The following is a 72,089-nucleotide window of genomic DNA, read 5'->3' on the forward strand; positions in this document are numbered from 1 at the left end:
TTATTTTTAGAGGGGTGTGGGTACGTTTGAAACTATAACATATTTACTCATTTTTCATTGTTTTGAAGTATGTTAGAATATATAGGAAATACCAAACTTCACCCCCTGTTAATAGGATGGATTTGTCAGACATTGTTGAGATCGAATTGTTTTCAGGGAGTAATCATTATTTAAATACGCGTAAATATTTAGTACATTTTATTAACATAATTAAAGAGGCTGTAAATTACGTTGATATCTCACCTAAAAAATAAACGACATGGTATTATATGGTCTTTTTATCCTTAACATATACTCCCGTCATACCTTGATATGACATGCTCTATTTATCCTACAATGCTATTACAGTCCTTTCACATATACTCCCGTCATACCTTGAAATGACATGCTCTATTTATCCTACAATGCCATTACAGTCCTTGCACATATACTCCCGTCATACCTTGATATGACATGCTCTATTTATCCTACAATGCCATTACAGTCCTTGCACATATACTCGAGTCATGCCTTGATATGACATGCTCTATTTATCCTACAACGCTATTACCGTCCTTGCACATATACTCGAGTCATGCCTTGATATGACATGCTCTATTTATCCTACAACGCTATTACCGTCGATCGAGTCATGCCTTGATATGAGATGCTCTATTTATCCTAAAATGACCGTACCTTCCTTGTACATATACTCGCGTCATGCCTTAATATGACATGCTCTATTTATCCTGCTATGGTCGTACCTTTCTTGCACATCTACTCGCGCCATACCCTGGATGTGATATGAGCTGTGAGAACGGGATAATTAGTTGGAGTTAACGTTGCTTTGAACAGTATTTGAATTAAATCATAGCGTGTCATGGAACGAAGCCCGAAGTGATGACGTGTGGTGGATTGATTTCAATCAACAGAAAGGCTCTCACACCCATCAAATTTGTTCCAAATATATGCGTTTGTCATTTTTGTCATACAAATTGTGTTCTTTTTGTTTATCTTTTTAGCCGTTTCGCATGCTTTTGACGGGTTGACATGCAACCATTTTGCTACATATTTAATTATCAACTCGTCATTACTTGCCGGGGGGACGGGTGGCCTAGTCGTCTAAGGCGCCGCGATTCGCTGTGCAGAGGTGCGTCCCTTGGGCACGCCAGAAACCTATGATTGTTGGTTCGAATCCCGGTTCGCCGCGATTATGTTTCTAGGTTTGTCAGCATCATACCCGTGCTCGTAGATTTCACCGAAGTGGTAAATGTCTGAGACTTGCATCACTTCGGGCTTTCCTCCCACATTAAGCTGACACGCCGTGATATAACTGTACTCCTTCCACGTGGCGATTTGAGAATGAATTCCATGAAACCTTGGCATTGCAACTGTTCCAAATGTTGTCATCATAACCAGGGTCAGTCATTGTAATTGAACTGATGATGTCAAAATAGCCAGAGACAATAAGATTGTCATTGACCGCAATGACGTCCAAATAGCCAGAGAAATAAGATTGCAATTGAACCGATGACGTCAAAATAGCCAGAGACAATAAGAATGTATCTTACCCCAATGACGTCACATCAACAGACAATAATACTTTCGGGGGATGCGTAGTGCAGATATGTTGTACATGTTCATTAATGTTTACAATGAACTATCAATATCCTTTTTATTAATCATTGCATGTAATTGTTCTACTCTAAGATATAACCTCAAATATCTCTGTTGCCCTCTTTGTCTTCGCTTTTCGAGCAATCAATACGTCTATTTCTGGGCGCCCAATATGGAACCGATCTCTGCAAACTTCGAACAATGGTCGTGTACAAACACTGAAGTAGAAGAACAACAAACAATCACTTTAGCCTCAGTTTGTGCACTCAATATTTCCCGTTTGTACACAGGTACTACACGGATATAACAAATAAGATAACAGATCTACCACGATAATGTTGAAGACATGACACTCTGTAAACGTATATCAGGTATATGATATGTGCCTAATAGTCCCAGGCATTGTCCCTACGACGGAATCAACTAATGGTTATTGGGGAACAATACACATAGCTCATAGACTAGCTTACCCAATATTTCGGACTGTGGACATAGAAGTGTTTCACGACTTTGAGAGCTGTATGTGAAAGCAGGATAATAAAAAATTGACATTTGGTTTTGGACTGTCAAAGTGAGTGAGTGAGCAAATAGAGGGGTTTTGTCCATTTTAGCAATCTTACAGGAACATCATGGGGGACACCAGAAATGGGCTTCACACATTGTACCCATGAGTGAAACCAAACTCGGGTTTCGGCGTTATGGTTTAGTTGTTAAACAAACTCATTAAAGGGTTAACAGGGTACATTGTTTACGTGCAAACCGGCTTATGGGATATCTGCTTTCAGATATATTTTACTTTCGAGCTACTTGGGATTCTGGGTTACCTGCCCCGAGTGAATTAAGTCAGCAGAGAGTGAGTTTGAATTTACGCCGCTTTTAGCAATATTCCAGCAATATCACGGCGGGGGACACCAGAAATGGGCTTCACACATTGTACCCATGTGTGAAAACAAACTCGGGTTTCGGCGTTATGGTTTAGGTGTTTGACAAACTCAGTACAGGGTTAACAGGGTACATTGTGTACGTGCAAACCGGCTTTTCGGATATTTCTTTTCAGATGTATTTTACTTTCGAGCTACTTGGGATTCTGGATTACCTGCCTCGAGTGAATTAAGTCAGCAGAGAGTGAGTGAGTTTGATTCTACGCCGCTTTTAGCAATAGTCCAGCAATATCACGGCGGGAGACACCAGAAACGGACTTCACATATTGTACCCATGTCGGGAATCGAACCCGGGTCTTCAGCGTGACGAGCGAACGACGTAATCACTAGGGCACCCGACCGACCCTGTTTAAGGAAAGACCTGTTGAAGATATTTACAAATTTGAAAAGTGATGCGTGATGCAATTCCCTATTTTGACTTGTACCACATGGGCTCGTGGTTTACAGGTGAACAAAAAATAACCTGTCTCTAAATGGATTTGTAACGGGGACCGCCGGTCGGGCAGGACACGCTCACCTTTCCACAAACAACTGGTAACATCACTCCTTGATAGTGATTCATCAAATATGTTTATGATATAGTCGAAATCATACCATCGACTGGGCTTTTAGAAGATATTTCTCTTGAATATAGGTGTTAAAGAACGCCGTCTTGTTTTGACACCTTTAATTATAATGATTTAGATCTGTTTATCAAGTTAATGCATCTTCCAAATGAAGTTGTACAGATTAAACATACTCGTTGGCATAAGATGGTTTCCATATTTGTACATTGCAGTGCAGTTTAAAATGCTGATATTCAAAGAGTCATTGCCTGCAGAAGCACGACTGCACACCAGGGTTTGAAACTGGCTTGTACGTTGGCGGAAACCGAAGGTGCATTTAACACCGCTGTCAAGGCGGGTCACTTTACTTTGGTAAGTCCAAGGTGATGCCGCTCCTGACGTAGCCCACTTTGGTGTAACCCATGAGCAGTGGCGTGGTGCTGACAAACCATGAATCACAATCAAAGCAAATATGGGACTCGACCCCACGACAAGGGGATCCTGGCACGGTTAACAGCGTCAGTGGTCATACTGTGCCGCCGAATGATGCTTTGGTCATCTGTGGCGCCCCTCACCTTCACGAGGCTCACACATGGTAGTATCAAGAATCAGACTATGCCTTTCTGTGAACGTTAACACTATGGGTCAAATAGAAAGATCGGCAGAGAAATTGACCTGACGTCACATTTAACATTCAACATATTCACACAACAATCGTATCTATACGGGGTCTGAAAGAAAGTGTTAGCAAACTTGCTGAAGCTACCGCTTGAACGGTGACACCAATGTCATGGATGTGTTTAAATAAATGCTAAAGACACTCAAAGTCGGAATTGTTAAATCGACGTTGCCTTTAGCAGAGATGTCTAACAAATATGGAAGCTTCTTGATCTGTTAATTTATGAGCAGAGACCACGTACACAATATTTATTCTGAACATCTAAAGTAAAGTAGCTGAATAGTTAACCTGTGTAAAAAAATAGTCATTCTAACAGGAAACATAATAGAAATATCCACTTACATATTGAAGCAAGTCTCCTTTGAGAAATAAACTGTTTTGATTTATATTTACAAAACGTGGAAAATAAACCCGAAATCAAAGGCTGAAAAAAGTGGAATATCGGCAACGAAGATTTTGCATCACTTTCAATATTTACCTTCTGTATAAAACTTACATGGAAGCTGAGGTCCTTATCATTTTAAGAATGTATGTTTATTAATAGAACCACCCTGCAGAGTGAGTGAGTATGGTTTTACGCCGCTTTTAGCAATATTCCAGGAATATTACGGCGGGGGACACCAGAAATGGGCTTCACACATTGTACCCATGTCGGGAATCGAACCCGGATCTTCGGCGTGACGAGCGAACGCTTTAACCACTAGGCTACCCGACCGCCCCTCCCCCCTGCCGAACAACATCACATTTGTTGTGTGTAACTGACCCTGCTTCAGCTGAAGGGAATTGAACGGATGTAGCGCTCAATATTAACAATACTTCCATAGAATACAGTGACGTCACGGATCGAGGCTTGTCATGAGGAGAATTATCGAGTTTGTAGGTCACGTGATGAGATAAATATGTTATTTGACAAAAAAAGACAAATGTTGTGTTTATTATGTTACCGATTTTCTTGCATATTAATGGTTTTACTCTGAAAACCTTGAGTCACTGAAGTAGGCTAAATAATAGTGGACAAATATCGCGAGAAATACATGAGTGTTTGAGTAGTTAATTTTAGTAACAGAACTCCGTGCGTCTTGCATGTGAACTATAACTCACTGCAAAGTATTGGCGTCCTCAAACAAGGTCCGCGTGATGGGCGGCTAACCTGCAGCGCGGGAGTGCGCGTCAGTGCATGTGCAACTTGAATATTGGCGAGTAAATCTTGGAGTCCTGTATAAGAAGGCACCTTCGAACGGGTGAGGTGCAAAAGTATTCAGACAGATCTTGGGTGAGGTGCAACAGTATTGAGACTTGCAGATGGTGGGTGAGTTGCAACAGTATTGAAGTATTCAGACATATGGTAGGTGAGGTGCAACACAATTCAGACAGACAGTGGGTGAGCTGCAACAGTATTGAGACCTGTAGATTGTTGGTGAGTTGCAACAGTATTGAAGTATTCAGACAGATGGTGGGTGAGGTGCACCAGTATTCAGAGAGATGGTGGGTGAGTTACAACAGTATTGAGACCTGTAGATGGCGGGTAAGTTGCAATAGTATTCAGACAGATGGTGGGTGAGGTGCAACAGTATTCAGACAAACAATGCGTGAGGTGCAACAGTATTGAGACCTGTAGATGGTGGGTGAGTTGCAACAGTATTGAAGTATTCAGACAGATGGTGGGTGAGTTGCAACAGTATTGAGACTATACATGGTGGGTGAGTTGCAACAGTATTGAAGTATTCAGACAGATGGTGGGTGAGTTGCAACAGTATTGAGACCTGTAGATGGTGGGTGAGTTGCAATAGTATTGCGACCTGTAGATGATGTGTTAGGTGCAACAGTATTGAAGTATTCAGACAGATGGTGGGTGAGATGCAACAGTATGGAGACAGACAACGGGTGCAACAGTATTCAGACAGATGGTGGGTGAGGTGCAACAGTATTGAAAGCTACAGATGGTGGGTGAGGTGCAACAGTATTTAGACTGATGGTTGGTGAGATGCAACAGTATTCAACCCTTTAGATGGTGGGTGAGGTGCAACAGTATTCAGAAAGATGGTGGGCGGGGTGCAACAGTACTAAGACTGATGGTGGGTGAGGTGCCACAGTATTTAGACTGATAGTTGGTGAGATGCAACAGTATTCAACCCTTTAGATGGTGGGTGAGGTGCAACAGTATTGAGACAGATGGTGGGCGGGGTGCAACAGTATTGAGACCTGCAGATGGTTGTTGAGGTGCAACAGTATTCAGACTGATGGTGGGTGAGGTGCAACAGTATTGAGACAGATGGTGGGCGGGGTGCAACAGTATTGAGACCTGCAGATGGTTGTTGAGGTGCAACAGTATTCAGACAGATGGTGGGTGAAGTGCAGCAGTGTTGAGACCTGTAGACGGTAGGTGAGGTGCAACAGTATTCAGACAGATGGTGGGCGGGGTGCAACAGTATTGATACCTGCAGATGGTGGGTGAGGGGAACTGTTTTGAAATATTCAGACAGATGGTAGGTGAGGTGCAACAGTATTCAGACAGATGGTCGGCGGGGTGCAACAGTATTGCAAACCAGAGTCACAAGATAAAGAATATGATATGACTACGACCGTGGTCAGTCAACTATGGAACAGAAACTGCAAATATCCTGCTTCTAAATTGAGCGGATGACCCAAATATATGTCAATGCCACCTGTGTTGACACATTCGACCGAATAGAAACAGTCCAAGGGTGGTATGTCAAAATCACCTATTTGAATCGTTGACAATCTAAGAAAACGTTCTTGAAACCGTGCTATCTCTGTGACCTAAATCAGCAGGTGAGGTTTGCTGTTAAGCTTATAAAGGTTTGAGCTGATAAAGGTGTGCAGCGTCATACTGTCTGTACTCTATCAACAGTACCTGGTGTGATGTTGCGACGTAGATATAGGTATCCTGCGCCTTTCTATGTCTGTCTTTGCCTCCTTTCAGCAGGTGGTTATGTATGGTGGAGGAGTGGTCAAGATGTAAGTATTGCTTAACATTGATATCATATTTCATAACTGTTACTGTCCTTTACCCAGGTAATGTATTTCCTTACCCTCTTGGGAACGGAGTAACCTGGTCAAAATGTATACGTTTGCTCTATTTCAGGGACACCATCACAATACCCAGCACAAAACCCAGTACAATACCCATCACCATACCCTTTAGCATACCCATCACCATACCCTTTAGCATACCCAGCACAATACCCTGTAGCATACCCTGCACCATACCCTGTAGCATACAATGCACCATACCCTGTAGCATACCCTGCACCATACCCTGTAGCATACCCTGCACCATACCCTGTAGCATACCCTGCACCATACCCTTCAGCATACCCTGCACCATACCCTGTAGCATACTCTGCACTATACCCAGTAACATACTCAGCACCATACCTTATACAATACCCAGCACAATACCCAGTAGAATACCTAGCAGCATACCCTGCACTATATCCAGTAGCATACTCAGCACCATACCTTATACAATACCAAGCACAATACCCAGTAGAATACCTAGCAGCATACCCTGTACCATACCCAGCACTATACCCAGTAGCATACTCAGCACGATACCTTATACACGTGTATGTATTAAGAAATACGTTACTGTTTTCATTACCTTCGATAGCCGCGAACAATTTGACACCGTGCGTAAGCGACATTGGCGCTGACCGCATCGCCGTTGTTAACCCTTACATCGAATGTACGAATATGTCATACTTATTTTCAGCTGTTTAACCTATAGCCGTACGTCGCTTTAATATCCGAATAAACAACAAAATAGTAGCATATACGTTTTTAACGCTTTTTGTTCCAATACCAATTCCAATACCAGAGTGTACCATATCATCGTTTATAGTACAATCATCGGTGAAACTGTTTAAAATGCGACTCATCGAGTTGTGTCTACCTCTAACATAAAACGCCAAAATAAGGGTTTCCAAATTATACTTCCAAACGTACACGCTTTCAGAGCAGCCAACAAATAAGACAAATCTTTAAGTAAACGTCACAACCGAAATCCAATACTGGCAAACATTTACCCGAGGTGTCATATGAGTTAGCCCTAGAGACACGGATGAGGACCTCACACTACACACCCAAGAGGCTAACTCCAGTCACAACACACAACCCAAAATTGTCAGTACCCGCAGAATAGACACAACTGGGAATGGAAAATCTCACCCCACACCAACCGTAATCATCAACTTGACAAATACGACAACGCGACAAATAAACACACAACCAACCAACATGGACACCTCAACCCAAACCAAAGCGTAGAATACTCACTCACAAGCGAAGAAGACTCACTCGACACATCGAATGTTTTTTTAAAAAAACAACCAAAACATAACCATAAAACACCACATCAGACAGGATTCAAAACCCTAAACAACCTTACAGTATTACTAGCATATATACTCAAACAAAACACCACCAGCACCAGCATTGAATCCTTTTGAACAGTGGCTTCCAAACTAAATCTTACTAGTTCTGCGCAATAACGGGCCTGATGGCCTGGTATAAACATGTTGCACCATCTACAGGGTAACACACAACCTCCAGCAAAATGTCCCATATCACCGCACTTATAGGAGTCATAGTTGGCTAAATGGGGTCACGTTTCTGTCTGGCTATGCGCATGGGACATGTGTATGATGTGTGGTCGGTACTACCGCATCCTCCGAACTAGTTTCAGCTGTAGATGTATCGTAGTCACTAGTGTCGGCGAAGTCATGTCGATATTGAATAACGAGGGCAAGGTAATTTCGCGTATTAACATTCTTTATACCCGTACAGTCGGGCTACGAGTTCTGATTTTATACATAGAGCTGAACTTTAAGGCGTAACAGCGGTACCACGAGACAATGCGTGTAGATCTCAGGTGTTAACCTCTAGCATCGTTATACCGTCCCCTTTAAGACAACGGGTGCAACGTTATGGACAAACACTCGCGCATTATTTTGACAGCTATATAACGTAGTGCTTTAAGGTAACGTGGTTTGCATTACGAGTAAGCTACATCTGTATGTATACATCTATGCCCCGTCAAATATATTCCCTTTAAATCTATAAGTCTTGGGTGTCGCGGGCGTCAGTTCTAACATCAAATAAGTATGAGGCAAATTCGTCGCCTTATAATACGCCTCTCGCATAAAATTTATTTTCGTGGGATAAACTTGACGAGCTAATGTTTCGATTTGAGACCCATCTCTCGGGTTTTTATAAACTACCATATGAATACTATTTAAACTGATAGCTCGATGGTGTTTCGTTTTAGCAAATAAATGTTGCTGTATATATATGAATGATACATTTCTGTGCCTCGACTTTTTCATGAACCGTCTAAGTAGCCCAGTCTCTTCCTCGGTCGTAATATCGCCCAGAAAATCGTCTACGACTATCCAACTCTTATCTCGAACTAACATTTCTGCTTCGATGACGTTACGTACAAAGTATGTTAGGCCGTGGGCTAGGTATGACCCACGAGCACACACCCTCCCCCCCCCCCCCCCCCCCCCCCCACACACACACACACATCCTACCCAGCCACCACCGCACACACACATCCAAACCCCGTTCATTTTTTTAAAGCCCATAAACATACTAAACATGATTTTGAATGTTAACAAGAAAAAATTTGGGACGAGCTTGTTGTTACAGCCTTTCAAAGTATGGTACCCTATATCGCGTTTTCGCCAGGTTTTGCCGTATATCACCTCTTATATGCATACAAAAGTGAGTGATATCAGAGTTGACAAGAAGTATTCTGTATGATTGTCAACAAGTAGATCAATAATCAGCCTACATCCAATTATGTTGTTTATATATGGTTTCCTATGGGATATAACACATCGAGGTCGGTGAATAACACACAATATGACAAGCCAAAATCATGAGCATACATCCATGCATTGTTCCGATGTAGCTAAGCCGAAAATGCAATATTAGGTATCCTACTCTGATATTATAAGAGTAAATATTTTCCAAATTGTGCAAAAGATTTTCACCTGGTAACATCACATCTGGTAACATCGTTATATGAACTCTGTAGTAACTTATATACAAAGGTGGTCTTTCCAACAGCACTACTTCCACTTATCAATACGCGGAAAGGGTGGGTTCGAAACCCGATCGGGACTCAACCGAAAAAAAGTACGAGAATCTGTACATTACTATGATAGTGTTATCCCAAATATAACATTTGTTACATTTGACTACTTTCTAAATGGCATTGTGTATTCATAACTTCCTATAGGTATTTAAAAAATCGTTCAGATACCTACTACACATTTCTTATTCAAATTAAGCAGACTCCTCTCGAACTGGCCAGGTACGGGTTATTCGACACGCGAATGAGCGATTGCGCTCAGTGCTATATGTGCGATATTAAACTGTACAAATGGAAATATGAACACAAAATCTTACGAGAACATAGAAGACATTCCCCAACTGCTTCTACCTGAAGACCGTATTTGGTTCACCATCCACGACGATCTAAGACGTCGTCAACATCCACGTGTAAAATATACGTAATTGTTTTGCTGGCAGAAATCCGTCAATGAAAGGACAGAAATATATGACGTTATTACCCTGGGTTTTGGGGGTGGGGGAAGGGGACCCTGTGGGCAGAAATCAGCCAATGAGAGGGCTGCAATTTAAAAACGGGCAAAAGTGCACTATATAATACTATAGCATACTCAACACCACACCTTATACAATACCCAGCACAATACCCGGAAGAATACCCAGTAGATTACCCAGCAAGATACCCTGTAACACAACCTGCACCATACCCTGTAGCATACCCTGCACTATATCCAGTAGCATACCCATGCTCCAACACCAGCACTACACCTGGCACCACGCACCACGCCCAGCATCACACCCAGCATCACACCCAGAACCATACCCAGCACCATACCCAGCACCATACCAGCACCATACCCAGCACCACACCCAGCACCATACCCAGCACCACACCCAGCACCATACCCGGCACCTCACCAAGAACCACAATCAGCATCGCATCCAGCATCATACCCTGCATCACACCCTGAATCATAACCAGGATCACGCCCAGCACCATACCCAGCAGCACACCAAGAACCACACCCAGCACCACATCCAGCACCACACCCAGCATCACACCCAGCAGTACACCAAGCACCACACCCAGCACCATACCCAGCATCGTACCCAGCACCATACACAGCACCACACCCAGCATCATACCCAGCATCATACCCAGCAGCATAACATCCAGCATCATACCCAGCATCATACCCAGCAGCATCGCATCCAGCATCATACCCCGCACCGCAGCCAGCACCATACCCAGCATCATACCCAGCACCACATAGCATGCCCAGCAATATACCCAGCACTATACCCGGTACCATACCCAGCACCATACCAAGCACCACACCCTGCACCATATCTAGCACCGCACCCAGCACCACACCCAGCATCACACCCAGCACCACACCCAGCACCATACACATCATCATACCCAGCATTACACCCAGCACCATACACAGCACCACACCAGCACCATACACAGCATCACACCCAGCATCACACCAAGCACCACATCCAGCATCACACCAGGCATCACACACAGCACCACACCCATAGCCATACCCAACACCATACCCAGCATGACAACCAGCACCATACACAGCATCACACCCACCACAATACCCAGCACCATGGTCAAAAGCATTCCCTGCACCATACCCAGCACAGCACCCAGCATCATACCTAGCACCATACCCAGCGTCATGCTCAGAAGCATTCCCTGCTCTACACCCAGCACCACACCCAGCAACATACACAGCAGCATTCTCAAAAGTATCCCTGCGTCATACCCAGCACCATACCCAGCACCACAACCAGCACAATGCTCAAAGCATTCCTTGCACCATACCCAGCACCACACCCAGCATCACACCCAGCACAATACCCAGCATCACACCCAACACCACAACAAGCATCATACCTAGCACCATACCCAGCACCACACCCTGCACCATACCCAGCACCATACCCAGCACCACACCCAGCATCATAGCCAGCACTATACCCAGCACCACAACCAGCACCACATCCAGCATCACACCCAGCACCACATCCAGCATCACAACCAGCACCACACCCAGCACCATAGCAAGCACCAGAACCCATACCCAGCATAACACCAAGCACTGTACCCAGCACCACACCCAGCACCACACCCAGCACCATACACATCATCATACCCAGCATTACACCCAGTACCATACACAGCACCACACCAGCACAATACACAGCATCACACCCAGCATAACACCCAGCACAACACCCAGCATCACACCCAGCATCACACCCAGCACCACATCCATAGCCATACTCAGCACCATACCAAGCATCACAACCAGCACCATACCCAGCACCACACCCGGCATCACACGCAGCATCACACCCAGCATCACACCCAGCACCACACTCAGCATAACACCCAGCGCCATACCCATCCCCATACCCAGCATCACACCCAACACAACACCCAGCATCATACCCAGCACCTCACACACAGCATCACACGCAGCATCACACAGCACCACACCCCGCATCACACCCAGCATCACACCCAGCACCATACACAGCATCACACCCAACTCCACTCAGCATCACACCCAGCACCATACCCAGCACCACACCCTGCATCACACCCAACACCACAGCCAGCATCACACCCAGCACCATACCCAGCATCATACCTAGCACCACACCCAGCATCATACCCAGCACCCAAACCAGCAACACACCCATACCCAGCAATATACCCAGCACTGAACCCGGCACCATACCCAGCACCATACCAAGCACCACACCCAGCACCACACCCAGCATCACACCCAGAAACATTCCCAGTGTCACACCCAGCACCACACCCAGCACCATACGCATCATCATACCCAGCACCACACCTAGCACCATACGCAGCATCACACCCAGCGTCACACCCAGAATCACACCCAGCATCACACCCAGCATCATACCTAGCATCATACCTAGCACCATACCCAGCACCATACGCAGCATCACACCCAGCATCACACCCAGCATCATACCTAGCATCATACCTAGCACCATACCTAGCACCATACACAGCATCACACCCAGCATCACACCTAGCATCACACCCAGCATCACACCCAGCATCATACCTAGCATCATACCTAGCACCATACCCAGCACCACACCTAGCACCATACGCAGCATCACACCCAGCATTATACCTAGCATCATACCTAGCACCATACGCAGCATCACACCCAGCATCACACCCAACATCATACCTAGCATCATACCTAGCACCATACCCAGCACTACACCTAGCACCATACGCAGCATCACACCCAGCATCACACCCAGCATCATACCTAGCACCATACCTAGCACCATACCTAGCACCATACACAGCATCACACCCAGCATCACACCTAGCATCACACCCAGCATCACACCCAACATCATACCTAGCATCATACCTAGCACCATACCCAGCACCACACCTAGCACCATACGCAGCATCACACCCAGCATTATACCTAGCATCATACCTAGCACCATACGCAGCATCACACCCAGCATCACACCCAGCATCACACCCAGCATCACACCCAGCATCATACCTAGCATCATACGCATCATCATACCCAGCATCATACCTAGCACCACACCCAGCATCATACCTAGCACCATACCAAGCGCCATACCCAGCAACATACCCAGCATCACAACCAGCACCATACCAAGCATGACAACCAGCACCACACCCAGCACCACACCCATCATCACACAGCACCATCCCGAAAATCACAACCAACACCACACCAGCACCATACCCAGCACCATTCACAGCATCACACCCAGCACCACAACCAGCATCACACCCAGCATCATACCCAGCGCCATACCCAGCACCATACCCAGCATCACAACCAGCACCATACCCTGCATGACAACCAGCACCACAACCAGCACCACACCCAACATCACACAGCACCATCTCCAGCATCACACCCAACACCACACTCAGCATCACACCCAGTACCATACCCAGTATCATACCTAGCACTACACCCAGCATCATACCTAGCACAATACCCAGCACCACTCCCAGCACCACACCATACACCATACCCAGCACCATGCTCAAAAGCATTCCCTGCACCATACCCAGCACCACACCATGCATCATACCTAGCACCACACCCAGCATCATACCTAGCACCATACCCAGCACCATACCAAGTACCATACTCAAAAGCATACCCAGGATCATACCTAGCACCACACCCAGCACCATGCTCAAAAGCATTCCCTGCACCACGCAGCACCACACCCACCATCATACGAAGCACCACAACCAGCATCATACCTAGCACCATACCCAGCACCATACCAAGCACTATACTCAAAAGCATACCCAGGATCATACCTAGCACCACACCCAGCACCATGCTCAAACGCATTCCCTGCACTACACCAAGCACCACACCCAGCACCATGCGGAAAAGGATTCCTGTATCATACCCAGCACCTTGCTCAAAAGCATTTTCCTGCACTACACCCAGCACTACACCCAGCACCATACCCAGCACCATGCTCAAAAGCATCCCAGCGTCATACCCAGCACCATACCCAGCACCACACCCAGCACCACACCCAGCATCATACCCAGCACCATACTCAGTAGCATACCCAGCATCATACCTAGCACCACACCAAGCATCATACCCTGCACCACACCCAGCATCATACCCAGCACCATATTCAATAGCATGCCAGCATCATACCTAGCACCACACCCAGTACCATGCTCAAAAGCATGCCTTGCACCATACCCAGCACCAGACCCAGCATCACACCCAGCATCACACCAGCATCATACCCAGTTTCAAACACAACACCACACCCTGCATCACACCCAACACCACACCCAACATCACACCCTGCATCACACCCAACACCACACCCAGCATCATAACTAGCACCATACCCAGCACCACACCCTGCATCACACCCAACACCATACCCAGCATCATAACCAGCACCATACCGAGCACCACACCCTGCATCACACTCAGCACCACACCCTGCACCATAGCCAGCACCATACCCAGCACCACACCCAGCACCACACCCAGACCATACCCAGCACCATACCCAGCACCACACCCAGCACCAAACCCAGCACCATACCCAGCACCATACCCAGCACCACACCCAGCACCACACACAGCACCACACCCAGCACCATACCCAGCACATACCCAGCACCACACCCAGCACAACACCCAGCACCACACCCAGCACCACACCCTGCACCACACCCAGCACATACCCAGCACCACACCCAGCACCACACCCAGCACCACACCCAGCATCATACCCAGACCATACCAAGCATCATAACCAGCACCACACCTAGCACCACACCCTGCATCACACCCAAGACCACACCCAGCATCATAACCAGCACCACACCCAGCACCAAACCCAGCACCATACCCAGCACCACACCCAGAACCACACCCAGCACCACACCCAGCACCACACCCTGCACCATACCCAGCACATACCCAGCACCACACCCAGCACCACATCCAGCATCATACCCAGACCATACCCAGCAACACTCAACACCAAACCAAGCACCATACCCAGCACCATACCTAGCACCATGCTCAAAAGCATTCCCTGCACTACACCCAGCACCACACCCAGCACCATACTCAAAAGCACCCCTGCGTCATACCCAGCACCACACCCACCACTATACCTAGCACCATACTCAAAAGCATACCCAGCATCATACCTAGCACCACACCAAGCATCATACCCTGCACCACACCCAGCACCATACCCAGCGCCATATTCAATAGCATACCAGCATCATACCTAGCACCACAACCTGCACCATGCTCAAAAGCATTCCTTATACAATACCCAGCACCACACCCAGCATCACACCCAGCACCATACCCAGCATCACACCCAACACCACACCCAGCATTATACCCAGCACCATACCCAGCACCATACCCAACACCCCACCCTGCACCATACGCAGCACCATACCCAGCACCACACCCTGCACCATACGCAGCACCATACCCAACACCACACCCAGCATCATACCCAGCACCATACCCAGCATCACATCCAACACCACACCCAGCATCATACCCAGCACCACACCCTGCACCACACCCAGCATCATACGCAGCACCATACCCAGCACCACACCCAGCACCATACCCAGCATCACACCCAACACCACGTTCAAAAGCATAAACATGTGTATCACCTGGGACTTTTATTAAGCTGACACCTCTTGGGCAGTATTGTCCAGTTGCGTGGTACTTAGCCCTACTTTGTTGTTTCAGCTGGAGATAGCAGAGGTGTACATGTTTAATGATGGAAAACCATTCTCACTTCACAAGACATCTCGCACAGGTACTCTCTCTGAAAACAGCGGTAAACCACTTCAGTATTTCCGACAAATTGGAAATTTGTCCGCCTTACTTCTAACTGCCTATGCAATAACAGATCGACCAATAAAGGGTCGTTTGAACATCATCATAAACACCTTTGATGGCGCCCATGTGACCTTGAAGTGTTGCATCATACTGAGCAACCACACGTTGTTGATAACTCGTGCATCGGAAACATACAGGGTACCAAAGGGGGGTCATTACAACGCCACAAAGTACACTTGTTCATTGCCACTTGGGACAGATGTGGTACAGATGTCCCTGACGTCGTCCTCGTGCAGCCATGACGTACAGGATTATATTCCAGTGAAGAGACCAGTCCAACGACCAGGAAGTTTAGCTCTGTGTGGGAAGACCTTATTTGGAAAAGACCTGAGGCCTCAGCGATTAGTGGAATGGATAGAAATCCAAAAGATACTGGGAGTTGACAAGATTCTGATATTTGATTTGGACAATCCAGAAAGTATACGGAAGATATTTCGGTATTATTCCAGACAAGGAATACTAGAAGTTCAGCCCTATGAGTTGCCCGGAAGAATAGAAGGTCTGTTTCTTTGTTTTTGTTGTTTCAAGAGCCGCAGTCAGTAAAATCCAAGCTATAACAATGCTGCATCTAAACAAGAGTCTTGGCTAAATACTGCCGTGCTTGATATTATGTGGAACATTCCATGTCGTTGGGGTACAATGACAGGCAATCAACCAAGTCAGGACCACCAATTCAGTTGTTTCATGAAACAAGCGACCCGTAAAGATACGGGGAAGAGTAGGTCTTCTGCAACCCATGCTTGCCGTACAGGCGACTATGCTTGTCATAAAAGGATCGGGTGGTCAGGCTCGCTACCTTGGTTAATACAAGTCATCGATCCCAGTTGCGTGGATCGATGCGCATGATGTAAATCACTGGATTGTCTGGTCCAGACTCGATTATTTACAGACCGCCGTCATATAGCTGGAATATTGCTGAGTGTGGCGTTACAAAACAAACAAATTATGAGACAGGCGAGTCCCGGGTACCTAGTCTAACGGGAATAAACAAGATGAAAAGAAGGTAGAGTAGTGTCCTCATTGCAGTATACCGGATCAGTCACCGTACGTTCTGGCATGTTCAATCATTTTCCATCAGAATGCTATATACTGAGTAACCTTACGTTTTGGAGGGGTTGCAGGCATTTAGTTACGTGAACAGTTAAATATTCGATAAACATTGGCAACTTTTGTATCGTTAGAACCATGTCTTGTAGCAGTTTGTAACATGCCATTGTTGTACTGATTGTGAAGACAACAAAGATGACTTCTGACTGGAAGTGTTATCTCACGGAAGCTCTATGAAATCAAACGCCAAAGCCATAGGAGTATTTATTATCACAGCTGTGCCGCATGAGTGAATGACGTGCCGCACTGTGATGACGTCGCGGCTTCAAAAACGTAAACATTGTATAAAAAGTGTTTCAACGTTCTTATTTCTACACACATTGTAACCAAATTGTATAACAATCATCAAGAATTGTTTGTCTTTCCAACAATATCGAAATTTAGCTAATCCCAATGGCATATGCACTGCCAAGCCATCGATGAAAGTACAGGTATTCTAAGTTGGCTACATTTTATATTAGTTGTAATATTAATACACCCGAATATTACAAGTTAACTCAAGCGAACGCCCTTGTTTGAAATCTAGATCTACAATAATTCATATCACTGTAGAGTACATATCTTGACGATGACAGAAATATGACATGTATGTCAAAGTATACATTCATTGAGAATTGTCCCTGCTTTTCATTTTCTTATCTAAAATCCATTTTCTTACGTCAAAACAAAATGACGAGAGCGGTCGTGATTAGTTCATGCGAAACTGTTTAGATTATGTTACAATATCACGGTATGAATCCCTGAACGCCAGATTTGAATTACTCCCTTGATGTTGAACGTGTTACATAAAAATGACGGCAATTTACATGACATACAAGCAGGGTAAAGGAACACAATTAGGTCCACACGTATTTAATGTTTACTATTACTAACACATTACTTCAAATTTATACTTTCCTGTATACTGTAACGATATCTACATTTCTGTGTGATTTAAAGGTCAAGTTACCAGTATAATTGAGAAAAATATACATCCTCATCCTTACAACAGAAAATGAGAATGAATTTGCTCATATTAATAAGTTTTCTGAATAAAAACAATCCTCATTCAACCTGAAAGAAAAATTAATTCGTTCACATGACAGAAAGGGTTACACCCTTAAAAATGTATCGAACGAAATATAGAACTTACATTTTCAGCGATTGAATATACATTAACGATGGTTACATTACATTTTAAAGAACAATTTACAAGATTTCTTCTCCTTTTAGAGTAATATGGAACCACTGAAGCCATATTTCAAATGCTAATGCTGTCGTCTTCCAAGAGGTAATACACCACTGTATAGAGGCGCGAAGTAGTGAACCACTCAGGCTTGGTAGACTGTCTCTCGACCCCCATACGGGAAAGCAACTGTACGGAGTTCGGAACTACATCTTCATTCCATATGCAATACGCAGCTCGAGACAAAGTATTTGTACAGTTGAAGAAATATTGATTTTGCAAAATTTACTAGTAGTTTTTAAAGCTGATCTTTTCTTCTGTCAAGCAATGAATCATTATATGAATGTATTTCCCTATCCCCTACTTTTTGATGAGTTTAACCCCACCGCTTATCCTGACCCAAAAAAGGAAGGGGGGTGGGGGTTGTCAGTCGTCTAAGGCGCGGCCATTTGCTTTGCAGAGTTGAATCCCTTGGGCACTCCAGAAACCTCTGATTGTTGGTTCGAATCCCGGTTCGCCCTGATTATGTTTCTAGGTGTGTCAGCACCATACCCGTGCTCGTGGGTTTCACCGAAGTGGTACACGTATAAGACCTGCATCACTTCGGGCTTTCCTCCAACATTAATCTGACACGCCGCGATATAACTGGAGTACTGTTGAAAGCGGTGTTAAACCCAACTCACGCTCTCACTCAATTTAATTTTCGCTGTTTTCGGCAGAGGTTGTCAGTACTCAGTTCTTCCCCCTAACTGAAGAGTTCTATGAACCGAAGACGGATATCTTAAAAGGAACTCGAATGTGACCACACCATGTTAGATCAGCTGTTTGACTTCACGACATACACGTCAAAACATGCGAGGTCAAACAACCGTCTGTTAGCCTACACAAATAAAATTGCATATTCTAACATCATTGAACGGAAAAAACAAAGCGTTTACCCGTAGCTGACACTACAGATAACATATCAAATAAAAGTAAAACACTTGCGATAGATCATCACACGATAATCGAGAGTACACTCGACATCATTTATTGGTAAATCTAAAATTAATTAGATCCCATATCCATTTCAGAATGTTGTAAATCCGAACTCTTTTTCGAGATATGATAATTTATTCCATTTCTCAGGGGATTTACCATGTGTGCTTCATAGTATACAGGTGAAGCTTGTCTGGCTTGTTAAAAAATGATTCCCCTTCGTATGTTTGAAGGTGTTGCCTATCGGGATCTGTACAGACACCGTCACGACCATGATGGGCAGTTTGTACAAGATGACGGTTTTGTCCTGTTAGACTGCAGAGAGAGACTATCGGGATACAGCTGGGTGATGGGTATTGATGTTGATGAGATCATTCTTCCGAGGAGAAATGTCGCTTTAAAACCGTTCATCTATGTAAGTGATAACTGATTTTTTCATACTTGACATGGTTCCTTTGCACCGGCAATGTCATGTTGTTTTCTAACACTTGTTGAAAGTTACGACCCCAAGAAGATCCGGGTTAAAAGTTGTCTTCAGCAACCCATGCTTGTAAGGGCGATGGATGGGATCGATGCCTATGATGCCAATTACTGTATTGTCTGGTCCAGACTCGAAAATTTACACACCGACGTCATATAACTGGAACATTGCTGGGTGCTTCGTTAAAAAAACCATTATTCTTTCAAATATTAAAAGTAGGCAACATGGGCGATGGTCAGCAAAACAATAGCCCAAGAATCTTTAACCACCAATTAAAATCAGAATATGAAAATGTGCTTTAATTGGTCACGTATTCGAATTACGCGATAATACATGTAACATCATCCAGTGGGTAGGTGCCAATTGCATGGATCGATGTTCATGTTGTCAATCACTGGATTGTGTTGTCCAGACTCGATTTGTTACAGACCGCCGTCATATAGCTGGAATATTGCTGAGTGCGGCGTTAACAACAACGACAAACACACAAACAAACAAAAGTAGGTAGGTAACTCTATAAAACATGATTACCTTGTTTTGAAGTCCTTATATCGAAATCAGCATCTATTTACCATAAAAAGCTGATAATATGTCAACATTCCACCAACATACGCTGTTGAATAGGCATTGTGTAATATTACTACTTTTTTCCTCAAATCTCCCTGACACAGGAACTAACTGCCAGGTACCCACAAGCAGCAGGGTTCCACTTCTACATCATGTTCCACTACACCAGCCACGGCAAAACCAGGAACCATTATTCTGGCATTGAACACTTCGACTACTCCAGGTCGACCCCACCTCAATGGAAGGCTTTCAAGTACCTTTATATTCCGGATAGAGTGACGGTTCCAGAAACCCATCTGCTCTACGCCAAATCCCCTTACACAATTACCTGGTTAAAAGTAGTTTCATGGTCAATAAAATCAACACCTGTCGCATCTTTGAAGAGAACCGAAAGGAGATTGTGACATGTCGGATGACAATTCGGCTCCATCAGTGTCGCAGTTAGCGTTAACCATTGTTAATGTATGCGAATAAGAAGGTTTTACAGTCACATGTTTTATACTAGATACTTTCTTCGAGGCGCAACAGAAGCGTTTTAGTGTTTTAAGAGATTATTGTAACTGGTAGGAGTTTTACCCGGTCCTTGCACAGAAAGAGCAAAGTAATCCTGTCTGTTGTCTAGCAATGCAATGTGTTGATCTATAATTTCAAATATTTATATACATCAATAAAGACCTGTTTAAGAATCATTCGTTGCCATATTTTCACGCTAGTTGCCGTGTAAACACTTGAGCATAATAACTATTAGACATCTGTTTTTCTTTCAGACCTCGTGTGTCCTCAGCTGATGGTGTTGTTCATCACGTGCGTTCATGTCATCGTCCTGAGAGCGTTTGCTTCCCTCCAGACTCGGTTATTGATGATTCTCTTCTGAGATTTGAAGCCGAATTGCCACAGAGAGTTAAACAGGCGATGAAAGAAATTGTGTAATTGTTCGTCATCTTCGTTTGCTGTTCTGCAGGTGTGGAACCTGTTTACAAGCGGGCGAGTTTTGGTGATGCTGATATTGACGGCAACGCCTATAACGGCCTCGGCATCATCACCGGCTTTCATATTGAGCTTGCGAACTATTCATATAAAGTTTAACTTGTAAAGGGATGAATAATTAATTTCATTTGGAGTTTTGTTGTGTATTTTTTAATCTGGCGGTTGAATAAATATATCGCTCCAATGTCTTGATAACTGGGTTTCATCGCACCACGACAACGTGATATTCTACACATGATTATTTACAGGCTGGCGTGATCTACATGTAATATTGTTGATAAAACAACACCCACTCACTCATCACCAACGCGAAAAGTAGCGTGGGTGATATGTTTATTCACCTAGCTCATCATAGTGTTCATGTTCACTGTAAGTACTCGTCACGATATGGCTGAAATACTGCCGATGTGACGTTAAATATTAACTCACTCACTCACTCACTGTAAGTATGAGAGCTCAGGAAACACATACTCATGATATAGTCGGAGGAGTACAATCGGCTGTGCTTTCAGCGGAGATTTTAGCATGGATATGGAAAGGGCTTTGTCGCGTTTGTTTACCGATAAGGTTTCACAAATGCAACAAAAGTATTTATCATGTAGTTCAAAGCCGTATTGTTCATATGTTAACATCGGTTGTGTTGCTTCCCACAGTGAAGGAATATTTGTATCTCTAAGATTAACATACTTGTAAACCAATAATGTTAATGCAATTGTTTCAAAATGTGAAAGACCCGTGAAGATCCGGGGAAGAATACGTCTTCAGCAACCCATGCTTGCCGTTAAAGGTGACTGTGCTTGTCGTAAGAGGCAGCTAAGGGGATCGGTTGGTCAGGTTCGCTGACTTGGTTGATGCATGTCAGCCTCATTTGCCTTGGTGCCTTCCTTAGGCTTAATTGTTCTAATTAAAAGTCATGGGGGCATCTGCGTATTCACGATTTTATTTTACTATACTGTGCTGAACGGTAGTACAAGACATAATTATTGTGCTCACCCATTATTACCCATTATTGTGCTGAGTGAATTGAATAAACATGCTATAAAACTAAAAGAAGAACTATGATTTCCATAATGGCAAATGTGCAGATAGACGTTAATTAAGTTTCTTCCTACCACCAGAGGCGGTAGATTTTGTTGAAAAACATAATCAAACTAGCTTTCTTTCTAAAACTGACATGTACATTTTTCAACTATTTGCAATTCCTAAATGTAATAGTTATTTATCATTTAGGTGTAAATGAATGCTTAACAGTAACATATTGTTTTCTTGTAAATAATGAAATAAACAATATAAAGTAATGTTTCGATATATTCTTTTCAATCAATTCATATGTCATCGTTGTAACCAAATACCTTATAAAGGAATGTACTCTTTAAAATAGCATTACCGAACGTAGAACGTAATTATGAGGTTTGCGAACACAGTGTTACATATATTGCAATAAATGTTTAAATTTTGCATTGAATTTGTCTTCAGCAACTCGTGCTTGTCTTAAGAGGCGACTAACGAGATCGGGTGGTCAGGATCGCTGACTTGGTTGATGCATGTCATCGTATTTTTATTCCGTACAGCGATGCACATGATTTCAATCACTGGATTGTCTTGTCTTGCGGCGTTAAACAGAAAGCAAGAGGTTCTCTCTTGTTCTACGTTCACAGTATTTTGCTCGTTGCCTGTGGCGACAATACCTGACCCTGTTACGTTGCCTGTTGTCCTGGTAACCTGCCAATTGTCAGACAGCTTATACCAGGAATAGTCAAGGTTGGTAAGTCAAGCAATAGTTACCTGTTTACCTTTCATGATGTCGGCGAAACATACCTTCAGACATCGCTAGAAGTAATTATTAAGCTTGCACTTAGTGAGTTCTCATGCGCAAATAAACCATGACTATAGTTTAGTTATTGCTCTTATTTTCTTATTTATCATCCATGTATGCTTATCACAAGACTTTATTCGTGTTCATAACCTTTAAGAACTGCCATAAAAACATATTACTGCATTCAGTCAGTGAGACTGATCTCCCCCGAATAGCAGACGACAATGCACGGCAAAAGTAAAGATGTGATGTTTTTTTATGATTATTGAATTAACCTTCCTTTCTGACTTTAATGTCAGTGTTAATTGCAACATTCATCTATATGTTCACGAAAATGAAAAAAACTCCTTTTTCCTCCCTGCACGTTCTTCAGAGTCCATCTCAGTTGTCAAAGGTCAGGCAAGGGACCAGTCATTATGACAAAACGTGTATACATGCATATACGTGATATAAAAGTTTATAACAAGAAATTCATTGTAAATAAACATACAACAAATTAATATGACAGTCAAATGCCATAGGCGTTCATTCAATCTTGTTAATACTGACAAATTTTGTGCCAAGGTGGATTTTGAAATTGAAACATTATGGCGTAATGAAGAAAATTAATATTTTGGTAAGCACTTGATATATTATCTTGCAGTTTGGACTAGTTTATTGTACACACATATCACATTTGATAGCATATAGAATTGTTCTCCAAACAAATGCTTAATCACACCCTTGATTTAAGAAATACAAATCATAATCATTTTTTAAATGATATGTTTTGGTGAAAATCTTGTTCTTTACATCAATTTTCATAACGTATTATTTATGAATAACGATCTAATCAGCACCATCATGCCATAATGTTACTAAGAACGCTCAAAAAGATGAAATGCATGACAACCTAAACCACCATTTCGGGGCATATTTGCTTCAGGTGTGGGGTATAAGAATGGCTCGTTGTTCATAATTTGGGTTTACATAGTACATAGAAATATTCAATGTGTTCAACTGAACCAAACTGTACAGTATAGACCTGTTATGTAGTGGATAGTTGAAACTATCTTTGGACGGGCCTTCTTCCGCGTCTGTATGGACATATTGATAAAAAAACATATGTACATCACACTGTAGCTAAATAGTATTTCGCAAACTCTTCGTAGGGCTTTTGAGAATAATAATTCGACAAATAACAACATGTCATTTTAACTTATCAATAAAAACATAGACATTATCAAACATACAATGAAGACGTTCAACCAGAAATCAATATTTGAAGAAGTCCCGTCGTCTAGACCTTGTAATTCCCAATGTAGAATTGCGTCCCTTGTACTAGAATCCGACGATCGTGGGTTCTAAAACCAGAACAACCCCGCGGTCGCGCGTTTCACAAAACCGGTAAACGTATTGGAACTGCATTATTTGGGGTGTTCCTCCCACATTAACCTGGTACGCTGTGATATACTACTCAACAAATGTTTATGAAAAACGTGTTTTTTTCATTTTGTAGTCATATGAAAAAATCGGATGTGCTTTACTTTCTTTTGAGTTGTATAACAATCAAACACTGTCCTAAATGTTAAATCTAACCAATTAACCCTTTAAGTGAAATGTTTACATTGCATGTATCAGCCATAGATGTCAGTTATGAGGAGACATCCGCTAAATAATTCAAACATATCATTTCATTTATAAATATTACTATGGTTCACACACTTGGGTACGGAAAGGCACATTAAATACATGGAGGTAAAAATAATCGATTAACGAAAATTGAAACAAATAATCAAAAAGCTATTCAAAACTCATGAATCGGGGTGAAACGATCAGTGATGACAGAGAGCCGATTAAAAGGGTACGCATGCACTTTAAGTAGCATCCGTCGTAAGTGAAGCAGGCAAAGCAACATTCCATGACAGTCAAGGTCATCGGAGGGTGTCGACCATGGAACTTTGTGGGGTTAATTTTCAGGTACGTCATTGAAGTTACACAAGTAGTAGCTGGGAAAGGGAAAATGCAAGAACACAAGACGTCAAAAGCTGATTACTTTATTCTAGCCCTCGTACTCATCTCATGCGGCATATTTTCGAAAGTGTCCATAAATGAATAAATGAATAAATCAATAAATCAATCAAGAAAAAAAGACAAAAAAATGACACTCAGTGAAAATTCGTATAACAGGTATAAGTCGGCTATGACATTCATCATCATACTTACATGTCATTGCTTTAGGGGCCAGGACGAAAGTTCCATGCCGGATAAAGATATCATTCATATATTTTGGTGTGATGCTAACAAGCCTGTGCATGTACATACTGTATCCTACAAAAACAGCTTGTCAGGCGTTTTAAGTTCAAGTCAATGAAAACAGCTATTAACAACATAATTGAAAATGAACAGCATCGCCATCCTGCAGTTAAACAATTTGCGTGAAAAATCAGTCACTGACAAACAGGCTGAATGGGTGTGGACATATCAAAGGAACAACATAACATATATATTACACCTCCAAAAGAAACGCGAAGATGTTCGAGGGGCAATATCATCGAACAGAAGTGGTGTGAACAAACATTTTTAATTCGACAAAATTCCGTTTTCTTTTACATGATAACAATCATCCTAACGTAAACTGCAATAATTGTACTAGTGTTTGCGGAAATTGCATAAAACGTGATTTGAGAACGTTTCAATTGACTTATTGTATACCCTGTCACCTGTCTCAAATAATGGCTGTTGCTTTTGTAGTTTGAGTTGAAGTTTGACACAAAAACACCACAACCTGTCCAGCTTACTAAAGCTTGATGGAGGATGTCACGAGTTGCCAGGCACCTTGGTATCTATCATTCCACAACGTACAGGCTTCAGGAACATCCGCATACGACAACAGAACAGGTGATCAACCACGAAGCGGCCGATCTGGTGTCACGTCTTATCATTAAAACATATTTTTTTTCAATTGAATAAGACGAATTTGTCAATAAATGATGACGACCTCCAGAGTAAATTAAAGATTACATGTCCCGAGGGATTGAATGGTGCGAGCCCCGAGCCTTTGGTGGTAATTATTATTAAATAAATTACCAAACAGATTATTCATTGCAGCTTTAAGAAAGAAAATGAAGTGAAAGGTATGAACTGTCAAGCGTACAGAGTGTTCTTCCTCTCTATCTAGATACACTTGATTCAATCTCTGACAGAAGGACCCCGACAATGTTCAACTGTTTTACACCATTTCTTATCACGGCATCCTGCAGAAACAAATATTTGGAACAATTTGTTTAAATCCCAGGCTTGCCCCAGAATATCAAATGATCTGTAACATGCAACAGTTACTTCTTAAACTCATTTCTTTGTAAATCCGTGCCATACTGTACCATGCTCCTTCCTAAACGCAATCTCTTCTCAACACGTGTCACATAAATTGTTTACTTTGTCCAAAATGTTTACCAGTAGCACATGTATTGTCTGCACAGGTATTGTGAACAGAATCCAACAAAGCTGGTGTCATTGCACTTTTCGAAATACAAAGGGCATTATACATACTAAATATCATTATCTATTTTTAACATTTTCTTTTTAATATTGTAATTTTGAGAAACATCATTGACATGCCAAAATGCCTAAAAACCATTCGATATGATCTGAATAAACGCAAATCTAAAAACTTTTGTCAAAAGCGTATACATCTAATGCGGACATTGACATACCAGCCAGCTCAGGTACAAGAACAATTATTACGGGTACGTCACACGCCTGTATTTGACGCACGTGGCATATCATAATGACTCTCGTCGGTGGTCATGTCGTCAGCCTCGCCCTGCGTCCGTGGTGGCAAAGACAACATTGGGTAGTTCTGACTTCGACCTGGAGCAGGTTGGGGTGTCAACGTGCACGCGTCTTCGTGAATAGTAAATGTTGCACCAGCATCTGAATCAAATAGATACTTTGTGTTTCTATGGCAACAAGTTAATTAATCACATTACAATTTCGAAAAGGCAAATTAAAATAATAACTTCCTTAATAAACCTTTTAAAGTGGCATTCGGAGGTTGGAATGATGACCAAGGGAGATAGTTCTAATGTTCACCGTCGTCAAGCAAGCTGGCATCGCTTGCTTGATAACGGTGTTGGTATCTGCACCGAAACGTCGCATTCATTGTAATGAAGAAGTTGTATATCCATAGAACTATCTTCCTTGTTCCTTAATGCAGTACGTAATGTTATTGGAAATGTTCCTTTGGTTAAAATTGTATAAATGGCTTTGTCGGTCAACTGATCATATCTGGTATGATGCTAAACATTACATATAATTATACAGGACTCGTGGTGAATGAGTGAGTGGCAGAGTATGTTTTAAATAAAATCTAAATAAAAGCTTTCATTAATCATAAGAAATATCTGCTAAAGCATAGTCCATTGTACAATTCCAGCTATATCATACCATAGATTTTCAATTAATGATTTTAGTTATTTTTGTATCTATTTATTTAAATCATGACGTTAACATGGGATGAAAGTCGGGAGTGGTGCAGGCCAGAGGATCCTGGTATATTTATTGCCTACGATGTATAACGAATAGCAGGGTCTTAGAGGGTTGGGCCACTCATCCTTCCGTTAGCCAATGAGACCACAAGGTTCAAATATAACTTTATGCCATCCTCTGAAATCTGCCCCGAAGTATGGAGGATACACCTTGGTTTGAACATTGAGCTACACATGTAGATTACCTGCTTCTGATTGGCGTCTTTTCCTATTCCTGACTACAACGACAACTGTGACGATAATGATCAATATGACGACAGCTGAAGATGCGGCTCCCACCGCCACGACAAAAGTGGAGCAGGTCTCTGAAACATGTGAGTGAATTGCACAGTAACATGTCGGCATAACACAACATAGCCATGCATTTGAAGGGCAGGGTCGGGAATAACACAGTTGTAACTTACATGCTACAATAGCCGCTACAATTAGGAGATATGCCGTCTTTATTTTAAAATTAGCGGTAGTATAAAGGATTTATACAAGCTCTAAATTGTATTTAAAACCGAACGCGTTTAGAGCTAGAGTTTTTAAAATAAATTTGAAATATCGAGAAACTAATCGAAATAATGAGTAAATAATCGAAGCGATGAGAAAGAAATCAAAGCAACGAGAAAAAATTGAAATAACGAGTATATATTGAAATAACGAGTAAATAATTGAAGCAAGGATAAACGGAATCGAAATTTCGAGTTTTTGAAATAACGAGAAAATAATCGAAATTATCAAATTGGGACAATAACTTTCTATGATTTGACTGTGGTTAATTGATTAAATGTAAAAGCGTGGACGAGTTTATCTCATATCACAGGTGAAACAGGTAAGAGCCATGTTCACTCGTGCATCACTTTCTGAGCATCAGGCCGTATCATTTCATGATTTTACTGTAAGCAAAATGGCACTGTAAGCACATTGGGAAGACAACCAGGAAACAAAAGCCCACCCACTCACTCACGCGCTCACTTGTACGCCACCAACCCACTCACTCGATCACTCAATCACTCACTGGAGCATCTCACTCAAACACTCACTCACTCACTCAAAACCCACTCACGCATCCAACCACTCAATGTTTTGCACTGAGACTCATCTCCTGTTTCAGTTGTATCTTCCTGCATGCAATCGACTTCTGTTGCTCGTTTTGACCTTTGTTAATACTGGAATATTTCCTTGTAAAATTCAATGGAGACGAATTGTATGTGATGTATATCATTATATATTGACAGTAGCGGGTGACCTCGCCTGTAGTAACACTACCAAGCTTATGAACGTCAGACTGTTGCGTGATTACATTATCAACCGAGCGGAGAGATATGAAACAACTTTAGATTAATTCCTCAATGTCCAAAACAACAATTAAACATTGCTCCTTCCCTCCTTCAAATATAAAAGATTTGTAATCTCAATCTGTTTAACAGGATCTTACGACATGTTGTTGTCACACTGATGGATGTGTGGCTGCTGGATCCATAATCGTTCAGTGCCAACATCTGAACAGTGTACATCGTCTCAGCTTCAAGACCCTCGAGTTCCACTTGAAGGGCGTCGTCCTCACTCGGCATGGAGGGATGCGTGATCCATTGTCTGCTACCTTGCCTGTATTGAATTCTGAAGCTCTGTTTGGCGCCGCCATTAGAACCTTTTTCCCATGTTAAAGTTACGGACCGAGGCTTGACAGATGAAGCTTGCAGATTCCTTGGTGCGTCTGGCTGAGCTGGAGAGGATTAAAAGCTAGAATCAGTAAAGTAAATCCTCCCTTTTCCGGATCCGGATCCCTAAGTCGTGCATCTCTGACTAGTTAATCAGGACATTTGTTAATTCTGATGATTTCAAAAGGAAGAGTACCATCCCGATAAAAGAGGTTTCACTGTATATTAGTATACAGACTATAGGTGGAAATAAGGGATTTTATGTACATGCAACAACATAATGTATGGATATGTTTTACTTATTATGGTGTGATTTATTTGAACCAGTATTTCAAACGTCATCTTTTTCATTTTGAAAGAAAGTATATTAGTGGATAACATATCTGGAGATGGAATCCTATAGCTTTTTTGGAAGTGTATATTTCTTTGAAATAAAAGACATGGAATTATAAGGGTCCTTTTGGTCCTTGCTGGACATGGTAATATGACTAAACTGTTGGCTTTTCGATACATACATTTGTCTTACTTATATTCAAATACAGGCGCTCGACTGAAAGGGAGAGAAAAAATATAACTGTGAACAATGAACATGTCCGTGACCCAAAATGATTCATTATCTAATCCACTCTGATCAAGGCTTCCTCGTGTTCAAAAAGAAACTTTCGCATTTGTTTTCTGATTTCTGAAAATATGCAAATTCTGAGGGCCAAATGTACCTTTTTATACCTTGTCATTTCAAATTCAAATTCTGTCAGAGAGTACAACTGCTTGAGGAGGGAAAACGGTTTTGGTGTATCTTGGTCAAAACAGACATCAAAGCAACAATGAATGTGACTTGAGCATTTTTGGAACCTAATCAAATCTGCAAGGACAGCAACGAGGTCCATCTCGTCAAGACATTTCGTACAGAGAACAACTCACATGGAGACAGAACAACTCACATGGAGACAGAACAACTCACATGGAGATATCAGCACCACGTTCAGCATCCTGGTCCCCTCCGTGTTTGTCACGTTCACTGTGTAGTTTGTCAAGTCCTCTTCTTGGACATCTAAGATGGTTAAACTTCCTGTCACCCGAAAATCAACGATTGTGACATTGGTGTTAGTGAGTGGCTTCCCCATTGGTGATTTTTCTCCACGTGACTGTAGGTTCAGGGAAAGCTATGACAGTGAGACTTAGTGTGACGGTTCTATTTAGAGCTGACCTGAACACAGGTCCACCCGGTGTAGATCCATATGGTCTTGGGGCACCTGAATAAAGATAGAACAATATAGTAATGCCAACTTCGCATCATAAATGTAAGTCGGCCATATTACCTTCCATATACATAAACGAATCAGTTTGACGACATAATGTTCTTGTAGAAACGTCTTACAATGTCACAGAATTATGGATAACATACCATACCGCCGGAGCAGAGATAAAAAAAATAGGGTTTAACGTCGCGTTCAAGATTAATGCATTCATATAACCAAGTGCCTGCACGCGTGCGTGCGTGCGTGCGTGTGTGTGTGTGTGTGTGTGTGTGTGTGTGTATGTGTGTCTGCGTGTGTGTGTGTGTGTGTGTGTGTGTCTGCGTGTGTTTGTGTGGCTGTTTGTACTAGTCCAGACTAAGTGTATAGTTCTAACTTACTGAGATACCATGCCGCAGTTTAACATGAATACCCCACCCAGACAGAGTATACTGAGTATACTATACTCTTGTTTTAGCCTCTTAATGCCGAGCGCCAGGCAGGGTAACAACAGCTACCATATTTGAACGTCTTCTGGTATTACGCGGCCGGGGATCGAACCCCGGACTTTCCGCTCTCCAGGCGGATCCGCCAGAGCAGAAGTGCATGTCGTTCACGAAGTGCATGCACCGTTGTAAAGCGAGCCACAAACATGTTTGCCGTTATAAAGACCACAGCCTCTGTCGTCTCAAGACACCTCATGTAGCTTAGAAAAATGCTTGATTTTAACAATGTTATAAGCTGCGTCTTGAATGAGGATAACAGGTAGAAGAAAAGATACTGATACTCCCTGCCCATACAGCGTACAAGAATGTAATTATTTTACAGATGTGGGAAACCAAGTACCAACTGTACAATGATCACTGGACAATACGACTTTGCCTTTGGTTGGTTACCCATGTTGCCATGTAGGAGTAACTGGTAACGCGAAGGCTGATGCTGCAGCAAAAGTAGCTCTTAACAAATCGGTGACACCATTTCTACTGTAGGTTATACCTACTTGGGTATTTGAAGAGGTTATTCTACGAACGACGATGTCGCATTGGTCACACTAGACATACACATAATTATTTGTGGAAAGTTGAGAATTCACTTATGTATACCTTGTGGTGTATAAGAGATTCACAGTGAAGACACGTTTGCTGGAGCCAAGACAAGGGTTTAGTATTTCAAAGTTTTATCTCTGAAAGATTGTGTTACTACCGTGAGGATTAACATTACTCAATCATTATCATTTCATAAAGAAGTGACTGACCCATTTGAATTAACATATGTTCTGTATAGATTAACTAATAGCTTAAACTGTAGTAGGATATATTCAATAACTGAGCTTGTTTGTGGCTTAGACCTCGAAGACCTTGAAGCGTCGTAAAATAATTTTTCTCGTGCACCATATGGGGCAACACTTCCTTAAAACTATTTTATTACTGCCTCTGTTATGATCGAATTATTTTTATTGTTTTATACTTGGAACAAACCTGCCAACAACAGCCAGCTACAAAAGGAATGGTCTAAAACTTGTCGGGTACAGTACAGATATCAGAGGAAGCTTTCTATTATTGCCTGAATTATATATTGCGACGTTGTGTATTAGTTCGATGTTTTTATCCCCCGTAGTTTTGGGGATAGAGCGTCTGCCCGGGAGCGGACTACTCAGTGTCTTGGTGGCTACTCAATCAATAACATAAATTAGTGGATACTCGATATATACCCCTTTCTGATATCTACTTCAATTCACTGTATTGACGAAGGCTATCAAATCAATAATCCACATATAGGACATCAAGAGACGATACTTGCATTTTACTTGTAATGATATGTTTCGTTCCACAGCTTTCCCGATCACATTCCTCGCAGAGCAGGTGTATAGCCCTGTTTGACGACATCCAACATCCTCGATACTCGCTTCCACTGTCTCGCTGTTCGTCCCACTTCCTATGCTGGATGTCTTGTTCCTGATCTCTAGGGTAGAAGCAGGATTACTGCTGATGTCACATTGCAGTGTCACATTGTCGTGTTCCGTCACGGTCACGTTTCTGTCCCCAGACGTGACACCAAAATACTGGATATCCGGAGCATCTGGAACACCACCACAGGCACATAAATTATTTGCTCAATGAAACAGGTAAACACAACCAACACTTACTCAGACACGGTGCACTGACTCCGAGCCAACCACTTCTTCTTATATCGTCTTAAGCGTTCGCTCGTCACGCCGAAAACCCGGGTTCGATTCCCGACATGGGTACAATGTGTGAAGCCCATTTCTGGTGTCTCCCGCCGTCATATTGCTGGAATATTGCTAAAAGCGGCGTAAAACCATACTCACTCAATCACTATATCGTCTTAATGCCGAGTGCCAGGCAGGTCAAAACAAGTACCATCTTTTGGTATGACGCAGCCGGATGAACCACTGACATTCCGCTCTCCGAGCAGACACTCTATCCACTACACCACGGGAGCGAATCAAATATTGAATATCATGTGGAAACTACATGCATATGCAGCATAGTCAGTAAACTCTATTGATCAAAATACAAGTATTTATATTTAAGCAAGTTTAGTTACATCATTCTCGATCGATACCTTTCATACTCGGTCCCTTTTAAACAAAGGAGATATTACATAGGACATGCCGCTTACATTGCACCTCCAATGTTATATTTGAAGATGATTGTTGAGTGTGTCGTGTCCCATCACATGTCAGAACCACCGTGTTGGAGGCTGTGCAAACATACACTCCTGCATCAGTTTTCTGTATGTCCTTCAGATGAAGAGTACCATTCTTAGAGATCCTTCCACCTGCACTTTCCTCTGTCCAAACTAGTGACGTCACTTCCGGGTTCGCATCCGCTATACAGCGGATAGTCAAATCTTCCGACACCTTTACGACTCGCAGGACATCGTCAATGTGAACAACTGGCGGATCTAAAATAGGAATTCAGTATAACTGAACACTACTGTTACTTTTGAATAATGGGGTCAAAACACTGAATAGACATTGAACTGATTCCCCGATTTCTTGCTGAAACGGGATGGTCGGGTAGCCTTGTGGTTAAAGCGTTCGCTCGTCACGCCGAAGACCCGGGTCTTGCTAAGAGCGGCGTAAAACCATACTCACTCACTCACTCTTGCTGAACCATTTGCCATATTGATGCAACAACCTTATTCATTCACGTATTTGCTGATTTAAGTAAAGCAACGAAGCATTAGCAGCACATGCATAGTTGTAACAGGATGATATTGTCATTGGGCCATACTATATACATTATTCTTTAAAATTGACAGAAATTATTCCTCTCAAAATTGCAACAACCGAACAACAACTAAGCCACCATTACATTGGTGATTCGCGGGGCTGGAGAGAGAGAGAGAGAGAGAGAGAGAGAGAGAGAGAGAGAGAGAGAGAGAGAGAGAGAGAGAGAGAGAGAGAGAGAGAGATTCTTCACATCGACTGAAACGCCGTTCTCCCAAAGTGGTGAGATGCTGTTGTGGAACCAAGAAGGCCCGAGTGTACACAACATTTGACATTTAGTCCCACTGTCCTCTCCAAGTGGCGATCAGTCTTTGTGACAGGCGTGAGTTAGCGAGTTTGGTTCAACGCCGCTTTGAACAGTTCAGCTTGTCAGCATACTGTGATGGAAGTCTTAAGCATTTACCACTTTAGTGAAACCCTCGAGCACGGGTATGGTGCCGACAAAACTACAAACGTAATCAGGGTGAAGCGGGGTTCGAACCCCGATCATAAGTTTCTCGCACGACTAAGGGGCGCTGCTTGAACAGCGAATTGTGGCGCCCTGAGTAATGGTCCACAACAGTTAGTACTTACACTGCACCTCAACTGTAACATTGTCTTCTCCAGGGGGTGATACGCCATTGTCAGCTACACATCTGTAATGCCCGGAACTGGATCTGAACACTCTTGGAATGTTGTAAAGCCGATCTCTGCCAACAATGTTCCCTCCATGGTACCAAGTAAAGTTAGATGGGGAAGGGTCTGCTGCTGTGACGAAACAATTCAAAGATACATTCGTCTCATCCGCGGGGAATATGTATCCTGTGCATGGCTCCACCGGGCGTATGTCCACGGAGGGCGGATCTGGAAAGAGAGCCATAAGCTGAATTACCTGAGTAGGTGACCAGTTTCTATACTATTGTTACATATAAGTGTACTTTCATCACGCGGCTGTACCCACATAATTTAGAATCATATACGGTAAACTACGGTTATAACGAACTCAAATGGACTACTAATTTTAGTTCGTTACAACCGTAATTCATTATAAGCATATATACATTATAACTACAGCAAATACTCGGGACTAAAAAGTTAGTTCGTTATATCCGTTAGTTCGTTATAAGCGTGTTCGTTATAACCGTAGTTTACTGTACTGGTAGACGGTGCACATGGTGTACAGATACAATCCGTTTTTAGTATAAGGAAGCACATGCAGTGTATTGGATATATAGATGTATGTCGCCACTGTTCAGATTCATATTGCAAAGATAAAAAACTTTTAATTGTAAATTTAATTGTACTGTACAAATACGGAACAGCAGTTGAAACTTGTAAGTAATTATCACAAATTTGTCATATTATTTGTCTCATCACATCTCATTCATTTGAGGAAAATGTGTTTGCAATATTCACTGTCTCCATAATGCATGTCTTATTTCAATGTCTGGCAATCTTGCTAATGTAAGCATTATTTAAGCATATTCTCCAGAGAAAATGGAGCTTCGTTCAATAATGATACAACGTTTAAAGAAGAAAACACTTTAATGACGAAAATAGTTTCTACACACAAGTAGCCTAGGCATTGTCACGCGGTTTTGGATATAACGCTCCAGCTGGAGTTAAGCCAAATGGGTGGCGTGTTACTGCATTTTACAGTAAAGCCTTTCAGTTGCTATTCGTCGTGTTTCTCTGACTAAAATAATTTCCGGGGTATTCGCATTGTTCCTCAAGTACATCAGTATTTGAAAATGAGGAAGAAGGTCGTGAAAGTAGGACTTTCCTATAAATATATATACTTTCATGGATATTGCTGGTGGCACAATCAAAGCATTCAATAATGTACACGACAAAACACATACAGTAAACTACGGTTATAACGAACTCAAAGGGACCACTAATTTTGGTTCGTAATAAACGTAGTTCGTTATAAGCATATATACAGCATACCCACAAGAAATGCCGGGACCAAAAAAAATAAGTTCGTTAAAATCGGTCAATTTGTTATAAGCGTGTTCGTTATAAACGTAGTTTACTGTATCTCTCTTTGCAGTTTCTCATAGAAAAGCAAGTAAATTATCGACACCCAATATCAATCTGACAACACATACCAACTGGTTAGATTGAGTTACCGGCAGTAAACGACATGCTAACCCTGTTCGCGAACACCCGGTGTCATTACTGAATTCAGTGATCCATTCATATTCTCACCGCAATTTTGCCTTTTACGCCTAATGGGACCTGTTTCGTCGGACAATCGAGACTGGTTCATATTCATATTTACATAGTGTATTTTCATATTTACATTTACTTACAATGTACGTTCAGATGAAGTGTGTTGCTTTTCATCCCTGCAGCCTGACACATCCATGAGGTGTCATGTTCCAGAGAAACGTTCTCGATGGTCAGAGTGTAGATGTTTGGTTGTCCATCCTCACGTAAACAGAGGTAGCTGGTGTCTCCCACGATTTCACCTGTAGCTCCCATTAGACGGCAGACAGAGCCATAAGTGCCTTTTACCCGAATCATGAACTGAACTAAACCTGTGACGTCTGCATCCTCGACACGACAGGTAAAAGTGAACGGACGACCAAGGACGCCAGCTGTAGCAGACGTGTCCAGAGTAATGTCTGCGCCTTTCAGAAAAAGAACGATAGACACAATATAGATACAGTAAACTACGGTTATAACGAACACCAAGGGAGCACTAATTTTAATTTGTTATAACCGTAGTTCGTTATAAGCATATGTACAACATATTTACAGAAAATGAAGGGGACCAAGAAACAGACAGTTCGTTATATCCGTCAGTTAGTTATAAGCATATTCGTTGTAAACATAGTTTACTGTTCACGGACGTATTGGATTTTGAAAATACCATATTCGGCTTTTAAAACGATATCACGTCTCTCAATACAGATGCTTTGATAAATGGTTCACTAGGTATAAGTATCCATTTTTTATTCTGATACTGCCATTGTCTCGGTGGGGGAGCCTAGTGGTTAAAGCGGTCGCTCGTCACGCCGAAGGCCAAGGTTCGATTCCCCACATGGGTACAATGTGCGAAGCCCATGCTGGTGTGCCCCGCCGTGATATTGCTGGAATATTGCTAAAAGCGACGTAAAACCAAATACAAGCGGGATAATATTGTCAAACACGAACAGGCTTTGTGTTGTATTTTGTATGTCCATCAGTATATCATGTTTATTCTTTTGACATTCTTCTTCCTGAACCAACATGTCTGGCTACATAATGTGCGTCATGTTATAAAACAAGTTTTGTTGTCCTGGTTGATAGCCAAATGGGGTTTTCTACAGTATTCGACTTAATACAATTTAAAAAAAAATATCATTCGAAACTATTCAAAGTAGGTCAGTTTCGTATACATATTGAATATTGCGTTAATGTTATGTGTTTGCCAACCTATGTACGTTGTCGTTAATTGAAAGTGTCAAGTCATACCATGCGTTTTTCAGGGGTATCTAACGAATCTCATCTACTAGTATTAAATCTTTTTCTGTACTGTTGAACCTCGATGTGTTGAACCCGTGGGGACCTGGAACAAAGTTCCGAGTTATCCGGGGTTCGAGACAACCAAGGGAATTCTATTCTTAATTTGGATACTTTGGACTTTCAAATGAGTTCGAGAAAATCGTGAATTCGACACATCAACGTTCGACACAACTCGATTCGACTGTATGTCAAACATGCATTGACCAAAACAAATGAACTATGTAAATCTGTACATTTGTAACAACATTTACAATCGTACCATTTAAGATTTTATTTGTACAAATAACTCTAGATCTCTCTCGGCATGCCTTTTGACTTTGAGTGAGTTATTTTTGCGAGTTTGACTGTGCCTACTTTCATAAGGAAGTTGGAAGTGTGCGAACTGGACAACTGACCAGAAACAACTTCACTGGCTATGTGACAGTGCATGGACTCCCTAGTTCCTTGTTCATCGTGAATCCCAGATACAAGGAGAGAGAGAGGTGGGGAGAGAGAGAGCGAGAGAGAGAGAGAGAGAGAGAGAGAGAGAGAGAGAGAGAGAGAGAGAGAGAGAGAGCAGTGGCCTCATGGCTACGTTGAATTGCATCATTATCAAATTCATACATGTTCCTGTTGCTCTATCCACCCTATCACCATACAATCAATATACTGATGGAAAAACAAGCCAGGGAAGACATAACACTTATTGCAGGAGAATGTTTCCTACTTTGTTCCATAGACATCTATAGTATTCATATCAACAAAAGTATGACATGAACGTGGTGTGTTAACAAATGTTGCCAGACAATCCCAGGTCATAAAATCGTTACAAACATGTTCCTTTGTTCCTTGCCATTAGTATAGCTTGTTTCATCTGACCTATATGACCAAACCCCGTGAATATTATATTGGTCTTCATGCTTGTCGTAAGAGGAAACTAACGGGATCGGGTAGTCAGGCTCGCTGACGTGGTTGGTGCATGTAATCGTATCCTAATTGCGTAGATCGATGTTCATGATGTCAGTCACTGGATTGTCTGGTCCAGAGTCGATTATTTTGCAGACCGCCGTCATACAGCTGGAATATTGATGAGACCGGCGTTAAACAATAAACAAACACAAAATATATTGCCAAACTCCCTGTGGTAGTCAAGCAATTCAATGAATGAGAGTGTTAAAAGGGACTGTCGGTGTAGTCCTTTGAGATGTACCCACTTTTACAAATATGGAAACGTCATAGAACAAACCAGATGACGTCACTATTGAACGTGACGTCATCTATCTCTATCCTATGACGTCACCTAATAACGGGCGTGATAATGGAGGAACATGGAGGCGGTTAATAATAATGGGCGATCTTTTTCAATTTATCTTCCCTTCACTAACCCGCTAGGTGCGCTGACCCGGACGGTCCAACCTTAAACTGGCAGCGCATGTGGTATGCGCGATACGAGCACTAGATGTTACTATGACACATATAGACAGTTAACTAGTAAAACCTTCACCTCTACCAGCAACGGTCACGCTTGTGTTTGGACAGCATATCTTTTCACCTAAGCAATGATTTATCTATTGCCATGTCCGGAAATAAATGTTCCTTTATTTAATGATACATCAGGGATGACCACCACTGATTATATTGTATAGTTAACCACTAGATAGGCGTTTGAAGCGACGTGGTGAGATCAGCTGATCGTTCATTCCCGGTCGCTTTGTTGACGTTTTGCAATCGTGAAGAAAGTGTTGCCCTTGATGTATGAATATCACACTTTTAAAAATTAAGTAGATTTTGTATACGTTCCTATATCCATGTTGTAGATTCGCCCAGCAGGCTACATCATATGCATGCATTTCAGTATGTACAGCGGTAAGGCGATGCGGTACGCGAAATGTGAAGGTCTTGTGCAAAGTAATGTTGCCTGTAGCTTCAATGTTGTGAATATTGACAGCAACAAATGTAAGTATTTGTCAGATAAATAACTTAGAGCAATGAGAAATGTTTTCAAGAAATTGTAAGAGAAACAGGCACTGATAAATTATGTCATCAACTAGATATCATAATACAATGTTCAAAATAAAAGAAATGGAAATCTATGAAATCTGTTTTGATATTTAAGGGTTAATTGCATGTTGTATAAAAGGATTTTATGTATGACTGGTGGCTGTTTGTTGCCAAATACTACCATGATTATATTTCAATATGATCAGTGAAAGATATATATTATTTTGGCCTTTTTTAAATTCTACTAAGTAGAAAAAATAATAATTTTCAGACACAGAGAACACTAAATATATGTAGTTAAAATACATATTCAAGAGTATTTGTACCAACTACAATTTCTATAAAATAAAACAATATATTCAATTTCATACTAATTTTCAATCTATATAATGTTGATTGTATTAACATTGCAATGTCTACATCCAGTGTGCATTGACAATAATCATATGATTGTAACACAGATAAAGCTCATTCTTAACTTCATTAGGCCTTGCTTTTTATGCTTCCTTGTTCTAAACTGATGTTCCAAATTCCAATATACACAAATTATTAATGTTATTCTTTTTTTCTCTTCACGCCAACAAATATCTGCATTGCACAATGACTGTCATTATTTTAGTTAATATCTTGGCATGCTTGTGCATGTGTACTAGTAATTGATTACACGTGAATGACTTTTTAGCAGTCATCTGTTTCTGAACTGAATATTATGCCAATAAAGATAAGTAACATAAAAAAGGACTCTGGTAGTCTTTCATGTTTGGAGAATCAATCAATTTCATTGTGAAAACATTTTTAATTTCTTACATAAGTTACTTTGATCTTCAATAAGATCTTAAACTTGGGGAGATTAAATTATGCAGTCTAATTCATTTCAGTCTTTCTGTCTAAAATCCAGTCCTATTTTTCAGGCAATAATAAATGAATTTAAATTTAAGAAAAAATATACCTTGCCTGAGTGAATCAGTCAATATACATGTTGACTGAAATTTTCAGTCAATATACATATTGGGCCTGATTATAGACACTGACTGTAACATATGTAAGTGTAATCTGTTATATGCAAAAACAAATAACATAAATAAATCCATTTATCTAATCCATGGAATGATTGTGGGGTTCAAATTGCATTTATTTAACCATCAGAAGATTTGATGATAAACTTTCTTAAGTCATATTTGCTATATGATAATAATATCTACAAAATATACTCTATCCTACAGGTGTCTTGAAGTACTGTTGAATGAAAATCAGGATACATAGCTACAGCAGGATAGTGTGTGGGTTTGTATGGGAAATAATTTGTCAACAATAAAATAAATATTATGTTACTAAAACAAGAAGATAAAACTATGATTTACATCTATTTATGCATCATACACATTTTGTGGAGTATGATTTGTTGTTTGTTGGGACAGTAATTTACTACTATTTTAAGAGCATGAGTGTCAGAATTCTGTAAGAAATGATGGATCAATTAATTAAACAACACCTATGATGACTCAGAGCACTTAATGGTGGGACACATGTAATAAGGGGCAGAATAATATGGGTAAATCTCTTACTTCAAAGTATGATGACTAGTATGTATATTGCAACTGAGTAACAGAGTGCTTAATAGATGCATGGTAGATTTTCATTTAGCATATTTCTAGAAAATAATGTAAATTAAAATATTCAGATGCAACTATAATTTTGATATAAAAAGTAACATTTTAAATGTGTTGTTTTATTTTTTTGAACGTTATTTCTTCTTAAAATATTTGTTAAGGCAAGGATGTATACCTACTTTATAGATCATTGGTGAAGGCCTGTCAAAGATGTTTGCATGTGTGCTGCAAATGTAGGCGTATCACTAATTTCTATAAATTTAAGTCCATGGTGGTATTTGTTGAGATTTGAATGCTTCGAATTGTGGTGGGAAAAACACAAAGGCTGATAAATAAAACGAGTCTGCATTATTTCATCGATGCAATATGTTAGCCCAGACTGACAGAATGCATCGCTGTTTTCTGAGGTAGATATTACCGTGGTAATATACTGTTTTTCATCACGTTTTTCCCGCTATCTTCCATAGTGACAATTCGTCTTGTGACAAATGTTGATGTTATAAACTAATAATCACGACAGAGTATGTGCTAGTTTAAAAAATTCAGTTGTAAATGACCGTTTTTGAACGAAGGTGCAACAGGGTAACTATTTAGCTTGGCTCCGTCTCTACATGTCAGTAGTTGTCGCAGCGCGCAATGATCCGGGAACCAGACCGGAAGCGACAGGTTGGACCGTCGCTTATATCATCTCAAAAGGAGAGTAATTGCCCTTTGGAACAAAAATATCGCCCATTCTATCCATGTTAGCTATAATACTTGTATAACGTGGCGTTAAATCAAACTCGATCATATCATTGTATGTGCTTTGTCATGGTCATTTACCGTGGTTTATGTCAGGGAGGAGTACACCACATCTCCTCATTTTTCTGCTCAATTAGTGCCCGGATCACCTAATCACCATAGAGTCCAGAATGATCATTGTACGAAAGCTCCTCTCCAGAACAAGTAAAACGAATTAGACAGGGGTGCTTTCGGAGTACACATTCATTGTGAGACAGCTTATCTCACTGACGATTGATTCTTAAAACAACATCGTGATACCCCAAGTTAAGACATAGAACAATGTACATGTATATCTTTTAAATATGTTACATGAGAGATTACTATGAACACTTATTCCGGGATACTGGTGCTATAAATGACAAATTCATTTGTCTGCCACTGATTTTAATGCGTCTTCAAAATTATGGATTTAAGTGGTCAAAACGATTGCTGGACTATCAACAATTTTAGGGTAGACACAGATTTATGCTGCTTTTGTCAGTTTGAAACTACACTCTGCTTTCCCTGCCTGATGCATAACTAATTTAACAAAGTAAGACAAGTTCTATGGATGAACAACTTCTTTATTACAATTAGTGCGACGTTTCGGTGTAGATCCTAACACCTTTATCAAGCACGTTTCGATGTAGATCCTAACACCTTTATCAAGCAAAGCATTGTTCTATCATGACGTCATTTCTAGAGATTCGAACATGCGCTCGCAACTTGACGATGTCGTATACATGACGACGTTTTGTTTGAGAGGGGAGTGTCTGGTGAGTTGTTTCCAATAGGTGAAGCTGGGTAACGCAGATAAACGGAATGGCCGAACGATCGCATCCCGAAGCGTCAGAGATATGTCAGTTGATACTGGGAGAAAAGGTACAGGTAATTGACGTGAGGATTGTGAGATTATGCGGGAACTACCCACCTGTGCATGAAATGAACTTGTCCGACATTGCCGAGGTGGGATTTTATTGAGTATTTAAATACGGGTAAATATTTTGTGAAGCTTGTACATTTTGTCATCATCCTCATACGGGCTGTATACGATGTTGATATCTCATATAAGAAATTTACTTTTCAAAGCGTTAGACAACTAGTCGTGAAGTAAGTTCATATTTATTGCGAAAAACCACAGTCGGTAACCTTCCAGCTAATGACATCCTCGCGTATACAGGGCATTATATTTCCCTTCTGATATGGAGGCGAATTTGTCCCGGGTATTAACATGGTGTAATGAAGGCAGTTTCCCCTGGATATTCAAACAGCTGGAATTTTACAGACTGAGTTACACAATGAATATTAATTTATTCACAAGGCTTTAAAATCTGATTTACAGAGTAGCGTCCCTGAGTGGCATCCCTGCCAGAATACTATGATCGTGGGTTCCGATTTCAAATTATGGGACATTCGTGTATGTCTGTAATAGGGCGGCTTTTAAGCCATCGAGGTTTGGCCAGGGAACACAGTAAGCGATTCACGTCATTGCGACACGATGTCAAGCAATAAGCCAGGTGACATACTGAAGCCTGCCAATCTTTGGGGTTGTGAACCTGACCCTTAAATAGGATATGTACAGACAGCTCTATATGAATAGCAATAAAACCAGACAGCTCTATATGAACAGCAATAAAACCAAACAGCACTATATGAATATCAAAATACCCAGACAGCTCTATATGAATATAAAATAACCCAGACAGCTCTATATGAATATCAATAAAACCAGACAGCTCTATATGAATACCAATAAAATCAGACAGTTCTATATGGATATCAATAAAACCAAACAGTTCTATATGAATATCAATGCAGGAAGCGTTTTACTCATGTGTAGCAATTGGTACTACTCAGAATCTCATTTTGAGGTGAAAAAAGCTTTACATTTTCACAATATTTCCAGTTTCTATTCTTGATTATTCTAAGGAACGAAATACATCATATAAGATTACAAAATATTTCACGCATGACAACATAAGACATACTCACAAAGGACCAAGTACCTCCAACAAGTCACAAGTAGTAGTATATGCAACACTGTCGTCTTTGCCATAATCCTCATCTCTTTGATGGAGTTAGGTCAATCACGTCTAGCGCTGATAAATTCTTTAGTCGAATCACCCACAATTATACACAACCTATTGTTCGAAATCTGAAACAGGGAAAACACACTTGAACCATTTCCTTGTGTATTTGTTTACGGGCTATTTATTGGCAGTTGCATAATTTGATGTTATTATCATGAAAATATGCTTGAATGGGGAGGGGCGCATTGGGTGTACTGTTGGAAGAGGGTGGGGTGGGGCGTGGGTGGGTGGGTGTTTGTGGATGAGGCTTTGAGGGATGGACGAGGTGTGGGGTAGGAGAGATAGGCTGGGGTGGATTGTGGTAGTTGGCGAGAGCTGGATAGGAATGGATTATGTGTGGGGATGGGGGTGTGGATGGGGGTGGGGGGTTGGTGTCATTGGTGGGGTCCGGTGTAGGTGTAGTGTGACAGGCGGGTTGTGACGGGCAGTGCGGGTGGGGGAGAGGAGGGGAGGGGGGGAGTTTCATCTCCGATTGTGATGTTCAAGGGGCAGAATGATAAATAGTGTTGCTGCATGTAAAATATTGGTCATGAGTTGTCATGTGGCTCAGTAACAATCACGGTCAAAATCAGTTACACTCAAACCCGCAATATTTCCTGAAATGGATACAAGGACAGTGTGAGTGAAAGCTGAAGCCTACCACAACTTCTTCCCTGTAGGCGTCAGCTGGCGATTTATCAGATGAGACAATGTATAATTTCCGTTTACTGATACCTAAACGCGTTATGATCCGACATGAAATAATAATTCATATCATCGCTTATTGCCCTTCCCTTTGGTGGAACGGGTTTGCTGCTGGCAAACAATAATCAGGTGGAATCTGTGTTCGACCCTAGATCATAGGCGCCTGGCACGGCCAAGGGACTTAACTCTCGACGGAGAGTAGCGGCACATTACACGAGTGGTTCATGCGTGTGCCTATATAATAATATTATCATGATATTGCTATTGTTACTCTATTATGCTGTTTCATGATTTGCTAAAATGGGTGTACCGTTTTTGTCTTTGTGGCTTAGATTATATTTTCCTATCCACCTTAAAACGCTCCCTGTTTTAGAGAAGAAACAATTGATTTAATTGAAAGTGAAATATCAAATAGTTTAAAGCAGGAACTGGTGTAGTATTTGATGCTGTGGATGACGCCGCTGATGACATACATGGTGCTGACGTCATGCCCCAGGACTTGTGCGAATATTCTAAAGATATAAAACAATTGAAAAATGATATACCTCTAACAAGAGTAAATAGGGGCACGAATCATGGTATAAAACTTTAAATATTTAATTTGAATATTTGTAAAAATAACGCTTTGTTGATAGTCAATGTAAGAGTGGGCTCTGAAAGAGAGGTGGGGAAACCGACACGCGAGGATGAAAGCACTGTGGACTTAATGGTATACTGAGGGGGAAAAGAAAGTATACCGAGTTTGTTTTTTATGTAATTGAAACTTGGAAGAACGGTTTGTAAATTTGATTATATCTATTGAACCATTACCCATTCCTACAACAGTTTGAAAAGAAGCAATCTGTGACTGGGTAGTTTTGTGTAAAATATGTTGGTTCAATGAAGGCTGGGGTAAAACCACGTGACCCTTACCTTGGTTGAAATGTTGTAAATTTGTGCCGAAAGAAGCACAAAGATAAGATGTCTAAGAAAGGATAATTATCAAAATATATAAATCAAATTATAATTTAAAGAATAAAACAAACCATGTAGAAGTATTCTTTGAGTGCTGACTATGCGTCAGTGCGGTTCATATCTTGGATTTAATATCGCTAACTTGTTTGTAGGTGTGTCAGCACCATACCTGTGCTCTTGGGTTTCACCGAAGTGGTAAACGTCTGAGACTTTCATCACTTCGGGCTTTCCTCCCACATAAAGCTGATACGCCGGGATATGACTGTAATAATGTTAAAAGCGGCGTTAAACCCAACTCACTAATATCGCTAAGTTAAGACATCTTCAAATTAAACAAACATGAGCAAATCAACTGAGGGGTGTAGTTTCCATTGTTCCTTTGTTTACGTACGGCTGATTTATTCTGCAGCATCACTGGTTTTGCTGGGTGCGAGGATCACAATTGTCCGTCTCTCGAGCGTCCACAATTCCTTGTTTATCCAACTCTCAGTCACTGGCGAGGAAGTCAGTGTAAACTTGCAGATGACGCGTCATGTGGATGCCATCATGGGTGACACAGACACTTGGCACAGGTTGGACACTCGACATACAGGGAGTTTTTGAGACACATTCAGTGTTGATCATACTAACAAGATATAGGCAGCTGTTCACCGCGTATCTCAAAACGAACCGTGCAAGAATGACATCAATGGGATTGTTGAAGAAGAAAATCAGCCATCGGCCTTGTCCCAAGAATAACTTTGACACGGCGAAAGAAGCGTGCAAGTCTGCAGTATTATGGAGCATGCTCTTTTTATCAAATTACAAAGAGAGTCAAACGACTTGCTCAGATAATGTCTGATCATGGTTACAACATTTAAGGACTCAGTAAAGCTTTCAAAAAGTTTAATGGTAGACATGTGGAGGACATTTCTAAATTTGACTGATCAAGGATCAATCTTATGTCCGGTGCATTTCCATATTTTACATGTTCCCGTATTTTCTTCAGGTGAACAATTGATTTGTCTTTGCATGTGTTTGTGATTGGTGCCACGGATGGGGAAGGATGTCCTCATCTTTTCGCGAACACCTGGCATCGTCGCTATTACATAATAGTTCACAATCACATCATCATGAAATAGTCGGAATCATACAATCGACTCTGCTTATGAATACGGAAAGGGTTTTATTTACATGTTGACCGTGTCTGGACGTTATAATGTTATAACCTTGTTAGAGAGTAACTTTACATGCTGATTGTGGCTGGGAGTTATAATGGTTTTTTGTTTGTTTGTTTATTTGTTTGTTTGTTGTTTTACGCCGCACTCGCCGGTCTGGAGACCTATTCTACACCAGATCTTCACGGGTCTTACACATTTTGAAATGATTGCATTAACACTATTGGTTTCCAAGTATGGTAATCTTAGAGATACAATTATTCCTTCACTGTGTGCAGCAACACAACCAATGTTAACGTATGAACAATACGGCTTTGAACTACATGATAAAGACTTTGGTTGCATGTGTGAAACCTTATCGGTAAACAAACGCGACAAAGCCCTTTCCATCTATACGAAATCTCCGTTGAAAGCAGAGCCGATTGTACTCCACCGACTATATCATGAGTATGTGTTTATGAATCACCGTCAAACAGTGATGATACCAGGTGTTCGCTTGTGGAATGTGATTTTTACATTGCCGCATCACAACATGGGATCCAGACTGTCCATATGGATTCGATCTCAAAGTCACCTCTTACGAGAAGCACAGTCGCTTTTATGGCAAGCATGGGTTTGTGTGGTTGGCGAGTTGAGGCACATTTCCAGTACTTCGGGGATAAGAGTAATCGTGTTTAGTTCTTTGCTTGTCTTGTGCGTGTGTGTGTGTGTGTGTTTGTGTGGCTACTTGTACTAATCCGGACTGATGCCGATTTATAGTGCTAGCACCCTGAGAAACCATGCCCGTGCTCGTAGGTTTAAAATGAATATCCCACTCAGACACAGTACACTGACTCCGAGCCCTTCAGTCATTGTTTAAGCCCCTTAATGCCGAGGGCCAGACAGGGTAACAAAAAGCACCATCTTTTAACGTCTTTTGGTATTACGCGGCCGGGGACGCTCTACCACTAGACCACGGAGGCGGTCTTGTGTTTTAGATTTGAGAGGCAGATGAGGATGTGGATGGTTGGAGTGATCAGTAGGTTCGACACCACCGAATTCCCCTTTTGAAATATCACACGTGAACCGACGTCCCGTTAAATAAAGATAGTTTCCTCGACATTACCATTGTCCGATGTGATTTCATCTCAACCCTTCTAAAATGCATTCTGTTTAAAAAATGGAAAAGGGATACATTTACAGGTTAGGATTTTATTTCTTAGTCTTTAGACGTCATCAGCCGTGTTTTGCGATAACAGACGCATTATCATCGCGTTCAGTCAGCCACGATGACAGTTGTTTTGTTGGCCACATACGTAGACGTCTGATGCAGTGCCGGTGTTACACACGCTGGCTTTGTAGGATGCCCGGACCTTTGTACCGCCCGGAAGTCCACCACACCCGTGGTCACACGCCCACTCCTTGACCTTCCGGTCACACTCCGTACCACATGTGATGAGTTCCCGGGCTCTGCACGGACAGTGGACAAGACGTTGGATGGTGGCAGTGTTGGATGGAGCCAAAGTCTTTAAAGACTTGTCCGTAGTTGTGGTTGTTGACAGCCTTGCAGAAACAACTGAAACAAAACAACAGAAACAACTGAAACAAAACAACAGAAACAACGGAACAATGCAACAACAGAAACAATGAAACGGTACAACAGAAACAAAGAAACAATGCAACAGAAACAACGAAGCAACGAAACAATGTAACAGAAACAACAAAACAATGCAACAGAAAAAAAACGAAACAATAAAACAAGTAAACAAAAGAAACAATGAAACAACAGCAACGCCGAAACAATGCAGCAATAAAAACAATGCAACTACAGAAACAATGAAACAATACAACAGAAACAACGGAACAATGCAACAGAAACAACGAAACAACAGAAGTAACGAAACAATCCAACAGAAACAACTAAACAATAAAACAAGTAAACAAAAGAAACAAGGAAACAACAGCAACACCGAAACAATGCAGCAATAGAAACAATGCAACTACAGAAACAATGAAACAATACAACAGAAACAACGGAACAATGCAACAGAAACAACAAAACAATGCAACAGAAAAAAACGAAACAATAAAACAAGTAAACAAAAGAAACAATGAAACAACAGCAACACCGAAACAATGCAGCAATAGAAACAATGCAACTACAGAAACAATGAAACAATACAACAGAAACAACGGAACAATCCAACAGAAACAACTAAACAATAAAACAAGTAAACAAAAGAAACAAGGAAACAACAGCAACACCGAAACAATGCAGCAATAGAAACAATGCAACTACAGAAACAATGAAACAATACAACAGAAACAACGGAACAATGCAACAGAAACAACGAAACAACAGAAGCAACGAAACAATCCAACAGAAACAACTAAACAATAAAACTAGTAAACAAAAGAAACAAGGAAACAACAGAAACAACGAACAACATGCAGTTGTGAATGAATGTTGTTTTGCGCGATATCCCAGGTGGTCTTTTCACGAAGCTGTCTTAGCTTATCTTATCCTAATTTTCGACAGAAATTAAGTCAGGGTCGGACATGTCTCAGGAGTTTACCGAAGTTAATATGGTGGCCAAAAGATGGCATGTTGAAGAAGCGATTCTACAATATGGGCCTGTTGTATCATTCCTGACCACAAAAACGAGTGTTTTCAACTTGAATTTACAAAACTTGAACAGCAGATTGTAGCAAACACCACCGATGAAAGTTAACAATCATTCCATACAAAATGTTACGCGTTACAGTCGTTGGCTCCCAAAACAACATACCTGTCTCGTATATTTCGGTTGAAACACCAGCAGGGTTTTTCCATGCTATCGCAATGACCGTGACCTTTGCCTGTCACGAGCAGTTAATTTATATAGAATGAGAGTGGTTTCCCATTTACTACGAATACAACGTATGAAATATATAGCGTCTAATGGAGTGAACACCTTGTCGATTATGTAAAGCGGGATCACATGCTGTTTGAAAATCATTCAGTCCATGAATGAATGTTCCACTTGGGATGCTAAAAGAAAACGATTAATGTTTAATCTTCGCGATCGGTGTTCTTAAGATATATAAAGTCGGTTTACAATCTAGGTTGGTTGGTTCATCCCACATCCCTTCCCAAATGATCGGGGGGCACGGGTGGCCAAGTCGTAGGTAGTGTTAACCTAAAGGATATCCCACAGAAATCGTGACCTTATAGCAATAAGAAGCACATACTGGGTATGTCTTATTTTCACTTCTCCAGGGAGACGTTCACGGATGAAACTAGCATTTTATTTTACAAGCGTTTTACTTCATAGATGCCCAGAGGACATGCATAAACAACCATACTCTGACGGCCAGGCACCACAAGTGTTAGGAAGTGCGCTCCTACATATTGCACCGTGGTTTTATGCAACGCTCACCTGACAGTAAATTCGGTGTTGCAAGCGTTTATGTATATGTGTGTGTGTGTGCGCGCGTGTGTCCGTGTGTGTGCGTGTCTGTGTGTGTGTCCGTGTGTCTGTGTTTCTGTGTGTGTCCGTGTGTGTGTGCGCGCGTGTGAGTAGTAGATAAGTGATAAGTTTCCATCCTCACATCCTCATTTGATGACGTCACAAGTGCACCTAGTAACCTCACGTGACTGATGACGTCACATAACCTTGACCTTGGGGGGTGGAGGGGTGGGGAGTGTTGTCATGCGATCAATGACCTCGTATAACCTTGACCAATAACCTCGTATAACAGTTGTATCAACACAGCGTTTCCGGAAAAACACTTGTGTAAACACGAGATTGTTTTGAAAGGAAAAGGATCAACGAGAGCGTATTTGAAACGTGTGGTGGGAGAGGGGTGTTGTCAACGTCAATGCCTCATTAATAGGCAAGATAACTCATTGATATGTAAATGTATAAGTGATGTATCAGGTTAATTAGATGAGTACAGGGTCAACTGACCAAATGCAATCATGCAACTAATTACTCGAGCATTCCTTAACAAAGAACAATGGATAGTAATGAATATCCTTATATGGAAACTAAGGTCACCAATCCCTCATTAATAGGAAAGATAACTCATTAATATGTAAATGTATAAGTGATGTATCAGGTAAATTGGATGAATACAGAGTCAACTGACCAGATGTAATCATGCAACTAATTACTCGAGCATTCCTTAACAAAGAACAATGGATGGTAATGAATATCCTTATATGGAAACTTGACATCGCGCGCGAAATGGAATGTTATTGCGACTGCATTTTGGCGCCTTTTTTAACCTTTTCTCCATGCGCATTCGGGGCTGCGTCTGCTGAGATTATCAACCCGGGAAGAAGTGTATGGATTTGTTTACACAACTGAAAGGCGAATGAGTTAACGCCCCCAATCTCACATACATGTATAGGGAAGTCTCGTACTATTAACTCAACTTTGAAAAAACAGTGAGGTTATTGTTCAAAATGAAAGGTTTTTTTGTGAGTTTGTGTCTTTTTCTAATTTTAATTACATATTTGTAACACGAGGACTGATATGTCAAACATTAACCTTGTCAACAACAAAATTTAACAATGTAGTAATGAAAGTTCTTATATGGAAAATTGTTTACAACGCCTGTGTTAGGCCTCTACTCGCTTGGAACGGAATGGTTGAGAAACGTTTTACACTTTTCAAATTTCAAGACTTTTGAGGGTTTTTTTTGTGTGTGTATTCTAAATTTCTTTAATTACTTGAAACAAATTCAATAACTAACTTATAAATTTAAACCCACTTTTCGTAACTCAACATCCAATTGAATTTCTTTAAAGTGAAACAGTTTTCTAATACAGACTATACCATAATTTCGAAGCGACATTCCATCTTAGATGACCTGAAAAAACACTGCGCTTGGTAGAAAGACCCCCTTATAGTCTGTTTCATTGTTCCACGCACTGTTTCACAAATGTATTGCTTTAATTGACCACACACACACACACACACATACACACACACACTCACACTCACACACGTATAAGGTTAAATTAGATGAATACAGAGTCAACTGACTAGATGTAATCATGCAACTAATTACTAGACCATTTATTAACAAAGAACAATGGATAGTAGTGAACATCGCGCGCAAAATGGAACGTTATTGCGACTGAATTTTGGCGCCTTTTAGCACCTTTTCTCCATGCTCATTCGGGAGGCTGCGTCTGCTGAGATTATCAGCCCAGGAATAAGTGTGTGATCTATTTCAATATGTGTTATAAAACTCAACGGTAGTGTTGAGTGACTGACATTTTCACTCTAACCTTGCTGACAGATAAGACGTCCGTTTTGAACATGAAGAGAGTTTCAGAGGATATATTTGGACCCACAGTCATTTTTACAAAGCGTGGCAAGACCAAGTCGAGAAAAACATGTCGGAGAAAATCAATGGCATCAAAGGGGTCGCCGAAGAGACTGGTTGCATTTAAATAGAAAAAGATGACAACCAAGAAGGGGAAAATGACTATACTGAAAATACAACCCGTGTCGAAAGTAAAGGCTGTTCTGAAACGAATCCGACCTGCCCTGAAGCGTCGCATGGCCGAAGGGTATAAAAGAATGCTTCAGACCCTCTCATCGCGCACTTATTGTATTTGATCACTATGGAGGTTACCACCTGTCCAGACTGGCAAGAGATTTACGTGAAAAGATAATCTATAGAGACATGAGAAGCAGGTGCACAGGTCAACTCAAGACTCACCTTCTCTTCTTCCTCCTCTGGATAAACACCTTACTCCTCCTCCTCCTGTGGACAAACACCCTCCTCCTCCTGTGGATAAACACCCTCCTCCTCCTGTGGATAAACACCCTCCTCCTCCTCTGGATAAACACCCACCCCCTCCTCCTCTGGATAAACTTCCTCCTCTTCCTCCTCCTCCTCCTCTGGATAAACTCTCTCCTCCTCCCCCTCTGGATAAACACCCTCCTCCTCCTCTGGATAAACACCCTCCTCCTCCTCCTCTGGATAAACACCCTCCTCCCCCTCTGGATAAACACCCTCCTCCTCCTCTGGATAAACACCCACCTCCTCCTCCTCCTCCTCCTCTGGATAAACTCTCTCCTCCTCCCCCTCTGGATAAACACCCTCCTCCTCCTCTGGATAAACACCCACCTCCTCCTCCTCTGGATAAACACCCTCCTCCTCCTCCTCCTCCTCCTCTGGATAAACTCTCTCCTCCTCCCCCTCTGGATAAACACCCTCCTCCTCCTCTGGATAAACACCCTCCTCCTCCTCCTCCTCCTCCTCCTCCTCCTCAGAAAACCTGTCTCGAAAATCAAAGCTGCTGTGAAACGAATCCAAGCTGTCTTTAAGCATCGCAATTGTGAAGGGTATTAAAGAATGGTTCAGACCCTCTCATCTCGCACTTGTATTTGATCACTATGGAGGTTACCACCTGTCCACACTGTGGCAAGAGTTTTACGCGAAAAGATAATCTAAAGAGACATCAGAAGCAGATGCATAGCTCAACTCAAGACTCGCCTTCTCTTCTTCCTCCTCTGGATAAACATCTCACTCCTCTTCCTCCCGATAAACACCCTCCTCCTCCTCATCAGGAAATATCTCCACGTTTGCTTTCATCTCGGGAGCACCAGCGACACGGACGATTCAAGTTCCTTATACCCTCCAATAGCATCGTTGTTGGACCCAGTGGATGCGGAAAGTCGGTGTTTGTCTTCAACCTATTACGTCATGGATTCGTTCAACACCTGCCCGACTGTATTGTCTGGTGTTATACTGTGTGGCAACCTCTTTACGATAGCATTCTTCAAACTTTACCTCAAGTACGGTTTGTTAAAGGAATACCTTACAATCTCAAAGATGAAAACTTCTTCAATGCCCGTAATCAGAACATGATGGTGTTGGATGACTTTTTGTCTGAAGCAAAGAATTACAATCGGATTTCCCGTCTGTTTACCCAAACCTCCCACCACAAAAATGTCATTATCTTTTTGCTATTGCAAAACCTCTTCCCGAGAGGTAAGGAATCTAGGGACATTGCTCTAAATTCTCATTATGTCACACTTTTCAATGCGCCAGTGGACAGACAGCAGGTGAAGTTATTCGCCAGAAGAATATTTCCTGAAGACATTGGTAAATTTATGACTCTTTATGAAAGGGCTGTTGAAACCCCTTATGGACACCTTACAGTGGATCTCAAACCCGGTACAAGTGAGAAGAATAGATTACATGTCAACGTCTTGACAACCAACAACAATCAACCTGTGCTTCACAACAACAACAACAACAACAACAACAACAACGGGTAAAAGATGTCTCTCTAGCATTAGACGTTCAGACAGCTCCTGACATTCGTGCTGATCACACTTCAACTTCCAAAGAAAGGTCTCTTAGCTCTGACGACGACAACGTTGAAACAGCATCCATCTCGAGTGACGACACAGGACCTTTTACCATGGCCACTGCGTGTACTGACTGCGGCGTATTGTTAGACAATATACACGATGTACAGCGACATATCAGATCGTGGTGTCCAGCAAACGACGACTTGAAATGCAAAAGAAAACGTCTCAGTTACGAGAGTGACGACAACGGTGACGATGATGAGGAACGACTTCCTGAACAGAAAGGTGGAGGTCTCCCTGTCAAACGTCGTCGCTGGAAGCCGCCAAACACCGACGTGGATGCGGAAGAGCGGCAAAATGTAGGTTTACAACGCATCTGGAATCGTGTGTACAACATCAAGCACGACGCGATGAAACTCAAGAGGAAAAAGTACAGACAACAGGGTCGAACAGAAGAATGGATTGACAGAAAAATGAAACAGATGTGGGAAAGTGAATTGAACGACTGCCTCAAAAGTATCATAGAGTTCGCCCAATTTTTAGACAGGCGCCTCTATTTCAACCCATCCTAGACAGCCTGAGCGATATGGATCTGATATAGACATACCCGAAGCAAATAGTGACACTGAATCTATCTCAGCCGCCGATGATGGCGATGACGAGCAGAGCGAGCAAGAATAAAAACCTTGTTCTCGTGTTACAACCCTTCAGTTAAGATGTTGTGTTACCCACAGCAATGACACGGAAGAATCGGTCACCAAGTCGAGGTAAAGGAAGAAGATTTGGACTTATCCATGTATTAAAAACAGGACCTGTCATTACGTCAAAAATGATTTCTCTAAATGACAGCTCCCTGGCGTCAAAGAAACGCCTGGTCGTATACATCAGGAGACCGGTCAAGTTGGGACCTCCGGGACGAAAATATCTATAAATGTCACAAAGATGGTCGTCTCCATCAGGTGCATCCGAGTGGTGTATTTCATGTCGAGATTAAACACTTAAAACTTTTCTAAAATCATTAAACCGCAAGGTTTTTAATGATTTTGTAAATCGTTGAAATCACTCGAACTCTACACTTGTAAAGACAACACCCTATGCTGTTAATAAAAGCCTCATTACAGTTTATATTTTGTTGTTGTTTTAATTCATATTTCTATGATGTCATACATATGGTCAATGTGCCTCTGGAAAGCAATTATCTAAGCCGATCACACGACAGTTTGTTTGTGTGTGTTTTTAGTATCATACAGTTACTAACACGAACTTGTTTGTCGTAAAACCACACTGTTAACACTTTAATTCAACGAGAACCGTGAACCTACAGTGAGTGAGTGAGTGAGTGAGTGAGTGAGTGACTGAGTGAGTGAGTGAGTGAGTGAGTGAGTGAGGTTTATAGCGACTTTTAGCAATAGTCCATCAATATCAAGGCGGGGGACACCTGAAATGGGCTTCACACATTGTACCCATGTCGGGAATCGAACCCGGGTCTTCGGCGTGACGAGCGAACGCTTTAACCACTCGGCTATCCGACCGCCCCTCCATACAGATTCACATCATAGATCTATCCCACTTCATTGGAGGTGCTCTGACGTCAGCACTTACAAAAAAAGGAGCTCTTTTCAACAAATTGTCACAGGATAGGTTTCCCATAGCCTATTTAGGCTGAAATTTGATTGTTAAAACGAACAAATGTCCAGCTTGGTACTCAAGGGGTTAAACTTTTGCATCTATATTTAAATGAGAATCTTGCGTGCCCGGAGACTTTAGAAAATTGTAAAACTGTTTAGCGTTAAATATTATTGTTTAATCACGTTTGTATACACGCAACGAATAAATATTCTTGATGTGAGTGTATTGTCATTTTGTTTGTTTTTTAACATATACCCAACCTGATACAAAACAGTCAATAAACCTTGTGATATTCGCTGCAAGAGGTTTTGAGTTAAAGGTAATGAACGCTGTGATGTGACATGGTGAAATAATACAAAAAAATAAACAATAATTGGTATTGTCATAGCGACTGATTTATGACTACCATTGTCTGCAGTACATTTGACTTCAAGGGCAATTTACCCTGTAGCCATGTCTCCATAACTTAATTGTCATTACGTTTTAGGCGCTATGTTTAGTCACGCTAGATCTTTGAAGTTATTGTGTAGGGAATCTTGGAAATGTCTCTAGGCCACGCCAGACATATAGATACAGCTAGGGCCCAGACAAACCTAAGCTGTAGGGTTATCGAGTCACACCTGAAAGTTAGACTCGTAATTTAAAAAATCTAAACGACCAAATTTGTCATTCGTTACAAGTTTTTAATGTGCACAGTTTGGTACAAAATTGAAAGTATTGTCTTGGACTTTGAATTCAGATTAGGGATTTTCTTGGGATATCCACCCACACACATGTATATTGTATGTCAGTATTAAGTAATTAACAGCACAGCGGTATTCAGCATTTCAGAATTTTGATGTCGGAATTAAGGATTATTATTTTCCTTGGGCATAGCACCCATAACATATGGGCAAGCTCCGTTAAAGACACGGGAAGAGCACCCATTGTACTTAAAAGGGCAAACGTACCCACAAGTAACGTTTGAGTCGCGCGGTAAAGTTAGACTCCTGGTTTCAAATTTCTTTATGTGAAATATTTGCTGAGATGTTTAATTTGTACTTTTTATGACATTACTCATTATCATTATTCAGTACTGAGTCGCACCGCCAAACCAGACTCCTGAATTCAAAGAACCTCAATAATATATTTATTGAATCCAAAGCGGTAATTAACTCGTAGTGAATTTGCACATTACAAAGATCACTTTCAAACTGGCACTTAATCAAATTGGCTAGATGACCACTTTCATACCGTCATTGCATAGGTATATTTGTTGCACAAGAATTTCAACGATATCATGAATTCATCTAACTGATTTTGTTCACATTTTGCACTATTGTTTCCGTTGGTGAAAAAGTTCACACATATCAATTTGGACTTGTCAAAGCTTGGGGTCCAAGCTTCACGGAACGGAGGGAAGTTGTCATAGCGACTGATTTATGACTACCATTGTCTGCAGTACATTTGACTTCAAGGGCAATTTACCCTGTAGCCATGTCTCCATAACTTAATTGTCATTACGTTTTAGGCGCTAATCCCCGTTGTTAATCCTCACCAACATTTCATTGTATTTTGACTGTCAGTCAGCCTGGACTACCAATTCACTTCCCTTTAACTACTGCTTTTTATAGTATGGCATTTATTGCCCTAATTGATCATCCCATGAACTGTGTTTGTTAATCACGCCCATATGTCCAAAGCAACGTCGTTGTCTCTTTGTCTGTCCATTGTTGTTCATTACTATATATGTGCTACCATTACACAGTTACTAGGGTGTTAGTCAGGCTTGGTATTCCGAGTGTTGGCATAGGGACGACCTCGAGCAGGATATGCTGCTGGTAGGAAACGCCCTGAGGTGAGCTGGAGCTCCGCTCACCTCTTGTACGCCTGAGCTGGAAAGTCTGCTCATTGCTGTTTGTGTTGTCAGAGCAGGTATTCCGCTCATTGTGCAATTGTTGTTTATTGTTTACATGTTGTGCATAAAGCGTTCCGGGACAGTGATGTCGATTTTGTCCTTTATTCCCCCAAGAGCTAATTCCCCGTCAACATGCGCGTTGACAGTATCAATAAACTTAAGAAATTTTGATTTGGTAAAATACAATGTATAACACTTAGCATGGATTTTTTAAATTTTCCGACTCGCAGACGAACTCGCATTAGTCTTTTCGTTCAAAATCGAAATGGATGTATTTATTAAATCTCAAACAGTATGTACGGATGTTAATCAGGTGCTATTCGGTAACTAAACTAGGGAAAGATGCATATGAAAATCATGTACATGTTGCTGAGATGATCTCCTGACTTCTACATACTCTTTGGAAGATATTAGACATAAATACAATTAATGAAAATTATTCTTATAACGGCAAATTAACACGAATATACACTCATACTGTAAGTAGGTCAAGGGTCAGATGCATTCGGGCAGTGTTTGAAGTGTAAATGCTCGAATTTCAACTCGTGAAATAGTCGTTCATTGGTTTCTCCTGTAATTACAAATACTCTGAATCAGGCATAATAGACACATACTTTGGAAGACATCCTCTCTCCGACTATAATTTCTCGTGCAAAACACTGTATTCTCCCACCGAATATCATGTTTCCCACTTGAATTTGTTACAACACACAGAGGTGAGGTTTCCAGCTAACACCCCATGCTCTCAATTAATTTCCAATAATTATCAAATTGACTTCCAAGTTATCAGGGAACGACCATTCCGTTAGCTAGCTATCGCGGTATTATAATAATGTATCTAGCAAACAATGGTTACATGGTCAGTTTAAAGTTAAAACTATCATGAAATATTACACAATGATTTTGCAAATTCGTACTTTGCAGAGTTAAAGGATATGGTTATAAATTTCACACAGGCGAATTGGTGTTTTTTCATATAATTAGTATTGTTCTTTTACAAAATTAGATCCTGATATTCTTAGTATTCATCGTGCCTTTATTGAATAGTATATGAAAAAATTACACCAGTTTCTTATAAGTGAAAAATATAAGAATGAACACACCCAACGGAGCGTGTTTAGTTTAGAACCGTATGACTAGACAAATTATTCGTTTAAAATATTTGCGTTATTCAATGTCAGTCAGACAGTTGGGTGTTGGCATCTAACAGTGTCGGGACAGCAGGTTGGGTTTTCATTGACAAAAAAAACGGGAGGGGTGTTTCAATTGTATTTGAATTACCGACCATTATTTATTGGATAAAATTCAAAACGCAGTACGTAAATTTTGTCTCTCCATTCACGTGTATCACATGACATGTGTATAGTAACTCATACCATATGTGAACTTTCTACAACGGAGTGGAGCTGTGGTAAACCACCACCCTCCATTCATAAGCAGGCTCACGAGAAATGGCATGTGGTGACCTCAATTTCAGGAGGCTCTCTAGTCAGTACTTCACAAAACAGCTACACTGACAAAACAAGGTGTTATGTGTATAACATATACCAATTCATCCGGAGTGTTGTAAAATAAACCTCACTTGTTACCATATAAGCAATGTGATCTACTGTTAGATGCGTCGACAACTGTGTACATAGTACACTAACTAAATATGGAAATATTACTATGCCCATTGAGCGTTGTAAAGAAAGTGATCATGTGACTCCCCATCGAATATGTACTTGGTGAAGCTTGCGTTGAATTGATCATCGGGTTATCTTCCTGACCACTGACAGAGGACACAATACACCAAACAATTAATTTTAAGGTTTTAAAAAGCTAATCATGCTAAATTCAGAATATTCTAACATTATCTCGAGTTATAGAAATGTATCATGACAAGGGTTAACTAACACTATGCTAAGATCACCTTTTTAAAACCTTAAGATTAATCGTAACTGTTTTGTAAAAAGAGACAAAAAAGACAATATAAGAATACATTGATCGATGTCTGACTATATTAAAGAGCACATAGGTAAAGGTAACTACATCACTTTGTCTCTTCATTACGATGGTTCTTCAATGGGATGCCATTTGTGGTGCACACATCCTGGAACAAAGGGAACATTGAATTTGTACACGTACTCTTTTTTTTGCTCAATGAGAATTCGTTGGACTCATGATAAGAAAATAAACTCAATCAAGGTTTTGTTTCCATACAAATGCATACATCATGCAGAAACAGACTATAACATCTACAGCCAGGAATCGCAATGCCATAGCATGTACCCAAAAGTTGTGCGCCGCTCGCAAAACAAAGTATAGTCTGTATCAGAAATCACTTTGTTACATTTCAAAAAAAGTAAAATTTTCATGAAATCACTTTGAGTATTCTATTTCTTGCTTAGTAAAATGTTTAACGAGTGATGTTTTATCAACAACAACAAAAAAAGAAGAAGGATTATATCTGATTTCTGTTGGGTATGAAACAAATAGATTAGTAAAATAAGAATTTGTTTTAAGTTTAACTGTTAAATAATATGAATTAGTTTGTCAAAAGCATGGTGTACAAATTCATACAAAACATTACAAAAAATGCTTTACACAAATATGCATTAGAGGTAGACAGATGAGAAAGGAAGAAAAAAGATTTCCTTGTAACTAATTACATATCAGTAAATAATTTGTAAAAATATTTAGATTAAAATTATTACTCACCTAAGACTGACTCTGACACAGCAGCACGTCACCTCCATTCTCCTCATTCATTCCGTCTTCAATACTGTCAGCAAGGTTAGAGTGAAAATGTCAGTCACTCAACACTACCGTTGGGTTTTATAACACATATTGACATAGATCACACACTTATTCCTGGGCTGATAATCTCAGCAGACGCAGCCTCCCGAATGAGCATGGAGAAAAGGCGCTAAAAGGCGCCAAAATTCAGTCGCAATAACGTTCCATTTTGCGCGCGATGTTCACTACTATCCATTGTTCTTTGTTAATAAATGGTCTAGTAATTAGTTGCATGATTACATCTAGTCAGTTGACTCTGTATTCATCTAATTTAACCTTATACGTGTGTGAGTGTGAGTGTGTGTGTGTGTGTGTGTGTGTGTGTGTGTGTGGTCAATTAAAGCAATACATTTGTGAAACAGTGCGTGGAACAATGAAACAGACTATAAGGGGGTCTTTCTACCAAGCGCAGTGTTTTTTCAGGTCATCTAAGATGGAATCTCGCTTCGAAATTATGGTATAGTCTGTATTAGAAAACTGTTTCACTTTAAAGAAATTCAATTGGATGTTGAGTTACGAAAAGTGGGTTTAAATTTATAAGTTAGTTATTGAATTTGTTTCAAGTAATTAAAGAAATTTAGAATACACACACAAAAAAACCCTCAAAAGTCTTGAAATCTGAAAAGTGTAAAACGTTTCTCAACCATTCCGTTCCAAGCGAGTAGAGGCCTAACACAGGCGTAGTAAACAATTTTCCATATAAGAACTTTCATCACAACAGATTAATATGTAGGATTAGAAGCCAAACAACATAGAAATGTACTTTTCAACGTAACATTTTCAGTCTCTTGGTGATGACATTAAACATCAAAATGTTTGGAATTCGTTATCATAATAATACAGATGGAAATGTTTTTCAGTCACTTTGTAAAATAACTGAATATTTAGACGTTTAATAAATATGTTACACATTTTGACAGTAAAAAAATATACACACTATAAAAAAAGCAATGCTCAGGTGAAATATTTACTTTGTGTTGCAAGTCAAAATAGTGTAAACGAAAATCGCAAAATTACCAAGCAAGTGACTTATCAAAACTTCGTCACCATTACCGATGCTACCCACAAAGATGCCTACATTTCCTTATTATCTCGAAAACTGTATTTCATTTTGTTGATCAATGTGACCATACGCTCGTATTACTACCGGTATCCATAAAAGTGACTAATGCGCTTACGAATGGCGCAACAGAGGTCGCGAGCTAGTCTAGATTTCTGCTCTACATCCAGGTACTCACTGGGAAAAAACAATAACAAAGGCAACAACCAGTCCCGGGGAATTGCGTTAGATCAGTGCCCCTTTAAGTATTTCCTTTCAAAACAATCTCGTGTTTACACAAGTGTTTTTCGTTTCAACTGTCCGGAAACGCTGTGTTGATACAACTGTTATACGAGGTTATTGGTCAAGGTTATACGAGGTCATTGATCGCATGACAACACCCCCCACCCCCCAAGGTCAAGGTTATGTGACGTCATCAGTCACGTGAGGTTACTAGGTGCACTTGTGACGTCATCAAATGAGGATGTGAGGATGGATACTTATCACTTATCTACTACTCGTGTGTGTGCGTGTCTGTGTGTGTGTCCGTGTGTTTCCGTGTGTCTGTGTGTGTCCGTGTCTCTGTGTGCGCGCGCGCGTGTATGTGTCTCTCTGTATGTGCTCGCGCGTGTCCGTGTGTGCGTGTGTGTCAATGTGTATGTGTGTCCGTGTGTGTGTATGTGTGCGCGCGTGTGTGCGTGTATGTCAATGTGTTTGTGTGTTTATGTATGTGTGTCCGTGTGTGTGTATGTGTGCGTGTGTGTGTGCGTGTGTGTCAATGTGTATGTGTGTCCGTGTGTGTGTATGTGTGCGTGCGTGCGTGCGTGTGTGTCAATGTGTATGTGTGTTTATGTATGTGTGTCCGTGTGTGTGTATGTGTGCGTGTGTGTGTGCGTGTGTGTCAATGTGTATGTGTGTCCGTGTGTGTGTATGTGTGCGTGCGTGCGTGTGTGCGTGTGTGTCAATGTGTATATGTGTTTATGTATGTGTGTCCGTTTGTGTAAGTGTGCGTGCGTGTATGCGTGTGCGTCAATGTGTATGTGTGTTTATGAATGTGTGTCCGTGTGTGTTTATGTGTGCGTGCGTGTGTGCGTGTGTGTCAATGTGTATGTGTGTTTATGTATGTGTGTCCGTGTGTGTGTATGTGTGCATGCGTGTGTGCGTGTGAGATAATGTGAAGACCTGAGAGTCACTAGTATACAGTAGCACATATATTAAAAACAGACATCCACGCAATAACGAATCGATACTTATTGTTCTCCTACATGTTTCAGTTTTATCTTCAGGAAGAAATGATCACAGTTATAACGTCGGTATATTATGACGTCAAACTAGCCCAAATTCTATTTTTACTGTGCATGGAATGAGCAGTATTCGTGTTAAAGAAAGTGAATATCTTAAAGTATATTTTCTTTCATCGAATTATAGCAGTTGTGACAATGATAATAAACGCCAAAGTCGTAACTAAAAAGAGAAATAAACACGCACCAAAGTCGACTCATGTGTTGTCTACAGAATACAGTGTCTACAACCGTAAACGAAGAACGTGTGGAAACATATAGCTGAAAATTCATGTATACAATTCAAATACACATGTAAGGTCTCACCTTGACAGCTCCGAAGAATACGTTGGACACACGGAGTGTTTAAAAGCCAGAATGCACGTCAATGTACAACACATATATAGAGAATACTAAACGAGCTCCCGTGTTATACCAATTTTATGAAACTAGTGAATAGTTCTGGTATCCAACGAGAGGCAATACACTATGACGTAGTTTTTGGAATTTTTTTGCAAGACCCACAATGCCATATGACGTCAGCCTAGCAACCTATAGACCTATTCTACCCCACATCTTCACGGGTCATAAGCACGCGCTGTGTTATTACACAGTGTGTTAAAATGTTTATCTCTTTACTGCCAATTCATAAAAGATAGCAACGCGATAAATCGCAAAGGACAATGAAGAACGAAGCGTGGTTGATATGTTTTAAACCATTGTTCTATCATTACGTCATTTCTAGAGATTTGAACATACGCTCACAACTTGATGACATCGTAAATTGGTCGAAGTTATTTTTGAGAGGGAAGGGCCTGGTGAAATGTAGCTGGCCAACGCACATAAACGCAATGGCGGAACGATCCAAAAGGGGGATGCGCTAAATTTAACACTTGAAACCTCAGTGTTCGGAATAGCCCGACAAGAGTCGTCGGAATATCCCGATAAGAGAGTTCGGAATAACCCGATAAGAGTGTTCGGAATAACCCGACACGGGTCGTCGGCGGAGCTGACAAGAGCAAAATATATATAAAGTTGACGATGATAAATACCTATCTCCAACAGGTTTGCTGGACGACATTTACTCTTCCTTGCGTGTGAATGTGATTCACATTCGAAAGGTCCCTTGTATGTATTAATTATTGTTTCCCGTTATGAAACATAGCACAAATTAGGCGGAATACAGTGGCAGCTGCTCGGTAATTCCCGACACACACTCTCTCTCTCTCTCTCACCTAGACAGACACACGTACACGATACAGTTAATGTCACAGGGGTACAAAAAAGTCAGTATCGGTTGTGCCCACCACGTGCATCAATCACCGCTTGACACCGACGACCCATAGATGCAATCAAGTTGTCAATAACACGCTTTTGGATGTGCTGCCATTCATGCTGAAGTGCATTAAGAAGCGCCGAAAGTGTTTGGGGCGGTGGATTCCTTCTGCGAACGCGTCGATCCAACTCGTCCCACAGATGCTCAATCGGGGACAAACCTGGTGACCGGGCTGACCAAGGTAATGTCTGGATGTTGTTGTGCTATAAGAAGTCCTGACAAACACGTGCCATATGCCTTCGAGCGTTGTCCAGCTGGAACTGTCGTGACGTGAGGAAGAACGTAAGGCTGTAGGATCAAGTCTCTGTAACGCACACCTGTCAATGCACCTGCCACATGCACGAGAGGCGTCCTACCACCGTGATGAATTCCGGCCCATACCATGACACTCCCGCCGCCAAATGGGACAACCTGCTGCACACAGTTGGGGGCGTAACGTTCACCCCGACGTCTGTAGACACGTGCGCGCCCATCAGCACGTGTGAGTAGGAAACGGGACTCGTCAGTAAACAGTACATTTCTCCACCTTGCACGTGCCCATCTAACCCTCTGTTGGCACCAAAGCAGACGGTCCGCCAGATGACATGGGGTCAATACATGACGTCGAACAGGTCTTCTTGCAAAAAGTCCAGCCTCCCTCAGTCTGTTGCGTACCGTTTGATTGGATATTCTGCGTACCCCAGGGATCTGTGTGGTTGTAGACGTGGCTGTGGTAGTGCGGTCTCGGAGGTGTCGCAGCCGGATGTATCGATCTTGTGCTTGGGTTGTCACCCTTGGTCTTCCTGACCTTGGTCTGTCGTCAACTCTGTTGGTGTTGTTGTATCGGGTCCACAGTGCGGAGATTGTCTGTCTGGATACGCCAAAGTGCCTGGCCACTTCTTGCTGACTTGCTCCAGCTTGTAATCTCCCAATGGCGTTGTTCCGTTGAGCTGCATTCAGTCTTGGCATTCTGTCAACGCCTCTACTGCCGCTATAAGGACTGTATGAACAGCCGTTGATGTGGATTTTTATACCCATTCAGCAGGGGGGCCTGCATGCCTAAATGCAGGATCCTGTGCTGCACGTTTTTAACAGGCGGTTGCGTTTGGATGAAGCTGTAAAATTGAACCCCAAACGCTACGTTTATGTGCTTTGCATGTGTTTTCGCGAATTATAGACACATCATCTTTCTGTTTGCCTTTTTTGGTTCTCATTTAATGTAATTATTTTATATATGGCAAAAAGTTGTTTTACATCTATGTCTAGTTTCTTTTTTTTGAAGAGTATATATAAAAGTTAATGTTTGACAAATCGTAGCCGGGTTACACACTACTGATCCCAAAAACGTCAACTTTGAAATCTCCCATCTTACCCCTATCGTCCTTCAAGATCGTTGGCAGTCATGACATCTACTGTCATGGTTCACTACTAGTTGTAATGTGTTCCTACTTTGTTCATTATTATCATACAACTATAACTAAAAACTATTATCTCTTACAAATATATATTACAACATATCTCATAAGGCTGTAAGGTGAATTCGCACGATACAACTAATTATACATCGTCAACAAGTTGTACCGTGTGAATGCCCCTGAAGATCTTTGTATCGTGGACGCTTCTGATGAACCAGCTGTGGGTTGAAGAGAGAACAGTCACAAAAAGGACCAGGGTTCCTAGCGCGCGGAGACAGGCTGCCATGATGTCCAGTGCCGAGCGCTCGCTATGTCATGCTTCGAGCACAAATGGGTTTTAGTATGATCCGAATGCTTGGGTTTGACACCAGCACATAATTCCTTCCCACACCTGTCCTATATTGCTGATTTGGTCTTTTATGTTGCAAGTACATTGACTTCATACATATTGGCAAGGGGGAAATGGGTTTCACAGATATACAGGCCTTATCAGTTGTGATTAATGGGTTTGTCGCCTTTGCTGAAAGCCATGAACTGGGCAGGCAAGAATACATACTGGCGGCGACATGGGTTTGACGCCCGACAAGGATGTGGTGGTTTATTGGTTCTATTTATGTATGTAATTGCCGATTGACAAACGATAAATATCCATAATTTCATAGCCCCGAACCCACGAATATCGGAAAACATGTGCTGATTGTTGAACAACTAGACGCACTAATAAAACAATATAGGAAACAGTGCCTTTTACTGAACACCTAGACGTGGATATTGCATGATATTGGAAACTTGCTGATGTTTGAACAACTAGACGCACTGATAACACTATATAGGAAACATGCTGATTGCTGAACAACTAGACGTACTTATAACACAATATAGAAAACATCGCTGATTGCTGAACAACTAGACGTACTGATAACACGCGTATTTTCGAGACGTTCTTCAGTTCGATCAAATATGAGAGGTGTATCGTCTGCGAAATGGGAAATTAGATATTCTATCTCATCAATACTTATTCCGTTAATTGCTTTATTAGTGCGTAGCATTACAGCCAAAATTCAAGAATAACAAAAATATATAAATAGATAAAGGATCACCTTGTCTACATCCTCATGTTACTTTTAAAACGATCTGAAGCAACAACTTTTACTAAAACACTAGATTTTATAGCGTGATAGAAGGTTGTTATCCAGGGCATAACTTAAGGTCCAAAGTTAAAAAAGTCTACGCTTCTTGAATGAAATCCCAATCCACTAATAACAACCTTGGGATTTCCGTACTATCGTAAATTAATCTAGTTCATTTTCTTTTGAATTATATTTGCTATCAAAGGTGATATCTAATAGTAAAACTGGTCCTCTGACATACAGCTATCAAGTTGCGAGCGCATGTTCGAATCCTCAGAAATGACGTCATGATAGAAATATGTCTTATCGTGAAATAAACCACGCTTCTTTCTTCATTGTTCTTGGCGATTTATCGCGTACCTATCTTATATAACTTGATAACGACCTCATATTGCTTGACGACGGGCCATTATCACGCCCGTTGTTAGTTGACGTCATATGACGTTCAATAGTGCGATCATCTGGTTTGTTCTTTGACGTTTCCATATTTGTCAGTGACATTCGTTGTGTGTTGATTGCAGTAAATGTTTCAAAACCGATATTGTTGTTAATTTTATTTGATAAGAAATGCTATCCATTTTAGCTATAATCACAGTAACGCTTTTTCAGGGCATTATCATTTACAGAAGCCCTTGGTCTCTCCAACTGTCCTCCTTCGTCAAATGATAATGCCCAGCGTTACCTTTATATTATTGCCCCAAGTTCCTAGAAATAGAAATATCGCTAATACATGTATGAGTGTTCCTACTTTCTTTACCTGATGAAATACTCCAAACACGTAGCCCCACTGAACACGCATTATGCATGTGAATCGCACCCTTCGACAGCAATTGTACACAAATGCCTTAAATAGTTCGATACTAACAAATAAAATGTTAAAAATAAAATGCCTCCCTTCTCCCATGTTTTTAAAAAATCAGTTAAACTGATTTTATTAATTTATTTCGGCCTTAGCATCTACATGTTAGGCAAGCTTATACTGGAAATGTACCCCAATACACAGCCTGAGGGACCGGCATGGGTCTGAATAAGTGAGTGAGTTTGGCTAAACACCACTTTGAACAGTATTTCTATATCAGTTATATCCCGGCTTGTCAGTTTAAAATGGGACGAAACCCACCATCATAGGTTTCTGGCACGTCCAAGGGACGCACCTCTACACAGCGAATTACGAAGCTTCAGACGATTGAGCCACACAATGACAGTGTAGTTAATTGGCAGAAAAACGATAGATCGCGAGATCGCGACATTATTCAGGTGTCGCGATCTCGCGTTGTCGTGTTTTTGAAAATATTTACATATAACGGTATGGGCAATTTACCCAAAAGCACTAGAACACGAGATCGCGACATTGGTCAAGTGTCGCGATCTCGCGTTCTCGTGCTTTAGTGCTAATTGCCTATACAGTTATATGTGACTTTGTTCAAGAACGCAAGAAAGCGAGGTCGCGACACTTGACCAAAAAGTCGAGATTGCGAGATTGCGAGATTTTGCATCATGTCTAAATGTCGCATTCTCGCGATGCCGACTTTTGACAAAAAGTGCTATGTACCAAAAACACGAGAATGCGAGATCGCGAGAATGTCCCTTTCAGTATTCCATAGCTGACAGAGTAAACAGGTCTTCGAAACTGGGATTCGAACCCACGATCAGCGGACCCATGCACGACTAAGGAAATGCAACTCTACACGCTGAATTCAGAAGCGACTTGGCCACCCGAGTGGGTATCGTTGAGCTTGGACAATATATGTATTTTCCGGATACACTCTGTCACTATGTAGTGTTTCCTAATTCATATCTTGTAATAATACTATCATCAACATATTGTTATGCATATAATCACAATGTACACATTATCATACGTTGATATCCTTTGTCAATACATAGAAAAATGATAAAACATTGTGTTATTTTATGTCAATAGTTTGACTTGCGTTTGACCTGTAGGCGCATAAAAGGAACACCAAGCTACGCTAATCTGATATAACAAGTTTTTTGCTGTACAAGATTGATCAATACGTGCCGTTCTAATTTTCGCGGGGGCACGGGTGCCCCAGTCGTCTGAGGCGATGTGCAGAGTTGCGTCCCTTGGGCACGCCAGAAACTTGTGATTGTTGGTTCGAGTCCCGGTTCGCCCCGATTATGTTTCTAGGTTTGTCAGCACCATAGCCGTGCTCGTGGGTTTCACCGAAGTGGTAAACGTCCGAGACCTGCATCACTTCGGGCTTTCCTCACACATTAAGCTGACACGCCGCGATATAACTGGAATACTGTTAAAAGCGGCGTTAAACCCAACTCACTCACTCACTGTTGGGAGTTAGGTTAACTAACTGACATGTTTGGGTGTTCTGTATACGATTATGGGAATAGATAATAATTAATGTCATTTTATAGCATGGCCTTCTGATACATGCCCTGGAACTACAGATGACGGTTCGTCATATTTGTGTGTGGTTGTTTAACATCCAACTCCAATCTACATAAATGAAATATGCTTGCATATGATAATTTACCTACACAGATATCAGATTAACAGCTTAAGGAAAGAACCAGTATAGATTATTTATTGTGTTCTATTCTTTAAGAATGAAAGTTTTCTGATCACAAAATTCAATCTTGTCTCTATTTTATTAAAAAAAATACTCTGTGTGATCATCATTCTCTGAAAGATACAAAACATATCCAACTGTTTCAAATAAATATAAAACGTCAACGCCAGAGAATATTCAGATTCCACTGGGCATAAAAGGCAAAATAGCGGCGAAAATTATTAGGGATGTCACAATTCACCGATTGTACCGATGCATCGGTAGATAATTCTCACGATACGATACGATACGAGATACATGTAAATTTATATCGATACGAAATTTGATTGAAATCGGTTTTTCGCGTATCGATTGATTTTTCTTTTCGAATCCCGTCAAGGTTCAATTTTAGATTCATTTTCGAAACTTAGCCCGAATTCAGAAGTTGTAGACTCGTAATGAAGATTGTAAGTGAATGAGAGAGAGGCTTAGATGCCATTGTCTGATCAGACTGTTTACCAATGTTTAGTGTTAGTATTTACTGTTTGGGTTAAGCAGTGTTTATATTGTGTGCTTTTGATTTTGAAATTAAAATATAAGAACATTTGACATTATTTGCGTTTATGCTATTTAGGCTGAAACATTTTAATATTCATTCTTCCTCTTAGTATTTTACTGGAGGAGCTGGTTCAGACCAGTGTTGTAAATTATCAGTGACACATAAAAGTAGCTGATGCGAGTATGCCAATAGGTGACCGACACATGATTTGATTATGGCGAAGCGCAGCTTGATATTGAGTCAATAATGATGTATGGTTACTATTGTTTTCCCAAGAGTTGGTCACAAGTGACGTGGATAAATTGAACACTTCCATTCATTTAAATGACAACAAACAAATGAGGGACTGTATTCACTTTTCAGCACTTATTTCATGAAAATATTTTCAAGTTCAACTTAACTTGTTAGTGTCTGACACTTGTTTGAATAAACAGAATCAAACTTTTCCAAGTATTATTATTTTACAAAATAATCTACTGATAGTGATAAGAACACATAATTGTGAATGTGATATGTAATTATATATGTTTGATTCTTGTTATATATGTTTCGTACCGTGACCTCATAATCGAGTTACGTATCGTATCGTGAGGTACCTATAACGTGACACCATTAAATATGTTTGATTCTAAATTTACGCATAAAAGGGTGGTATTTCTGTATCTAGATACGTATCGTATCGTGACCTCAGAATCGAGATACGTATCGTATCGTGAGGTACCTATAACGTGACACCCCTAAAAATGACAAACATAGATCTCTGAAAACCAGTGTATCATCCTTGATTACGTCAAACACATTATTTGAGAGGATCAGTTGTGGAACAACTGCAAATGACACTGAGATGTTATTGAAAATAATAAATGTAACTAGCAATGATCTTTGCTTTTCCAATATGCTATTTCTACACCATACAAGAATATATGCAAGAAAATAAACGTCCAAGATAGTCTAACGCGGCTGTGTTATAATACAATTAAGTTGGGTAGTCATAATGTTAGTAAGCCATACGTCCTAAAACATATGCATTTTTATACAATGTCGTCCCGGAGGACGAGACGCTTGCTACTCGCAAGAAGAGTCACACATAAAATAGTAGTAGTAGTAGTAGTAGTAGTAGTAGTAGTAGTAGTAGTACTAGTAGTAGTTGTCTTAAATAAATATCTCCCACGTGCAAAGTTTGACACAAACTAAAACACTAACACTATACACTCTTACACACTAAGACAATACCTTATTGGTGTCCCTAAAACATATATATATCGTCCTATATTTTAGAAACCTGAAGTATTGACCTTTTTCACAGACCAGCGTCATATAGCTGGAAAATTGCTGCGTGCGGCGTTGAACAACAAACTAACAAAACAAAACACTTCGCCGGTTTGAAAGTGAGGCTTGCAGTGCATGATGTGAAGGCTGGGTAGCGCATGGCGACGTCAACAAGGCACGCCAGCAGGACAAACTGTGACAATGTGGCCTTTCCGATACGAGCACAGCAGTATTTATCCTGAGTATACAACAGCGCACATTCTTCCCATTGACAAAATATTCTGCTCTCTCCTTTAATTGAGATTATTTAGCAATAAGTCAGGCCGTTCTGCTGTGATTTCAAATTCAAATGTCCATGACGACCTCGGAACTCCCAGTGAAGTCATTGTGGAACGCCGACTTAATACACATTCTTCTAGCACTGTGTCATAAATAATTCACTGTTTACATACCATTCACCAAACTAAATGTTTTAGTTGTTTTAGTCAATTGTGAGTCTGAATAACTTCAATATTAGGCGAGTTCAATATTTAACAGCTGGGCCTTCAGCAAGTAGAAAATATTGACGTTTGACAACATCTAGATAAATATAAGAAATTAATTATATTGATGGGTTGATTTTATCTATCTTATTGAAGCCTATTAAGAATTCCGCTTCGTTTATTTTTTTCAGGTAAACAGCTGCAATTAGACGACCCAGGCATAGCCAGGGATGAGTAACTTTGCTGGTTAGACAGAGTATGAAGGTCGTATGAGTTTCTTCCCACGCTCCCCAACACGACTGAAGACTGAGTTGTATATTTTTGTATATATCATCATTCCAATCACGTTATGTTGTGAATGGACATTGGACTTGCACAACACAGATTTCGATGTACTTGGAATTAAACTAAACGCTGATTTGAAAAACAAATCTTTAAGTTATCAACACCAGAAAACAAATGGAAACAATTAAAAGGATTCTTTCAAACTGGCGGAAACGCAACTTGACATTAATAGGGTAAATAACCGTAATAAAAAAAACTTGGCTTTGTCAACTATAGTTCATACATTAACTGCTTTACCAAATCCTCCAAAAGAATTTATAAAA

At 41.1% G+C, this 72,089-nt stretch overlaps 1 protein-coding gene and 1 pseudogene across 1 annotated transcript; one reads left to right on the forward strand and one right to left on the reverse strand.

Moving 5' to 3' along the window:
• The first annotated feature begins 6,639 nt into the window (after window positions 1-6,639).
• LOC139450261 (uncharacterized) lies at window positions 6,640-21,449 on the forward strand. The gene is made up of 5 exons (XM_071231939.1): window positions 6,640-6,740; window positions 16,211-16,862; window positions 19,847-20,028; window positions 20,766-20,999; window positions 21,429-21,449. Exons 1-5 carry the CDS (start codon window positions 6,645-6,647, stop codon window positions 21,447-21,449), a joined length of 1,185 nt encoding a protein of 394 aa, XP_071088040.1. The 5' UTR covers window positions 6,640-6,644.
• Window positions 21,450-27,197: 5,748 nt separating this feature from the next.
• On the reverse strand, window positions 27,198-44,039 carry LOC139450636 (synaptogenesis protein syg-2-like; annotated as a pseudogene).
• Window positions 44,040-72,089: the final 28,050 nt, after the last annotated feature.

The sequence above is a fragment of the Haliotis cracherodii genome, unplaced genomic scaffold (assembly GCF_022045235.1).
Source record: "Haliotis cracherodii isolate W230 unplaced genomic scaffold, xgHalCrac1.p SCAF_8, whole genome shotgun sequence".
Taxonomy (NCBI): domain Eukaryota; kingdom Metazoa; phylum Mollusca; class Gastropoda; order Lepetellida; family Haliotidae; genus Haliotis; species Haliotis cracherodii.

Excerpts from the sequence above, each read along its gene's own strand:
- LOC139450261 (XM_071231939.1), top strand. The coding sequence starts at position 6,645 with ATGTTGCGACGTAGATATAGGTATCCTGCGCCTTTCTATGTCTGTCTT. Across the intron at positions 16,863-19,846 it reads GTTGCCCGGAAGAATAGAAG|GTGTTGCCTATCGGGATCTG; the intron begins GTCTGTTTCTTT and ends GTATGTTTGAAG. Across the intron at positions 20,029-20,765 it reads CTTTAAAACCGTTCATCTAT|GAACTAACTGCCAGGTACCC; the intron begins GTAAGTGATAAC and ends TCCCTGACACAG.